The sequence below is a fragment of the Ranitomeya imitator genome, chromosome 4, assembly GCF_032444005.1.
Source record: "Ranitomeya imitator isolate aRanImi1 chromosome 4, aRanImi1.pri, whole genome shotgun sequence".
NCBI classification, from domain to species: Eukaryota; Metazoa; Chordata; class Amphibia; order Anura; family Dendrobatidae; genus Ranitomeya; species Ranitomeya imitator.
In genome coordinates this window covers 597,888,677-597,960,765 of record NC_091285.1, presented here as the reverse complement: position 1 = coordinate 597,960,765, position 72,089 = coordinate 597,888,677, and positions in this window count along the sequence as shown.

Genomic DNA, 72,089 nt, shown 5'->3' with positions numbered 1-72,089 from the left:
AGTGGCAAATTCCTGCGAGATCCATGCCTGGTTCATTTTCAGGAAAGTAAGCCGGTCAACGTTATCGGAGGATAGTCGCATGCGACGGTCTGTTAGTACACCACCTGCGGCACTAAAGACACGTTCCGATAAGACACTAGCCGCAGGGCAAGCCAGCACCTCCAATGCATACTGACTTAGCTCTGGCCATGTATCCAGCTTAGAGACCCAAAACTTGAACGGGGAAGAGCCGTCGGGGAGTACAGTAAGAGGGCAAGCCATGTAGTCTGTCACCATCTGACGGAACCGTTGCCTCCTGCTGACTGGAGCCGCCGGTGATGGTGTAGACATTTGGGGCGGGCACACAAAAGTGTGCCAGAGTTGTGCCATACTCGGCTTGCCTTGGGCAGAGGCACTGCTTCTGCTCCCTCTTTGGGCAGAGCCTCCCCCACTGCCTCGACGCACTGATCTGCTTTGTAAAGCACTAGCAGCACTCCTCTCAGTTGGACAGGAGAAGATGATGGAATTCACCAGTGTGTCGTGGTACTCCCGCAATTTACGCTCCCGGGTCAACGCAGGGATGAGGTTTTGGACGTTGTCCCGGTAGCGAGGATCGAGGAGGGTGAACACCCAATAATCAGGCATGTTGAGAATGTGGTCGATGCGGCGGTCATTTCTCAGGCACTGCAGCATAAAATCCACCATGTGCTGCAGAGTGCCAACCGGCCCAGAAACGCTGTCCCCTGCTTGAGACATGATCTCTGCCCGCTCGTCATCACCCCACCCTCGCTGTACACACTGACCACTGGACAATTGTGTCGCTCCCTCCTCTGGACGGAGCTCTTCCTCGTCCATTGACTCCTCCTCATCCTCCTCACAAATTGGCCCCTGCGTACCCCTTTGTGAGGAACCACGTGGCGCTGACTCTCCAGAAGCTGATGGAAAAGGTGACTCCTCATCCTCCACCGCTTCCACCACATCATCCCTTAACCCTTGCAAAGTTTGCTGAAGCAGGCAGATAAGGGGGACAGTCATGCTGACTAGTGCATCATCTGCACTTGCCATCCGCGTGGAATAATCAAAAGGACGCAAAACCTGGCAGACTTCCTTCAGAGTGGCCCACTCTGTGGTTGTGAAGTCTGATCGGCGCTGACTGCGACTTCTTTGCGCCTGATGCAGCTGGTACTCCATAACTGCTTGCTGCTGCTCACATAACCGCTCCAACATATGTAACGTGGAATTCCACCGGGTAGGGTGTTCCGGAAGGCGGAATCTGCGCTGCAGAGCAGCAATGCGGGATCTGGCCAAGCTGGAACGCCGCAAGTGAGCACACTCTAGGCGGACCTTGTGCAGCAGGGCATCAAGATCCGGATAGTCCCTCAGAAAACTCTGCACAACCAAATTGAGCACATGTGCCAGACATGGGATGTGAGTGAGGTTGCCAAGGGCCAAAGCTGCCACCAGATTTCGGCCATTGTCACACACTACCATGCCTGGCTGGAGATTCGCTGGCAGTAACCACACATCGCTCTCCTGCTTGATGGCATTCCAGAGCTCCTGCGCTGTGTGGCTTCGATGCCCCAATGAAACTAGTTTCAAGACGGCCTGCTGACGTTTGGCCACGGCTGTGCTCATGTCGGTCATAGGTAAACGTTCACGGGTCCATGTGGGGGTGGACTGTGACGGATCCTGCAGAGAGGAATCAGAGGAACTGGTGTAAGAGGAGGAGTCGATGCGTACAGACTGGATTCCTGCAATCCTTGGAGTGGGCAGGACACGTCCTGCGCCACTCGCAACGATCTGTACCTGGCTCAACAACATTAACCAAATGGGCAGTGAGGGAAACATATCGCCCCTGTCCATGCTTACTGGTCCACGCATCGGTGGTGAGGTGGACCTTGCTACTGACGGCGTTCAGTAGCGCATGTTTTATGTTTGCCTCAACATGCCTGTGCAGGGCAGGGACAGCCTGCCTGCTGAAGTAAAAGCGGCTGGGCACCTTGTACTGTGGGACTGCCAATGCCATCAAGTCACGGAAGCTGTCAGTCTCCACCAGCCTGAACGAGAGCATTTCCAGGGACAACAGTTTGGCAATGCCTGCATTCAGAGCCTGTGCTCGGGGGTGGTTGGCCGAGAATGCCCGCCTTTTCTCCCATGCCTGTACTACCGATGGCTGTAGAGTAGATTGGGAGTGTGAGGATGACTGGGAAGGTGGTGCTGTGGGTGGAATTACACAAGGTCTCTGGGAGGAAGCCAAACCAGCTGTGCGTGAGCTGGAGGAAGAAGCAACACGAGCTGAAGAGGTGGTAGCTGCCGCTGTTGGTTGGCCTACATCTTCAGTGTGTTTCTGTAACTCCACCGCGTGCCTGGTCCGCACATGTTTCCACATATTTGTGGTATTGAGGTTGCTGACATTTTTCCCTCTTTTTACTTTATGATGACGCAGCTTGCATTTGACAAAACAAATGTCATCTGCAACTGTGTCAAAAAAGGACCAGGCACTGCAAGTCTTGGGAGCGCCCTTTTTGGCTTTGGAAAGAGACAGGCTCCTAACGGGTGCCAAAGTGGAGGCTACAGGCTCCGCAGTCTTCCCCCTCCCTCTCCCTCTTTGGCCCGTAAGAGGAAGCTCTTCCTCTGAGCTGCTCCCACCACCTTCCTGTTCCTCACGCCACGATGGGTCAAGGACCTCATCATCTCCACTACCCTCTGCCACCAACTGCTCCTCCTGGGTAGTCTCAGCAGCACAGTACGCACGAGAAAGCGGCACCTGAGTTTCATCATCAGATGCGTACTGCGCTGTGGTCACCGGAGGCACTGGCCCACCTGCCTCTTCAGAGTCAGAGAGAAAAAGGTGTTGGGCATCACTGCACACTGCCTCTTCTTCCATTTCTCCAATGCTGCTTGGCTGGCCCCCTGTTTCCAAGCCAAGAGATTCAGAGAACAGAAGTAGAGACGGCTCCTGTCCTGGGCTCTCTGACTGCCTGGCCAATTTGGCAGGTGGTGAAGAGACAGATGGCTGCTCTCCAGTGCTCTGTGCCTGAGAGGATGTGGCACTAACTGAAGTCGATGCCGAGGCGTTAGCTGCCATCCACCCGACAACGGCTTCAATTTGGTCTTCACGCAGCAGCGGTGCACGGCGCTCTCCGACAAAGCTGCGCATGAAGGACTGTTCCCTGCTGAAACTGAGTGACGACGAGTCACCGGCGCCCGCAGCAGGCACAGAATCACCACGTCCTCTCCCTGCTCCTCTCCCTGCTCCGCGCCCACGCCCACGTGCCTTACTCCCTGCCCTCTTCATCTTGGTTGACAGATAAAGATAAGCAGAAAAGTACTAAGGCCTTAGTGTGCTTATTCCTGTAATGCTCCTCCTAACAGGTGTAAGAAACACTAATGTTGTAAATTGTGGACTAAACTTTATTATTTTTCAAATGTGGCCTACACAAGTGTTAAGTTGTGTTTGGTGAACTTAACTTTTTTTTTGGTGCAGATCGGGCTACAGAGCTAGTTTAAATCACACGGAGACCGTGCAGACAGCCGTAAACGGCGCTGCAAGGCCAAAAAACCCTCCTCTAGGTTATCCTATATAGTGTTTTTCCACTATTTAGCTGGATACAAGTGGAAAGACACTAATAGGAATTTTTTTTTTCAAATTTTAAACTGGCTGCACTATTTGAAAAAAAGGAAATTGTTTTTCAAGGTATGAGGCAGTAACGCACCCTGAGCTGAATCCAACCGGCTATGGCTGCACACAGACTACAGGGCGAGCTGTGCTCACACAGAGACCGTGCAGACAGCCGTAAACGGCGCTGCAAGGCCCAAAAAAAACCCTCTAGGTTATCCTATGTAGTGTTTTTCCACAATTGAGCTGGAGACTGGTGGAAAGACACTAATAGGAATTTTTTTTTTTTCAAATTTTAAACAGGCTGCACTATTTCAAAAAAAGGAAAATTTTTCTCAAGGTATGAGCCAGTAACGAACCCTGAGCTGAATCCAACCGGCTATGGCTGCACACAGACTACAGGGCGAGCTGGGCTCACACGGAGACCGTGCAGACAGCCGTAAACGGCGCTGCAAGGCCAAAAAACCCTCCTCTAGGTTATCCTATATAGTGTTTTTCCACTATTTAGCTGGATACGAGTGGAAAGACACTTATAGGATTTTTTTTTTTTCAAATTTTAAACAGGCTGCACTATTTGAAAAAAAAGGAAAATTTTTCTCAAGGTATGAGCCAGTAACGAACCCTGAGCTGAATCCAACCGGCTATGGCTGCACACAGACTACAGGGCGAGCTGGGCTCACACGGAGACCGTGCAGACAGCCGTAAACGGCGCTGCAAGGCCAAAAAACCCTCCTCTAGGTTATCCTATATAGTGTTTTTCCACTATTTAGCTGGATACGAGTGGAAAGACACTAATAGGAATTTTTTTTTTCAAATTTTAAACAGGCTGCACTATTTGAAAAAAACTATGTAGTGTTTTTCCACAATAGAGCTGGAGACTGGTGGAAAAACACTAATAGGAAATTTGAGAAAAAATGTGCAGCAGGCTGCACTAAGAGCAAAAAAGAACAACTGTGTGAGGCAGTGTGAACCCCCCCTGAGCTGAATACAACCGGGTATATGGCTGCACACAGACTACAGAGTGAGCTGCACACACACACACACACAGAGACCTTGCAGAACGCTGTTAAAACAGCGCTGCAAGGCAAGAGCAAGGTGAACAGTGAAGAACACACAGCGTTTTGCTAAATTAGCCTTTGGAAAGGAAAATAAAGCAATTAGCAAGCTCAACTGGCCCTCAGTTAGAACACAGCGTCCTGTCCCTAACTGAAATCACAGCAGAGTGAGCGCAAAATGGCGGCAGCGCTTTTTTATAGTGCAGAGTGACATCATTTCAGCAGCCAATCCCAGCCTTGCCAGTACTTACATGCCCACCATGCTAAACAGGATGTGCCCACACTTTCATTCATTCCTCATTGGCTGCTGCGTTCAATTTGAATTCTGGGAACTTCCGATTCCGGTATCCGATACGCGGGAAGTATCGGAATTCGGTATCGGAATTCCGATACCGCAAATATCGGCCGATACCCGATACTTGCGGTATCGGAATGCTCAACACTACCAACTAGGCAACCAATATTGACCACTTAATTGCTGAATATGCCATTTACAAGGTTTTAAAAAACATCCAGCACATTAATTAGCACAAAAGACATCACATGATACTAATAGTCACCCTTAGGTGTGCTAGTGAACCTGTCATGTAAAAAATGGTATTAACCTGCAGTTAAGGGGCTAATCTGCAGATTAATAGCATTCTGAGCAGCCTGAAACCAGCACTGAGAGCCCTGCTACTCAGAGAAAATTAACTTAATTCTTCCTGTTCAGTCATATGGGTGCGGCTAGCGTCGCTTCAATCACCGCTAAGTACACAGTGTACAACAGCTGAAATCACGCTCAAAGCACTGACTGACAGCCGGCTTGGTATAAGGTTATGTGCACACGTTGCGGATTGGTGTGTGCATTTTTCCGGAATGTTTTTTCAAAATCCACAGGTAAACCGCACTGCAGATTAACCGTGGATTTGCCGCTGAATTACCGCAGTTTTTGTGCTGATTTACCACATTTTTTGTGCTGATTCCACCTGCGGTTTTACGCCTGCTGATTCCTGTTGAGGAGCAGGTGTAAACCTCTGTGGAATCCGCACAAAGAATTGAGATGTAACAAGGGAATTCCATGTTAAAGCTCAGGCGAAACGCGCGTTGGGCAGGTATGGACTGCTACGGGGCTCCTCCACTGGTTAGTATACCACTATGTTTCCTCTCTTGCACTTTATTGCACAATAGCACTTTGTCTAGATATTACTGCTTCTTTAAGCACATTATTATTATATATTTATACTGTGGTGTAATTGCCCTTACATAGATGTGCTATATATACTTTATTACTTTGAGGATCTCTATGTGTTTATCTAATACAGGGATTATTATATCACTAACATACTTCCATGTCCACATATCCTTAAATTATGATACCTATGTGGTTTAATTTATTAATATAGGTGGTTGTGGACTTATGAGTTTTGGAATCATGATTATTGTAAATTATTATATGTACCCTGTTACTTCCTGTATCTTTTCACCTAAAATCTGTTTTCCCCTGTATTTTTGGTTATTATGTACTATGTAACTTTTATGATTTAATAAATTATGATCTACTATATATGTTGTAGTTGTGTATCACACCTATAGGTATATTAACATGTGCACATAGCCTAAGAGTTAAAATATCAGAATAATTCCTAAATATCAATCCTGTTTTCGTTACCATACAGTTTTTATAGCATTCCATTTCTGTAAAAGGCATCCGATTCAACTAAGTATAGAAATATAAAGAATTATCTTGTATAAGGTCAATAAATGAGGGAAAATTTACAGAATGTTAAAAACATGGAATGTGTAAGTTACTTTTATTTGAATTTTGTTCACTAAATATGCAACTCAAATGGAAAATTTAAGCTATAAAATTAGAACTATTTATGAATGGAGTTATGTTTAGGAACAATCCTCATGGAACTGGACAACAGAACATCAGTAAATGATGGCATGAAATAATTTCATTGTCTAATGTTCCTCAGTAATGAAAATGAAAGTATGGAGTTTATGAGTATGCTGAAGGACAAATCCAGACCTGCGTTTTAATCCCCCTCATCACAAGATAAGCACTTTCTGTGCCAAAACCTGACTGCTCTTCAATGAGACTCAAGTGCTTGGCACTTTCTGCAAACACAATGGAATTACTTATTCTACATCCTTCCCTGAACCATCCTGCACATGAAGAAAAACTCTGCCAAGTGGGCACAGTTCACTCCTAATGAATCTAATTCACTGTCTCCCTAGAGGAATCAAATCTTCTCTTATGTAATAAGGAAAATCCAAAAGTCAGCTATGCTCCTGGAAGGTCCCAATTTAGAGAATGAAGGACAAAGCATGATCTGAAGATATTTCCATAATCATTGGCTAATGAAGAACAAAATGGAAGGGGTCACGTTGTGAGGTTGAAGTCATCATGGTGCCACTTGGGAGATTTTGATTTGTAATGTAATACTAGAATAGGTCAGTGCTTAGGTTTTTACAGCTTTTGGTCCATTATAGTTTGTAGAACCTACAGATAAGATTATGCCATTTTAGCATGTAGAGGATAAAATGACCAAGTTTGTAGACCTCAGACACAACTTAAATGGACTAAATTTGAATATTGAGTTTAATACAACATGCTCCACTCCTTCATTTTTTTAATTAAAGAAAAATGTTGTCTGTATATGAATAGGGACAGTGATAAAATAACTCAGAGGACACTGTCTTTAATGTCAAAGTCTTCCTTGTGACTGTGGGGCTGTATAGCAGCTGCCATAAAAAGAGGCTGCTAAATGGCTAAACAGACTACATGCTGCCATATTTCTGAAAATTTCTCAACTACTGCTGACTGGACATCATTTAAAGAAGTTGAACAAGTAAAACAACCAAATTTAACATTATTGAAAACATTTCATAAAGCAAGGAAGTCATGTCCAGAACCCAAGCTAGTTACAGCCTGTCAGAATTTTGGTTTTCTTGGCCTTTTTACAGAGAATATGAATGATAACATTGAAACTTTTTCTCCACTCATGGTTAGTGGTTGGGTGAAGCCATTTACTGTCAAACTACTGTGTTTTCTCTTTGTAAATCATGATAATAAACCAAAACATCTAAATGACTCGGATAAAAAGTTTATATACCCCATTTCTTAATACCGTGTATTGCCCTCTCTAACATCAATGACAGCTTGAAGTCTTTGGTGGTAGTTGTGGATGAGGTTCTTTATTTTCTCAGATGGGAAAGCTGCCCACTCTTCTTGACAAAAAGCCTCCAGTTCCTGTAAATTCCTGGACTGTCTAGCATGAACTGAGCGCTTGAGATCTCCCCAGAGTGGCTCAATGATATTGTGGTCAGGAGGCTGAGATGGCCACTCCAGAACCTTCACTTTGTTCTGCTGTAGCCAATAGTAGTTTGGAATTATACCGCACTCACAAATGGAATATCGTGCCAAAAATGAACAATTTATTGTGTACATCAATAACATAGCATCACTGTACAAAATGTAAACACAAAGCGTTACGAACAAATGACGTTTTGGACCCTCTGGGTCCTTAATCATATATCGCTGCGGAAAGAAAAAGAAAAAACATGCCATATATATATAATAATACAGATTACAAACAATAATAACACCATGTACATAGTATCCGGTACACAATAGGTAGAGGAACCCAAAAATAGTAACCCCGAAGATAGAACAATAACACCAATACAAAGCCGTGTCTGGATCTATCACCTTAAAACACACTTGTGTGAGGAGAGAGCACTACAAGATTTACCTTTGGTAGAGTGATGTGTGGTATATGAGCACACCCAAAAGGGGCGGATATCAACGTATTTAGTCCGTTTACGGTAGGAGATAGTGTAGGAATTAGAGAAGGCTTTATGCATTGAACAAATGAGAATGGAATAATATGTTACCTAGGTAAGTGGTTAGCAGCGTTTGTGTAGGGAATATGTCACATAAACTGCACCTATAGGATTATGGGATGAGAGATGCAGTATGTCAGTGATCAATCATATTCTAAAGATGGAGTGCCCATATGTGCACCTAACAAAGGGAATTACCTCAAGTGCCCGCCTGGAAAAGCAGCGCTCCCGCGCCCTGCTGTTGCTGTGCGTACCTACGTCAGTGTCGGAGCCTTTTATATCCCCATCTGGACGAACGCTGCTGCCAGACGGTCCCGCACGCAGAAATGACGTGGAGCTGCCCATAGTGCTTAGCGTGCTTTTGTCCTTGTTGCTATGGACGCCAGTCATGTGTGCAGGCGAGGCGCGAACGCTGGACAAACGCTGCTGCCAGGACGGTCCCGCTCCCGGGAGTGATGTGGAACCGCCCATAGCGCTTAGTGCGCTTGCGTCCTAACTAACACTAACATCGGGCGAATGAAGGTAATGTAGGTCAATGACCTGTAGTTACCTTCATTCGCGGTGATGCGCCCCTTGCTGGAAGTCCTCATATGACCTCGAGCCTGGGAACTTTTTCCATGCTCCAGGGACATCCAGCAGGGGGCGCATCACCGCGAATGAAGGTAACTACAGGTCATTGACCTACATTACCTTCATTCGCTGGGGTTTACAGCCACAAGCACAGCTGCATTAGCAGAGCTCCTGGCTGTAAAATATTTTAACCCCTTCAGATAGATTTACAGCGTGGGATGTTACAGATCTACGGAAGGTATATATATTGTTGGTTTATTATTTTTAATTTGTTACAGAGCGAGGGTCTTCAGGTGGATTACCTTTATAATAAAATATTAAAACAAACGGTGTGTTTATTTCATTAAAATACTTTTTAATAATGTGTGTGTGTTTTTTTAACTCTTTCATACAATTGGATTAATAATGGATAGGTGTCAGAATTGACGCCTCTCCATTATTAATCTGGCTTAATGTCACCTTACAATAGCAAGGTGGCATTAACCCTTCATTACCCCATATCCTACCGCTACACGGAAATGCGAAGAGAGTGGCCAAGTGCCAGAATAGGCGCATCTTACAGATGTGCCTTTCTGGGGTGGCTGGGGGCAGATGTTTTTAGCCAGGGGGGCCAAAAACCGTGGACCCTCTCTAGGCTATTAATATCTGCCCTCAGTCACTGGTTTTACTACTCTGGCGGAGAAAATTGCGCGGGAGCCCACGCCAATTTTTTCCGCGATTTAACCCTTAAATTTAAGAGCTAGAGCGCCAAAATTTTGCATATACACACTACTAACATTAGTAGTGTGGAATATGCAAAAAAAAAGGGGGATATGACATGGTCTACTGTATGTAAACCATGTCTCATATCATGTCGGGTTTTGGCAGGAGAAATGAAAAGACGGTAATTGAATTACCGGCTTTTCTGCTATATCGCCCTGAAGTAAATATATATATAAAAAAAATCTCATTGACTTGCATTGGGTTTCGAGTTTCGGCCGATCCCCGACCCCAACTTTTCAATTGGATCGGCCGATTTAAATAAATACAGAAAATTAAATAAATTCTGTAAAAAGCAAATTAAGGCAGCAAAGATTGAGACAGAGAGACTCATTGCCAGAGAGAGTAAAAATAATCCTAAAATATTCTTTAACTACATAAATAGTAAGAAACTAAAAAATGATAGTGTTGACCCCCTTAAAAATAGTCTGGGTGAGATGGTGGATGAGGATGAGGAAAAAGCCAATATGCTAAATGACTTTTTTTCATCAGTATTTACACAAGAAAATCCCATGGCAGACAAAATGTCTAGTGATAAAAATTCCCAATTAAATGTCACCTGCTTAACCCAGCAGGAAGTGCGGCGGCGTCTAAAAATCACTAAAATTGACAAATCTCCGGGCCCGGATGGGATACACCCTCGAGTACTGCAGGAATTAAGTACAGTCATTGATAGACCATTATTTTTAATCTTTAAAGACTCCATAATAACAGGGTCTGTGCCACAGGACTGGCGTATAGCAAATGTGGTGCCAATATTCAAAAAGGGAACAAAAACTGAACTCGGAAATTATAGGCCAGTAAGCTTAACCTCTACTGTGGGTAAAATCCTGGAGGGCATTCTAAGGGACGTTATACTGGAGTATCTGAAGAGGAATAACCTCATGACCCAGTATCAGCACGGGTTTACTAGGGACCGTTCATGTCAAACTAATTTGATCAGTTTCTATGAAGAGGTAAGTTCTGGATTGGACCAAGGGAACCCAGTGGATGTAGTGTATATGGACTTTTCAAAAGCTTTTGATACGGTGCCACACAAAAGGTTGATACATAAAATGAGAATAATGGGGATAGGGGAAAATATGTGCAAGTGGGTTGAGAGCTGGCTCAGGGATAGGAAACAAAGGGTGGTTATTAATGGAACACACTCGGACTGGGTAGCGGTTAGCAGTGGGGTACCACAGGGGTCAGTATTGGGCCCTCTTCTTTTTAACATATTTATTAATGACCTTGTAGGTGGCATTCAGAGTAGAATTTCAATATTTGCAGATGACACTAAACTCTGCAGGGTAATCAATACAGAGGAGGACAATTTTATATTACAGGATGATTTATGTAAACTAGAAGCTTGGGCTGATAAATGGCAAATGAGCTTTAATGGGGATAAATGTAAGGTCATGCACTTGGGTAGAAGTAATAAGATGTATAATTATGTGCTTAATTCTAAAACTCTGGGCAAAACCGTCAATGAAAAAGACCTGGGTGTATGGGTGGATGACAAACTTAAATTCAGTGGCCAGTGTCAGGCAGCTGCTACAAAGGCAAATAAAATAATGGGATGCATTAAAAGAGGCATAGATGCTCATGAGGAGAATATAATTTTACCTCTATACAAGTCACTAGTTCGACCACACTTAGAATACTGTGCACAGTTCTGGTCTCCGGTGTATAAGAAAGACATAGCTGAACTGGAGCGGGTGCAGAGAAGAGCGACCAAGGTTATTAGAGGACTGGGGGGTCTGCAATACCAAGATAGGTTATTACACTTGGGGCTATTTAGTTTGGAAAAACGAAGACTAAGGGGTGATCTTATTTTATTGTATAAATATATGAGGGGACAGTACAAAGACCTTTCTGATGATCTTTTTAATCATAGACCTGAAACAGGGACAAGGGGGCATCCTCTGCGGTTGGAGGAAAAAAGGTTTAAGCATAATAACAGACGCGGATTCTTTACTGTAAGAGCAGTGAGACTATGGAACTCTCTGCCGTATGATGTTGTAATGAGTGATTCATTACTTAAATTTAAGAGGGGACTGGATACCTATCTGGAAAAGTATAATGTTACAGGGTATATACACTAGATTCCTTGATAGGGCGTTGATCCAGGGAACTAGTCTGATTGCCGTATGTGGAGTCGGGAAGGAATTTTTTTCCCCAATGTGGAGCTTACTCTTTGCCACATGGGTTTTTTTTGCCTTCCTCCGGATCAACATGTTAGGGCATGTTAGGTTAGGCTATGGGTTGATCTAGATGGACATATAGTCTTCCTTCAACCTTAATAACTATGTATGTAACTATGATTTCACTCGACCCCACTTTTGAGAAAGTCGGGTTTCGTGAAACCCGACTCGACCTGAAAAAATGAAAAGTCGCTCAACCCTACTCACATGACATTTGAACATCATGAGGAAGACGCCTGGAAGCATTTCTGACTCCTAGGTCACAGCTGTGACCAATGTTGTCAGAGTGTGACGCCACTTTTACAGGCGCACACTAAAACATACAAAAACAAAACCAAAATGAATTTTCCTGGGAAATATGTTAAGGAACATCCTTTCCAAGGTAATAATAACTTGTATGTAAGACAAAATAAAGACCCCCCCCCAAAAAAAAAAAAGTACCTCCACCACTTGGGCTATGTTCACATGTAGTGTTTTTCATGCGTTTTTCAACTTTGTATTTGTATTCATTGAAACCAATGCTATTCACTTGGAAATGTCATTGTAACATTTAACAACCTTAGCTGGCTATTTGGTGTGTGACACATCATCAGACAAATCTTGTTCAATTTATGAAGTAGGGACACTTAAAGTCACAAAGCCTATTTTTATAGGTAGCAATAATATTCTTATTAAACAGTGGGTCTCCTATACTGTTATTGCCTATGCAGTGAGTGGTTGGGCTGGCAAAAATTAGGACGCACCACAATACCCCTTTCACGAGACGTACAGGAGGGCCTCCTGAAAAAATGTTCCCATTAAAAGAAAGTGGTTCTCCCATTGTGTTTGCCTATGCATTGAATGCAAGGCATGCCTTGCCCCATAGTTAAATGCACCCCAATAAGCGTTTGAGCCCACGTACTGGATGGCCACAGGAAAACCTAGTTCACTTTTCTTCATTTGTTACTACCATACTGTTTGCCTCTCCATTGAATGTGAGGCCTGCCCTCCCTCAAAGTTACACGCACCCCAATAAGCCTTTGAACCCACATACTGAATGGCCACAGGAAAGCCTAGTTCACATTATTCATTTGGTACTGCCATAATGTTTATCTATGCATTGAATGCAAGGCCTGCCCTGCCCCAAAGTAACATGCACCCCAATAAGCCTTTTAAGCCCACGAACAGGATGGCCACAGGACAACCTAGATCACATTATTCATTTGGTACTGCCATACTGTTTGCTTAGGCATTGAATGCAAGGCCTGCTCTGCACCAAATCCACATACACCCCAATAAGCCTTGGAAGAGACGTAGAGGTGGGCCTCCTGAAAACATTGTTCCCATCATTAGGAAGTAGGTCTCCCTTAGTGTTTGCCTATGCAGTGAATGCAAGGCCTGCAAAAAATTAGGAGGCACTCCAATGCTCCTTGAATCATAATGACAGGTCAGTTGTAGCATTGTACTTTTTTTTGCAATTTCAATTCAATTGGAATTTTTTTCCTGTATTCCAGTACATGTTATGTTAAAATCAATCGTGCTGTTTAAAAGTACAACTTGTCTTGCAAAAAAATCAAGCCCTGAGGCTATATGCACACGCTGCGGATTTTTCTGCGGATCCGCAGCGTTTCAGCAGCTGCGGGTCCGCAGCGGTTTCCCATGCATTTTACAGTATAATGTAAACCTATTGGAAATGCAATCCGCAGTGCACATGCTGCGGAATAAACCGTGCGGAAACGCAGCGGTTTACATTCCGCAACATGTTAATTCTTTGTGCGGAATCCACAGCGGTTTTACACCTGCTCCATGATAGAAAACCGCAAGTGTAAAACCGCAGTGGAATCCACACAAAAAACGCGGTAAATTCACGGTAAATCCTCAGGAAAAACGTGCAGTTTTTGCCCTGCAGATTTATCAAATCTGATGCGGAACAATCCACAGAAGCTGTCTATTTGTGTATGAATGTCATAATAAGCTGAATAAAATGATACCTGGATACTTGCAATCTGATGTCATATTCCAGAATGGTCCATGTGTGACGATACAGCATCTATTCTTAATTAGGCTAGACATATTTTTCAGTAGGTCAGGCAACATTGACTATTGCCCATACTGTATGAGTCTGAACGTTGACTCTTGCTGTAGATCGAATTGAGGTTTTTGAATTGGTAAACGGCTGCTGTTTACCTCTTATATCAGCTCCAGTTTATTGTGCTGCTCTTGGAGGACAGGAACACAGGGTCATTGAACAATCAATGTTTGCTAATATGTACCTGAAAACAGTGAAGGACAAACTAAGCAGATTGATTAAATACTCAAACAATGAGACTAGACATCACACCACCTTCTCACTAACCTTTGGATGATGGCCTTCAGGACAGATGTGGGTATAAAAAGGAACCTTTATCCTTCTGCAGAGATACTCTAAAGAAAAGCAGAAAGGACACATGGCTTCAACCTGATGGATACAGGTTGAGGCACTATAGGAAGACAGCTTAAGGGACAATGGCCCCAGCTGAAGGAATACAGATCTGATCCATTGACCATCACTGAACCCATGGAGACATTCATAGAAGCCATGTTGGAACCATTCACTCACTTGGCCCCATGAAAATGTTTGGAGAAGCCAGGTTGGGTCCATCTGGTCACATGGCCCCATGGAGACGTTTGGATAAAAAAAGGCTGGGACCATCTGGTAACCTGGACACATACCTTAATGAGCTGTCAGCCTCCTAAGCTTGTCAATACCTCCTCTCCGTGGGTGCCCACCAAAGCGGAGTGCCACTGTTGGGGTAGTCGGCCCTGAAAGCCCCAAAGTCATTGCTACTGTAATCCTGGCAAGTCAGAGGAAGGGTGAGTGTGGGGACACAGCATCACAGCACAGTATCTTAATTAATCAGACATCTATTTTTAGCAAGCCAGGATGAAAGACTGTTTTCTATATTTTGACTTTTGAAATTATGTGCTTCTTTCTGGTTGATCAAGAAAACAGACTTTTGCTTATGTAAGCCTGTAATATTGACTTGTAAGTTGGCATTTGATGTAACATATTTTGCTCTTGACCATGATGACTAGTGGTGTTTACTGATAGACTAATTACACATTGTCTAGGTCATATAGTTTATTGACTTTTAAAACAGAGTAGGAAAATCTATGCAAATAGATCCCATAATCAAACAACGCAACATGGTCTTCACCATTCTTTCCCTGTGATGCTGGATTGAAGGACGCTTGTTAAACATAAAAAGAGGTAATATGCCTCTGTGAGTCAGAGAGATACAGACAGAGATTCAGCCATGACAACCAGACACAGCGGAATCGGAGTTGCAGGTGATTTTTGTTCTCAGACACCATCCAGGGCTCCACGGCCAGGGAAGTAAATAAATAGACCCAACAGACAATTGATGAGGCTTGCTCAGCAGGTTTCGGATGCCTCTATGTCCAACTCCACCAACTTGGCCTTCAGAAATGGCAAATACATTAGCTGTGTCAGCTTCGATGGATTGAATGGGATTTTATCCCGGAACTACAGAATGTGGGGATGCCACGTGTGGATACAATGGATAAAAGTAATTTCTCCTCAATTTTGTGTGGAGTTTAATTTTGCAAGGAAAACGCGTAATATGCTCTAAGGCAGTGTTCCCCAACTCCAGTCCTCAAGAGCCACCAACAGGTCATGTTTTCAGGATTTCCTTAGTATTGCACAGGTGATTAAATGCTTGCCTGTCCAGGTGATGCAATTATCACCTGTGCAATACTAAGGCAATCCTGAAAATATGACCTGTTGGTGGCTCTTGAGGACTGGAGTTGGGGAACACTGCTCTAAGGAAACTGGATGATACAAAGTTTTGTTGTCATCAACGTGAGACCTCTGACTAGGGTTGAGCGAAACGGGTCGGCAATTTTCAGAAGTCGCCGACTTTTGGCAAAGTCGGGTTTCATGAAACCCGACCCGACCCCTGTGTGGGGTCGGCCATGAAGTTGGCGATCTTCTGAATCTGGAATCGGAATTCCGATACCGATTCCCGATATGTTTAAGATATCGGGAATTGGTATCAGAATTCAGATTTAAGTGTAAAATAAAGAATTAAAATAAAAAATATCGCCATACTTACCCTCTGACGCGCCCTGGTACTAACCGGGAACCTTCCTTCCTTAGAATCAGCCTTCCAGGACCTTGCGGTGACGTTGCGGTGATGTCGCGGCTTGTGATTGGTCGCGCGGCCACCCATGTGACCGCTCGCGCGACCAATCACAAGTCGCGACGTCACCGCGACGTCACCGAAGGTCCTGGAAGGGCTGATTCTTAGGAAGGAAGGCTGCCGGAAAGAAGCAGGGCGCGTCCGAGGGTGAGTATATACCTAATAGGAATATACTCACCCTCGGACGCGCCCTGCTTCTTTCCGGCAGCCTTCCTTCCTAAGAATCAGCCCTTCCTGGACCTTCGGTGATGTCGCGGCTTGTGATTGGTCGCGCGAGCGGTCACATGGGCGGCCGCGCGACCAATCACAAGCCGCGACGTCACCGCGACGTCACCGCAAGGTCCTGGAAGGCTGATTCTAAGGAAGGAAGGTTCCCGGTTAGTACCAGGGCGCGTCAGAGGGTAAGTATGGCAATATTTTTTATTTTAATTCTTTATTTTATACTTAAATATGGATCCCAAGGCCTGAAGGAGAGTTTCCGCTCCTTCAGACCCTGGGAACCATTGGAAACCCAATGCACTGCATTGGGTTTCGAGTTTCGGCCGACCCCGACCCCGACTTTTTTATAGGATCGGCCAATTTCACTCGACCCGACTTTTGAAAAAGTCGGGTTTCGTGAAACCCGACCCGATCCTATAAAAGTAAAGGTCGCTCAACCCTACCTCTGACATTCGTGACTGTGCTTGAATACATGTTGTGGACTGTTACCCAAAGTGAAGAAGAATGATCTGAATAATATCATCTCTAAATAAGATGGGGTAGCAATGTGGAGACTAGGGTTGAGCGAAACGGGTCGTTCATTTTCAAAAGTCGCCGACTTTTGGCAAAGTCGGGTTTCATGAAACCCGATCCGACCCCTGTGCGGGGTCGGCCATGCGGTACGCGACTTTCGCGCCAAAGTCGCGTTTCAGTGACGCGAAAAGCGCCATTTCTCAGCCAATGAAGGTAAACGCAGAGTGTGGGCAGCGTGATGACATAGGTCCTGGTCCCCACCATCTTAGAGAAGGGCATTGCAGTGATTGGCTTGCTGTCTGCGGCGTCACAGGGGCTATAAAGGGGAGTTCCCGCCGACCGCCATGTTACTGCTGCTGATCTGAGCTTAGGGAGAGGTTGCTGCCGCTTCGTCAGAAGCAGGGATAGCGTTAGGCAGGGTCCATTAACCACCAAACCGCTTGTGCTGTAGCGATTTCCACTGCCCAACACCACCTTCGGTGTGCAGGGACAGTGGAAGCTACATTTTTTTTTTTTCCCCTCAGCGCTGTAGCTCATTGGGCTGCCCTAGAAGGCTCCCTGATAGCTGCATTGCTTTGTGTACGCCGCTGTGCAAACCAACTGCTTTTTTCAAAGCACAAATCCTCTTGTTCCTTCCTTTCTGCACAGCTATCTTTTTGGTTTGTACACACTTTTTATTTAATTTGTGCATCAGTCCACTCCTTATTGCTGCCTGCCATACCTGGCTGAGATTACTGCAGGGAGATAGTAATTGAAGGACACTCCCTGTTTTTTTTTTTTTTTGTGGGAGATTAAGATTGACATTTCTGCTAGAGTGCCATCCCTGTCTGTGTCATCTCTCACTCAGTGGGCCATAGAAAGCCTATTTTTTTTTGCTTGATTTGGGTTATAAAATCTACCTGAAAAAATCACTACATCAATCAGTGGGAGAAAAATATTGGCCTCAGGGCTTGTGTGCCACTCTTGACTCCTGTGTGCATCATCACTCACTCAGTGGGCCATAGAAAGCCTATTTATTTTTTTGCTTGATTTTGGTTCTAAAATCTACCTGAAAAAATCACTACATCAATCAGTGGGAGAAAAATATTGGCCTCAGGGCTTGTGTGCCACTCCTGACTCCTGTGTGCATCATCACTCACTCAGTGGGCCATAGAAAGCCCTTTTTTTTTTTTTTTTGCTTTATTTGGGTTCTAAATTCTACCTGAAAAAATCAATAAATCAATCAGTGGGAGATTAATATTGGCCTTTGGGCTTGTGTGCCAGTCCTAAGCGTGCCATCTCTCTCTCTCAGATAGTGGGCCATAGAAAGCCTATTTATTTATTTATTTTTTTATTGGGTTTATAAATTTTCCCTGGAAAAAAAAAAAAAAGTGGGAGATTAATATTGGCCTCTGGGCTTGTGTGCCAGTCCTGAGCGTGCCATCTCTCTCACAAATAGTGGGCCATAGAAAGCCTATTTATTTTTTTTTTTTTGGTTTTATAAATTCTCCCTTACAAAAAAAAGGGAGATTAATATTGGCCTTTGGGCTTGTGTGCCAGTCCTAAGCGTGCCATCTCTCTCTGTCTCTCAGATAGTGGGCCTTAGAAAGCCTATTTATTATTTTTTTTATTGGGTTTATAAATTTTCCCTGGAACAAAAAAAAAAAAGTGGGAGATAAATATTGGCCTCTGGGCTTGTGTGCCACTCCTGACTCCTGTGTGCGTCATCTCTCACTCAGTGGGCCATAGAAAGCCTTTTTTTGTTTTATTTGTTTTCTAAATTCTCCCTGAAAAAATCATTTTATTTTATTTGGTTTCTAAATTCTTCCTGAAAAAATCATTTTATTCTATTTTTTTTTTCCTAAAGTCTCCCTGAAAAAACATAACAAAAAAACAAATCAGTGGGAGATTAATATTGCCCTTTCTGCTTGTGTGCCAGTCTTGACTCCTGGGTGTGCCATCTCTCTCTCTCTCTCCAATTGTGGGCCATAGAAAGCCTATTATTTTTTTAGCTTGATTTGGGTTCCAAAATCTACCTGAATAAATCACTACATTAATCAGTGGGAGATAAATATTGGCCTCTGGGCTTGTGTGCCACTCCTGACTCCTGTGTGCGTCATCTCTCACTCAGTGGGCCATAGAAAGCCTTTTTTTGTTTTATTTGTTTTCTAAATTCTCCCTGAAAAAATCATTTTATTTTTTTTTTTTTTTTAAATTCTTCCTGAAAAAAATCATTTTATTCTATTTTTTTTTCCTAAAGTCTCCCTGAAAAAAAAAAAAAAAAATCAGTGGGAGATTAATATTGCCCTTTCTGCTTGTGTGCCAGTCTTGACTCCTGGGTGTGCCATCTCTCTCTCTCTCTCCAATTGTGGGCCATAGAAAGCCTATTTATTATTTTTTTTATTGGGTTTATAAATTTTCCCTGGAACAAAAAAAAAAAAGTGGGAGATAAATATTGGCCTCTGGGCTTGTGTGCCACTCCTGACTCCTGTGTGCGTCATCTCTCACTCAGTGGGCCATAGAAAGCCTTTTTTTGTTTTATTTGTTTTCTAAATTCTCCCTGAAAAAATCATTTTATTTTATTTGGTTTCTAAATTCTTCCTGAAAAAATCATTTTATTCTATTTTTTTTTCCTAAAGTCTCCCTGAAAAAAAAAAAAAAAAAACAAATCAGTGGGAGATTAATATTGCCCTTTCTGCTTGTGTGCCAGTCTTGACTCCTGGGTGTGCCATCTCTCTCTCTCTCTCTCTCTCTCCAATTGTGGGCCATAGAAAGCCTATTATTTTTTTTAGGTAGATTTGGGTTCCAAAATCTACCTGAAAAAATCACTACATCAATCAGTGGGAGATAAATATTGGCCTCTGGGCTTGTGTGCCACTCCTGACTCCTGTGTGCGTCATCTCTCACTCAGTGGGCCATAGAAAGCCTTTTTTTGTTTTATTTGTTTTCTAAATTCTCCCTGAAAAAATCATTTTATTTTCTTTGGTTTCTAAATTCTTCCTGAAAAAATCATTTTATTCTATTTTTTTTTTTCCTAAAGTCTCCCTGAAAAAAAAAAAAAAAATCAAATCAGTGGGAGATTAATATTTACATTTGTGCTTCAGTGACAGTCCTGCGTGTGTGGCATCTCTCTCATTTGTTGCCACCAACAACAGAGTGTGTAACATTGTGCCTGATTTTCGTTGTGGTCTCAATCACCTGTAAAGGGGTAGCTAAATCATACTGAAGTTATAGCTCACCATGTAATTTGTGTGACAGCAACAAATACCGTTAGTTTGTTTACGTTATTAAAACAATGAGGAAGTATGGTGGAAGAGGTCGTGGCCGGGGGCATTCATTGTCAGCTGGTAATGAGGGTAGTGATAGTGGTGGAGCATCAGCTGGTCGTGGGAAAAAAAAAATTGCACCTAAGTCTGGAGCTGTGGAGCCAGGTTCGTCGTCTGGCTACACAAGGCCTCGAACGCTCCCTTTTCTGGGAGTAGGAAAACCGCTTTTAAAGCCGGAGCAGCAAGAGCAAGTTTTGGCTTATCTTGCTGACTCAGCCTCTAGCTCTTTTGCCTCCTCTCGTGAAACTGGTAAATGTCAAAGCAGCGCGTCGTTAGTGGATGTTCACGGTCAGGGACAAGTCGCTTCCTTGTCCTCTTCAGCAAAAACAACAACAGAGAAGAATGCAGCAGGCGACACAACGGGTTACTCCATGGAGCTCTTTACACATACCGTCCCTGGCTTAGAAAGTGAAGCAGTTAACAGTCCATGCCCATTACAAGTTGAATCTGACATGGAGTGCACTGATGCACAGCCACAGCCAGACTACTATGCTGGTCCTTTGACTCAGACCACAACATTGCCCTCGCAGGGTAATGATCAAGAATCAGACCCTGATGAGACTATGTTGCCCCATCACGAACGCTATACCACCGACCGACATGGTGACACAGACGAAGTTGCACACGAGCTACAAGAAGAGGTAATAGATGACCCAGTTCTTGACCCCGATTGGCAGCCATTGGGGGAACAGGGTGCAGGCGGCAGCAGTTCTGAAGCAAAGGAGGAGGGGCCGCAGCAGGCATCAACATCGCAACAGGTTCCATCTGCCGGGCCCGTATCTTGCCCAAAACGCGTGGCAAAGCTAAAACCTGTTGGAGGACAGCGTGGCCATCCGGTTAAAGCTCAGTCTGCAATGCCTGAAAAGGTATCCGATGCTAGAAAGAGTGCAGTCTGGCATTTTTTTAAACAACATCCAATTGATCAGCACAAAGTCATCTGTCAAACATTTTCAACTACCTTAAGCAGAGGACAGAATCTGAAAAGTCTCAATACAAGTTGCATGCATAGACATTTAACCACCATGCATTTGCAAGCCTGGACTAACTACCAAACGTCCCTTAAGGTTGTAGCACCCTCGGCCAATGAAGCTAGTCAGCAACGCAACATCCCTTCCGGCAGTGTAGGGCCACCATTTTCCGCACCACCTGCAGTATCTGTGCAGGTTTCTTTGCCAGGCCAAAGCCGTCAGGGTCAGGGAATCACCAGTTTCGTAGTAGGAAACACTGCATCTAGGGCACCGGTGGCAACAATACCATCTCCCACCGTCTCTCAGTCTGCCATGTCCACCGGCACCCCCGCTAGTTCCACGATCTCCAGCTCTCCAGTCCAGCTCACCCTACATGAGACTATGGTTAGAAAAAGGAAGTACTTAGCCTCGCATCCGCGTACACAGGGTTTGAACGCACACATAGCTAGACTAATCTCGTTACAGATGATGCCCTACCGGTTAGTTGAAAGCGAAGCTTTCAAAGCCCTGATGGACTACGCTGTACCACGCTACGAGCTACCCAGTCGACACTTTTTTTCCAGAAAAGCCATCCCAGCCCTCCACCAGCATGTTAAAGAGCGCATCGTCCATGCACTCAGGCAATCTGTGAGCACAAAGGTGCACCTGACAACAGATGCATGGACCAGTAGGCATGGCCAGGGACGTTACGTGTCCATCACGGCACACTGGGTAAATGTGGTGGATGCAGGGTCCACAGGGGACAGCAAGTTTGGGACAGTTCTGCCTAGGCCAGGTCTAGGAAACAATTGGCTGTAGCCGTTCGCACCCCCTCCTCCTCCTCTTCGTCCTCCTGCAGAAGCGAGAGCTCGTCCACAGACCGCAGTCGCACAACCACTCCATCAGCAGCTGCCACTGTTGCACACCAGGTCTCCCATTATGGGGCAGCTACTGGCAAACGTCAGCAGGCTGTATTGGCTATGAAGTGTTTGGGCGACAACAGACACACCGCGGAAGTTCTGTCCGAGTTCTTGCAGAAAGAAACGCAGTCGTGGCTGGGCACTGTAGATCTTGAGGCAGGCAAGGTAGTGAGTGATAACGGAAGGAATTTCATGGCTGCCATCTCCCTTTCCCAACTGAAACACATTCCTTGCCTGGCTCACACCTTAAACCTGGTGGTGCAGTGCTTCCTGAAAAGTTATCCGGGGTTATCCGACCTGCTCCTCAAAGTGTGTGGACTTTGCTCACATATCCGCCGTTCGCCCGTATACTCCAGCCGTATGCAGACCTATCAGCGTTCTTTGAACCTTCCCCAGCATCGCCTAATCATAGACGTTGCAACAAGGTGGAACTCAACACTGCACATGCTTCAGAGACTGTGTGAACAGAGGCGGGCTGTTATGTTTTTGTGGGAGGATACACATACACGGGCAGGCAGTAGGATGGCAGACATGGAGTTGTCAGGTGTGCAGTGGTCGAAGATTCAAGACATGTGTCAAGTCCTTCAGTGTTTTGAGGAATGCACACGGCTGGTTAGTGCAGACAACGCCATAATAAGCATGAGCATCCCCCTAATGCGTCTGTTGATGCAAAGTTTGACGCACATAAAGGATCAGGCGTCTGCAGCTGAGGAAGAGGAAAGCCTTGATGACAGTCAGCCATTGTCTGGCCAGGGCAGTGTACAGGACGAGGTAGCGGGCGAAGAGGAGGAGGAGGACGAGGAGGATGATGGGGATGATTATATTTTTAATGAGGAAGCTTTTCCGGGGCCACTGGAAATTGGTGGCGCGGCAAGGCCGGGTTCTGGTTTTTTGAGGGACACAAGTGACGTTGATTTGCCTGAAACTGCCCCTCAACCAAGCACAACCGCAGATTTGAGAACTGGAACTTTGGCCCACATGGCGGATTATGCCTTACGTATCCTCAAAAGGGACACACGCATAACTAAAATGATGAATGATGACGATTACTGGTTGGCCTGCCTCCTTGATCCTCGCTATAAAGGCAAATTGCAAAATATAATGCCACATGAGAACTTGGAACTAATACTAGCAACCAAGCAATCAACTCTTGTTGACCGTTTGCTTCTGGCATTCCCTGCACACAGCGCCCGTGATCGTTCTCACACGAGCTGCAGGGGCCAGCAGACCAGAGGAGTTAGAGGGGCAGAAATCAGAAGTGGCGTTGGCCAGAGGGGTTTTCTGACCAGGTTGTGGAGTGATTTTGCTATCACCGCAGACAGGACAGGTACTGCAGCATCAATTCAAAGTGACAGGAGACAACATTTGTCCAGTATGGTTACAAACTATTTTTCATCCCTTATCGATGTTCTCCCTCAACCGTCATTCCCATTTGATTACTGGGCATCAAAATTAGACACCTGGCCAGAATTGGCAGAATATGCATTGCAGGAGCTTGCTTGCCCGGCAGCTAGTGTCCTATCAGAAAGAGTATTCAGTGCTGCAGGTTCAATACTAACAGAAAAAAGGACTCGTCTGTCTACCCAAAATGTAGATGATCTAACCTTCATTAAAATGAACCACAACTGGATTTCGAAATCTTTTGCCCCACCTTGCCCGGCTGACACCTAGCTTTTCTATGAAAAGGTCTTGCCTGTGGACTATTCTGAATGCCTTTTCCAATCTCGTAATTTTCTGCACCTGATTGTCCAGCATACGACATGTTTACACCTCACTAAATGGCCAAACTCCCCACACGGGGCCGTGGTATCGACACTTGGCGACAGCACCCGTGAGAGTGCAGTTTGTCTGAAGAGGTGGGTGAGCCCGCTTTTGGTCGACGGCACTGCCACTGGGTCCCTCCTAGTACAATAAAGTGTCTCTGGCGGTGGTGGTGCGCACCCAACGTCAGACACACCGTTGTAATATGAGGGGCCCTGGGCCTGTACCGCCGGCCACAAGACAGTTTCCCCCCACCCCAGCTCAAACAGTGCTCTACCACTTGCAAAATTATCTCACAGCTCCACCAATGTTTAGTCTATGCGCTGACATCCTTCAATGCCTGCCACTGACAATACCATTGTATTGACATTTTTGTTATGTTAGGCCTTCGATGCCTGTCTGTGGTCACTCCTTCCACTAGGCCTCCACTGACCACACCACTGCTGCCCGTGTACCCCTGGAACCAATTTAAAATTGCCTACAGCCATGTGTTATTATTTTAGGCCTTCGATGCCTGTCTGCGGTCACTCCTTCCACTAGGCCTCCACTGACCACACCACTGCTGCCCGTGTACCCCTGGAACCAACATCAGAAAATATAAAAATAAGTATTTTGCTTATAAAAAAGAAAATACTGGAGAGATATCAAATGCAGACATTTTAACATTAAAAACAAACACATACAACAAAAATCTGGTACAGTACTAAAAATGGCCACCAGCTACAATAACTTTCTCCTGCAAGTAGTTAACTGAAAGGTTTTTTCAATTTTAAACACAGATATGGCATCCACCGAGTGTTGTCCTGTCACGTCTTCTTTATATTATTGCCAAGAAGATTCAAAACAATGAAAATAATAAAATCATTATTTACCAAAAAAATAGAGTAAGTCAAAACCACATTGCAAATAAACATTCATTACAAATAAAGAAGCAGGGCGCGTCCGAGGGTGAGTATATACCTAATAAGAATATAATCACCCTCGGACGCGCCCTGCTTCTTTCCGACAGCCTTCCTTCCTAAGAATCAGCCCTTCCGTGGTGTAGAGAGAGGGTTTGTTACACTCCAAGGTGTTCCCCAGGTTGCCTTTCCTGAGCTTCGATCTTCCGGCTCTCGTTTAGTAGTTGTTGGAAACTACGCTGCATTGGGCCTACAAATTGGGTATGGGGTGTAGAGAGATGGTGTGTTCCACTCCAAGGTGTTCCCCAGGTTGCCTTTCCTGAGCTTCGATCTTCCGGCTCTCGTTTAGTAGTTGTTGGAAACTACGCTGCATTAGGCCTACAAATTGGGTATGGGGTGTAGAGAGATGGTGTGTTCCACTGTAGAGAGATGGTGTGTTCCACTCCAAGGTGTTCCCCAGGTTTCCTCGCCAATGCTTCGATCATCATGCTCTCGTTTAGTAGTTGTTGGAAACTACGCTGCATTAGGCCTACAAATTGCGTATGGGGTGTAGAGAGATGGTGTGTTCCACTCCAAGGTGTTTTCCAGGTTGCCTTTCCTGAGCTTCGATCTTCCGGCTCTCGTTTAGTAGTTCTTGGAAACTACACTGCATTAGGCCTACAAATTGGGTATGGGGTGTAGAGAGATGGTGTGTTCCACTCCAAGGTGTTCCCCAGGTTTCCTCGCCAATGCTTCGATCTTCATGCTCTCGTTTAGTAGTTGTTGGAAACTACACTGCATTAGGCCGACAAATTTGGTATGGGGTGTAGAGAGATGGTGTGTTACACTCCAAGGTGTTCCCCAGGTTTCATCCACATTGCTTCGGTCTTCCGACTCTCGTTTAGTAGTTGTTGGAAACTACGCTGCATTAGGCCTACAAATTGGGTATGGGGTGTAGAGAGATGGTGTGTTACACTCCAAGGTGTTCCCCAGGTTTCATCCACATTGCTTCGGTCTTCCGACTCTCGTTTAGTAGTTGTTGCAAACTACGCTGCATTAGGCCTACAAATTGGGTATGGGGTGTAGAGAGATGGTGTGTTACACTACAAGGTGTTCTCCAGGTTGCCTTTCCTGAACTTCTATGTTCAGGCTCTCATTAAATTGTGGTTAAATTGAACAACTGCATTTGGCGTACTAGTTGGGTTGGGGCCTACTATCGGTGTCTGCCACTCCTTGCTGTTCTCCTGGTTTCCTGTCCTGAAATTCCATTTTCAGGCTCTCGTTAAGTAGTTGTTAATGTTAGACTGCATTTGGCCTACTAGTTGGGTTGGGGCCTACTATCGGTGTCTGCCACTCCTTGCTGTTCTCCACTGAACAAAGCTGTGCCGCCTGTTTACTACGGTTGCCAATTTTGAACTGCATTTCGACTACTTACTGATTTGGGCCTACTCTCTGTGTCAGCCTCTCATTCCAGTTGTCCTCCACTGCAATGCCCCCTGGTTAGTCCTGTGTTACCAATTTTGAACTGCATTTAGCCCACTTTATTCTTTGGGCCTATATCTGTGTTTCCTCCTCATCCTGCCCATTGCCCAGCCAGTGATAGATGAGTCTGCTGGTACATTGACCCATAACGCAACATTCCCCGTGCACGCTACACAACAACATTGTGACCCTGCTGAAAGTCAGGTTGCTCTTCCCGCATACCATACCACCTTACACGGGGACAAAGAGGAAGGTGCAGATGAAAGTGCAGGTTCCTTCATCAGGTGGGGGGAGGAATACTAGTTGGCGACGTCACTGGCACAGGGCCTCTCATAGTACGCAAAAGTGTTGCTGCCGGTGGGAGGCGCCCCCGCCGTGCAAACACACCGCTGTACTTTGAGGGGCCCTGTGCCAGTGCCAATGCCAACGAGTGGGCCCCCCCTGCTTGCTCAGGTTCACAGCACTTGCAAAGTTGAAATACTTACCTCTCCCTGCTCCACTGCCGTGACGTGGTCCAGATTTCCTGGGCCCACTAATTACTTGAACCAGCCCTACCCACCACAACTTTAGCCAAATGACCCCCAATTTCAAATGCCTTCCAATTATTATAAGGTAAATTACGCTTGACAAGCTTCATTAAGAAGAATGGATGGTTTTGACATTAAAATGGGCACTCTAGGTGTTTTCCTGGCCCCCACTCACTGCCGACTATGCTGCCCCATTGACTTGCATTGGGTTTCGTGTTTCGGTCGATCCCGACTTTACGTCATAATCGGCCGATTTCACTCGACCCGACTTTTGAGATAGTCGGGTTTCGCGAAACCCGGCTCGACTCTAAAAAGGTCAAGGTCGCTCAACTCTAGTGGAGACACAGCATAGTTTCTTATTTAACCAGACATCTATTTTAGCAAGCCAGGAAGAATAGACTTATCTATATGTTGACTTTTAAATTTATGTGTTTCTTGTTGGTCAAGAAAACAGAATTATTAATTGTGTAAGCCTTTAATACTGACTTGTTTGTAAGCTGGCATTTGATGTAACATATTGTGCTCTTATCCATGATGACTAGTGATGTTTACTGTTATGCTAATTACATTGTCTAGTCCAGATAATTTGTAGACTTTTAAAAGAGAGGAAGAAAATTTATGCAAATAGATTACATAATCAAACAATGTGACTTGATCATCATCATTATTTCCTTTGTCTGCAATGCTGGATTGAAGGACAGTTGTTAAACATAAAAAGAGGTGATATGCCTATGTGACTCAGAGACAGACAGAGATTCAGCCTAGACATCCAGATATCCAAAGAGTCTCTACAGGACGGCAGCCAAGACATCATGACCTTGGCTGCAGCTGGAAGAATACAGATCTGCTCCATTGACCATCGCTGAACCATGGATGCGTTTGTGAAACCCAGATTTGTACATCCAGTCACCTGGAACCAATGGATACATTTGGAGAAACCAAATTGGGCCATTGGGTCACCTGGCACCTATAGATACATTTGAAGAGACCAGGTTAGGACCATTCGGTCACCTGGCACCTATTGATACATTTGGAGAAACCAGGTTGGGATCATCAGGTCACCTGGCCCCATACCTGAATAGATTGTCATCTTCTTACATTTGTCATTACCTCCTCTCTGTGTGCATGCCACAGGTGGGGTAGTCGACCCTGGAATCTCTGAAGTAACAGCTGCTCTTATCCCAGCGAGTCAGCGGAAGGGTGAGACTCTGTAATGTGCAACATCTGGGGGTATTTTGCTGGCACAGTTGTATTTGCTATAGGTCTGTTTTCTGCTTTGTGGTTCAATAAAGTATTGCCATCCTGTCTTACCCTCACCTTGTGTTGTGTGAGAAAACAGTAGAACTGAATGTTGTCTTCTTAAAGACACATTTGCTGCAGATCTCACAGCTCTGCTGTGTAGGCAACACTGGCTGCCTGTGAGATGGAAACACCCCATTTTATTTAAAATAAGTTCTAGAGATACAGAGAGAGAGAGAGAGAGAGAATGGATTTCTCTTGAATAAGACATTAGATTACTGGTATCAAGGTATCATTTTATTCTGCTTTCTATGACCTGCATGCTCATTAGATAGCTTAACCCCTTTCTTACATCTGACGTACTATTTCGTCGAGGTGGAGTGGGCCTGTATGCCCACCGATGGGATAGTATGTCATATGCGATTGGCCGCGCTCACGGGGGGATCGTGGCCGGGTGTCAGCTGACTATCACAGCTGACATCCGGCACTATGTGCCAGGAGCAATTACGGACCACTCCTGGCACATTGATCCCCAGAGCACTGCGATCAAACATGATTTCAGCATTCCGGTGGCATAGGGAAGCATCGCGCAGGGAGGGGGCTCCCTGCATGCTTCCCTGAGAGCCTTGGAGCAACATGATGTGATCGCATTGCTCCGAGGGTCTCCTACCTTCTTCTTACTGCAGGCCCCGGGTCCAAAATGGCCACGGGGCTGCATCCGGGTCCTGCAGGGAAGTGGCTTACAAGCGCCTGCTCAGAGCAGGCGCTGGTAAGCCAGGACAACTGCCTATCAGATCGCTGATCTGACACAGTGCTCTGCAAAGTGTCAGATCAGCGATATGACACTATAGTATGATGTCCCCCCTGAGACAATGTAAAAAAGTTAAAAAAAAATATTTACATGTGTAAAGAAAAAAAAAATTCCTAAATAACGAAAAAAAAATATTGTTCCAATAAATACATTTCTTTATCTAAATAAAAAAAAAACAATAAAACTACACATATTTAGTATCGCCGTGTCTGTAATGAACTGACCTATAAAATTGTTCCACTAATTAACACCTTCAGTGAACACGTCACAAAAAAAAACTAGGCAAAAAACAACGCTTTATTATCATACCACCGAACAGAAAGTAGAATAACACGCGATCAAAAAAAAGGATATAAATATCCATGGTACAACAGAAAACGTCATCTTGTCCCACAAAACACGAGCCACCATACAGCGTCATCAGCGAAAAAATAAAAAAGTTATAGTCCTCAGAATAAAGTGATGCAAAAATAATTATTTTTTATGTAAAATAGTTTTTATCGTATAAAAGCGGCAAAACATAAAAAATGATATGAGGTATATCTGTAATTGTACTGACCTGAAGAATAAAACTGCTTTATCAATTTTACCTAACGCGGAACGGTATAATCGCCCCCCAAAAAAGAAATTCATGAATAGCTGGTTTTTGGTCATTCTGCCTCACAAAAATCGGAATAAAAAGTGATCAAAAAATGTCACGTGCCTGAAAATGGTTCCAATAAAAACAACTCTTCCCGCAAAAAATAAGACCTCACATGACTCTGTGAACCAAAATATGGAAAAATTGTAGCTCTCAAAATGTGGAGATGCAAAAACTATTTTTTGCAATAAAAAGCGTCTTTTAGTGTGTGACAGCTGCCAATCATAAAAATCCGCTAAAATACCCGCTATAAATAGTAAATCAAACCCCCCTTTATCACACAACCTTAGTTAGGGAAAAATAATAAAATAAAAATATATATTTATTTCCATTTTCCCATTAGGGTTAGGGTTAGGGTTTGGGCTAAAGTTAGGGTTAGGATTGGGGCTATGGTTACGGTTGGGGCTAGGGTTAGGGTTGGGGCTAGGGTTAGGATTGGGGCTGGGGGTAGGGTTAGGGTTGGGGCTGGGGCTATGGTTGGGGTTGGGGCTAGGGTTATAGTTGGCGCTAGGGTTAGGGTTGGTGCTAGGGTTAGGGCTAGGGTTATTGCTAAGGTTAGGGCTACAGTTAGGGTTGGGGCTAAAGTTTGGGTTGGGGTTAAAGTTAGGGATAAGGTTGGGGCTAAAGTTTGGGTTAGCATTTGGATTACATTTACAGTTGGGAATAGGGTTTGGATTAGGGTTCGGGGTGTGTCAGGGTGACCATTGGGATTAGGGTTAGGGGTGTGATTGGATTAGGGTTTCAGTTAGAATTGGGGGGTTTCCACTGATTAGGCACATCAGGGGCTCTCCAAACGCGACATGGCGTCCGATCTCAATTCCACCCAATTCTGCGTTGAAAAAGTAAAACAGTGCTTCTTCCCTCCCGAGCTCTCCCATGCGCCCAAACAGGGGTTTACCCCAACATATGGGGTATCAGCGTACTCAGGACACATTGGACAATGACTTTTGGTGTCCAATTTCTCCTCTTACCCTTGGGAAAATACCAATCTTGGGGCTAAAATAAAATTTTTGTGGAAAAAAAAGATTTTTTATTTTCACGGCTCTGCGTTCTTAACTGTAGTGAAACATTTGGGGGTTTAAAGTTCTCACAACACATCTAGATAAGTTCCATAAGTTCCATAGGGAGTCAATTTTCCAATAATGGGTCACTTATGGGGGATTTCTCCTGTTTAGGTACATCAGGGGCTCTGCAAATGCAACGTGATGCCTGCAGACCAATCCATCTAAGTTTTCATTCCAAACGGTGGTTGCCCCTCGCATATGGGGTATCAGCGTACTTAGGACAAATTGCACAACAAATGTTGGGGTCCAATTTTTCCTTTACCCTTGGGAAAATACAAAACCGGGGGCTAAAAAATAATTTTTGTGGAAAAAGAATTTTTATTTTCACGGCTCTGCGTTATAAACTTCTGTGAAGCACTTGGTGGGTCAAAGTGCTTACCACACATCTAGGTAAGTTCCTTACGGGGTCTACTTTCCAAAATGGTGTCAATTGTGGTGGGTTTCAAAGTTTAGGCACATCAGGGGATCTCCAAGCGTGACATGGCGTCCTATCTCAATTCCAGTCAATTTTGCATTGAAAAGTCAAATGGTGCTCCTTCCGTTCCGAGCTTTGCCGTGCACCCAAACAGTAGTTTACCCCCACATATGGGGTTTCAGCGTACTCAGGAGAAATTGCTCAACAACTTTTGGGGTCCAATTTCTTTTGTTACCCTTGGGAAAATCAAAAAATTGGGGGCGAAAATATCATTTTTGTGAAATAATGGGATTTTTTATTTTATGGCTCTACAATATAAACTTCTGCGAAGCACTTGGTGGGTCAAAGTGCTCACCACACATCTAAATAAGTTCCTTTGGGGGTCTACTTTCCAAAATGGGGTCAGTTGGGGGGGTTTCAATGTTTAGGCACATCTGTGGCTCTCCAAACGCGACATGGCGTCCTATCTTAATTCCAGTCAATTTTGCATTGAAAAGTCAAATGTCGCTCTTTCTCTTCCGAGCTCTACTGTTCACCCAAACAGTGGTTTACCCCCACATATTGGGTATCAACGTACTCAGGACAAATTGCACAACAACGTTTGGGGTCCAATTTCTCCTGTTACCCATGGTAAAATAAAACAAATTGGAGTTTAAATAAATTTTTTGTGAAAAAAAGTTAAATGTTCATTTTTTGTAAACATTCCAAAAATTCCTGTGAAATACCTGAAGGGTTAATAATCTTCTTGAATGTGATTTTGAGCACCTTGAGGGGTGCAGTTTATAGAATGGTGTCACACTTGGGTATTTTCTATCATATAGACCCCTCAAAGTGACTTTAAATGTGATGTAGTCCCTTAAAAAAATGGTGTTGTAAAAATGAGAAATTGCTGGTCAACTTTTAAGCCTTATAACTCCCTAACAAAAAAAATGTTGTTCCAATACTGTGCTGATGTAAAGTAGACATGTGGGAAATATTACTTCTTAAGTATTTTGTGTGACACATCTCTGTGATTTAAGGGCATAAAAATTCAAAGTTGAAAAATTGCGAAATTTTCCAAATTTTCACCAAATTTCCTTTTCACAAATAAGTGCAGGTAATATCAAAGAAATTTTATGACTGTCATGAAGTACAATATGTCACGAGAAAACATTGTCAGAGTCATCAGGATCCGTTGAAGCATTCCAGAGTTATAACCTCATAAAGGGACAGTGGTCAGAATTGTAAAAATTGGCCCCGTCATTAATGTGCAAACCACCCTTGGGGGTAAAGGGGTTAAAGATCCAAAATGTTTTGATAGTAAATAGTGATGAGTGAATACACTCCTTACTCGAGATTTCTCGAGCACGCTCGGGGGTCCTCCGAGTATTTTTTAGTGCTCGGAGATTTAGTTTCTCTTGCTGCAGCTGAATGATTTACATCTGTTAACCAGCACAAGTACATATGGGGATTCCCTAGCAACCAGGCAACCCCCACATGTACTTATGCTGGCTAGCAGATGTAAATCATTCAGCTGCGGCAAGAAAAACCAAATCTCTGAGGACTAAAAATTACTCGGAGGACCCCCGAGCATGCTCAAGAAATCTCAAGTGACGAGTTTATTCGCTCATCACTAATAGTAAATACTTATTGCAGTTATATTTATCATCATGTTTTAACGTGCAATGAAATAGGACATGAAAACAATTCATTGAAAAGAACATTAATGCAAAAAAAAAAACATAGAAAAAAGTAGTCGTGCTTATCAATCGCTGGAGGACACAATACTAATAGAGATGGGCAAACTCGAGCAGTAAAGTTCAGGATCCGTACCGAACACCTACTGTTGGGGCACGGACCTCGAACATGTTCTTCACCAGGAAGTCAGTGTTACTGTTCATGTTCGGGTCCTTAAACACTGACGTCTCTGATCGCTGGTAAGATTAATACCATTAATAACATATCATGCTGTCTCCGGTCACAGGTGTCAGTTGATGGGACTACTACTCCCATCAGCCTACACCTGCTGCCGCTAATAGCAAAGAGAGCAGGCAGCGGATGAAGGGAGTAGACATCAGCCAGTGCTATAAATAAATAATTACAAAAAATTCCCTGGGTTTTCCTGCATTTTTGATAACCAGCCAGGCAAAACTGTCACCTTTAGCAAGGCTGGTAGTCGAGAATAGAGGTGTCCCAATGCAATTTTTTCAATTATTGAAATAAATAATTTCTCATGTTATCTGCCATGAATTCACTGAGCTCAGCGCTGCACCATGAGACTTTTCCTCACAGTGCAAGCAGTGATCTCACTGAAATCACCACAGTTCAGGGGCCGACTGGGAACGCAGTCTCAGTGACTTGTCACTAGTCACTAGTCACCGAGGCTGATCACACAGCAGCTCATTCTCCAGTGATTTACATCCTGGATATTTGCGTCTTGGCACCTTCCAGGTTGAAAAGTATTTATTGCAGAAAGGGATTACGGCATGGCATTGAACGTCAGACAGGCAAGGGATAGTAACATAGTAACATAGTAACATAGTTAGTAAAGCCGAAAAAATACATTTGTCCATTCAGTTCAGCCTATATTCCATCATAATAAATTCCCAGATCTACGTCCTTCTACAGAACCTAATTGTATGATACAATATTGTTCTGCTCCAGGAAGACATCCAGGCCTCTCTTGAACCCCTCGACTGAGTTCGCCATCACCACCTCCTCAGGCAAGCAATTCCAGATTCTCACTGCCCTAACAGTAAAGAATCCTCTTCTATGTTGGTGGAAAAACCTTCTCTCCTCCAGACGCAAAGAATGCCCCCTTGTGCCCGTCACCTTCCTTGGTATAAACAGATCCTCAGCGAGATATTTGTATTGTTCCCTTATATACTTATACATGGTTATTAGATCGCCCCTCAGTCGTCTTTTTTCTAGACTAAATAATCCTAATTTCGCTAATCTATCTGGGTATTGTAGTTCTCCCATCCCCTTTATTAATTTTGTTGCCCTCCTTTGTACTCTCTCTAGTTCCATTATATCCTTCCTGAGCACCGGTGCCCAAAACTGGACACAGTACTCCATGTGCGGTCTAACTAGGGATTTGTACAGAGGCAGTATAATGCTCTCATCATGTGTATCCAGACCTCTTTTAATGCACCCCATGATCCTGTTTGCCTTGGCAGCTGCTGCCTGGCACTGGCTGCTCCAGGTAAGTTTATCATTAACTAGGATCCCCAAGTCCTTCTCCCTGTCAGATTTACCCAGTGGTTTCCCATTCAGTGTGTAATGGTGACATTGATTCCTTCTTCCCATGTGTATAACCTTACATTTATCATTGTTAAACCTCATCTGCCACCTTTCAGCCCAAGTTTCCAACTTATCCAGATCCATCTGTAGCAGAATACTATCTTCTCTTGTATTAACTGCTTTACATAGTTTTGTATCATCTGCAAATATCGATATTTTACTGTGTAAACCTTCTACCAGATCATTAATGAATATGTTGAAGAGAACAGGTCCCAATACTGACCCCTGCGGTACCCCACTGGATATGGTTTTTTTTTATTTTTTACATGGGGTGAGGGCTTCCCTGGAATGAGTGTTATGTGAGTATAACTCTGTTATTTTTATATAAAAAAGCAAAAGTATGATTGTTTATTTCAAATAAAGGACTTTATTCTGGATGTGTGTTTGTTTATAATATAACTATAGGTTTACTAATGGAAGGGAGTCTTATTGATGCATCTTGATTACTAACCCATGGGCTTGATGTCACAAATATACCCCACTTACCATCGTCACAGGGCAAGTGGGAAGAACATGGCAAAGCAGCAGAATTGGCACATCTAATAGATGCGCCTTTTCTGAGGCTGTTGCAGGCTGCTATTTTTAGGCTGTTGGGCCAATGTCCATGGCCCCCTACCAGCCTAAGAATACCAGCCCCCAGCTGTTTGCTTTAGCTTGTCTGGTTGTCAAAAATGAAGAGGATCCAAAACCATTTTTAAAACTATTTATTTAAATAATTAAAAAAAAACAGTGTGAGAACTTCTCTGTTCTTGATAACCAGCCTTGCTACAGCTGACATCTGAGGTTTGCACCCTGCAGCTGTCAGTTTTGCCTGGCTGGTTACCAAAAATAAAGGGGAGCACATGCCATTTTTATTTATTTATTTATTTATTTATTTATATCGCAGACATGTGAATGAGGTCCTGCTTCAGGTACTGTTCTGGTACCCGAACCAAACTTTATTTTAATCTTTTCGACCAAACCTGCCAAACCCAAACATCCAGGGGTTCACCCATTGCTAAATACTAATGTAGCGCAGGCCCCCGTGATAAAAGGCAGAGGTAGCTCACATATTTTAACCAAAATATCAACTAATACCTCATGTATTATCTGGAGATGCAACCAGGCCCTGTCGTGTTGGTCATGGAAATTGGGTGTTTGCCCTTGTGGATGTGCACTAATGTAATGCTGTGCAGCCTACCTGATCTTATAGCATGGGTATCACCAGAGGCTGTAAGTTGCACTACCCATATCTGAGTAATTGACACCATGTTCAAGCCTCATTCATGGACATTTACAATACTAAGCAACAGTGAATGATAGGTATGTGAGTGGTTGTTCATGGGGTCCTGCTGCATCCAGCGATGCATTAACAGAATGACCAGGTATGGGTAAGTATAGATTATTGTTTTCTGTAATGTTAAACAGGACATGATGTTTATTGTGGGTAGACCTCTTTAAAATAAATTTTGAAGGTAGTTTTTATGTTTATACAAAGTAGTCACAGAATATACTTTGTTCCCTTTCTAGCGCTGTTCAACTTACCGTCCTCTTAAAACATATGAACTATGTCAAAAGCTTTAGCTTAAATGTAATACTGCATAAACTTCGGAGCAGCTTTTCCCATTAAAAATAGTATATATAAACATTTACCGACTTTAAAGAAGTGATTCTGAACAGTAGCAATAAAAAGTCCTAATTAGTCTTAATCGTGTCATTGAGCAGAGATGAGTTAATAGGCCAGAAGAGACTCATCTTACCCAACCTACAGATGCAACACTGCTGGTGACATTACATGCATGTGAACTAGCTTGCTACATCTCACACATAGGGTTTTCACAATAATAGTGGGAGATGAGATATCAAAAATGCATTATTATAAAGCAATGGACAGTATATAGTGTTAAGAGTATGGATACCTGGAAAAGCATTACATATAGGCATCCTGGTACTCACAAAAGCAACCTTGATTTGCAGATATATTGAAAATCTAGAGGTAAAAAACATTTAAATCAAGACGGGCAGATTTGCTGCAAGAGTAGCTATAGCAAGAAAATGAAGTTATATTCTGCCTACTAGAGATGAGTGAACCAGAACCACAGGAGTATATAGGAAAATACAAATTTTATTATAGAGAAACACATTAAAAACGACACACTAAAAGACACCAATAGAATACACCGGGAAAACCCAGACAAAAATAACATCAATTCATATAATATATATATAGCATAGGTGTAACAGTTGTGCCTTGTTATTATAAATTGATGCCAATATAAGAAGATCCGTGACACCCACACCACCTCACAACGGGACAATAATGTCAGATCCACCCATATCAATAATCAGTATCACTGACGCTAAAATAGCTTTGCTCCAGATCAGACTATCATGAACCATAGTGAGGCTAAGATGTGAGAGATGTCTTAGGGGAAAAGAGTAGTAAATTGCCAGCTGGCGTAAAAGTCTCCCCCCAGACACAGAACATACCCGGATCTTACCATATAGTAGGGGTCCCTGGATTGGGCGCAACCCCCGACGCGCGTTTCGCCGCTCCTATACTTGGCTTTATCAAGGGGAGTGCCTTGTTTCTACAGCCAGGACCTTATATCATCACTTCCTGGGTCACATGATGATCATGTGACCGCATGCTGTGTAGCGCTGTGTATGGCGGCACATGCGCCAGCGGCCCACCCCCACGCCACCCCCCAAGCCCGGCTCACGTCGGCGGACAGGTGAGTGGGTGCATGGAAACCATGACAACCCAGTCACCCGCCGCGGACGCACACCGGCCGGACCCAGAAGGCGCGGAGGGGCGGAGCAAGCCGGCGCATGCGCACCACAGCAAGTTTGGAGAACAGCACGCAGCTTATAAGCACAGCATAATAGCAAGGGAAGATGAAACCCAGCAAGTACATAGATTGAAAATGGCAATTGTAAAAGGGACAATGTCTATTATCGTGGCACACAGAAAGAATAACAGCCATTATAGCATAATATATATAATAATAATAGTCCACGGCAATTCAATAGTGTGGCAGTATCCCAACGTTCTTTTGCCTCATTCGTGGATCCCCATCAGGAAAAGGAAGGATAATAGGTCCAATTATGATGTACACTGAATTAAAAAAGATACAAAGAAAATATATTATTAAAAAGAAGAAACAAAACAACATACACAGAGGGAAACTCCACAAAAAAGAGGGGAGGGCCATGTAAAAATATTGCTATTTAAAACATCTTATAGGAATGGGGCGAAGTTCAAGGCCTCGTTGAGGCCATGGGGTTTAACAGTGTCCAGGGTCTCAATCCACTTAAGCTCTAGCTGAGCAAGAAGCTGTTTCACATTTCCACCTCGTATACCCATGTGAATCAATTCGATCCCCCAGACCATAAAGCTTCTAGGGTCACAGTTGTGAACCTCCCTGAAATGCTTAGGGATCGTAGTTAGCTCCTATATGTCCGCCACTGTCTTGGCCGCGCCAACGCCCCGCACATGTTCCCTCACTCTTAGTTCTCTCGACTTCAGGCCCACATAAATAAGTGGGCAACTACAAGTGGCATAATATACCACATTCCTGCTACTGCAGGAGATGTATTCTTTAATTTTAAATTCCCTTGTAATGTCAGCAGAGTGAAAGGAAGTGCTGCGCAGGACATTGGCGCAGGCAAGACAGTGGCCACAGGTGTGACAACCCCTACTCGGTCGTGTGGAACAAAAAGGCCTGTTGTAGGTGCCGTATAGTGACTCCTCACCAAGAGGTCTTTCAAGTTTTGGCCCTCCGTGGGGTCATGTGAGGATAGTCGGAAAGGTACGGACCCAGGGAGGGTTCTGTGCTGAGGATACGCCAGTGCTTCCCAAAGATAGCTCTGATGTTGTCCCATTCATGGTTGTATTCTGATATAAACCTGATTATTTCATCACCAGCATCCCTCCTCCTCTTATTATAAAGCAGATGATTACGTGGGGTCCTCCTGGCCCTATTATACCCGTACCGAACACATCGCCTACTATACCCCCTTTGATGGAACCGTTCACTGAGGTCCTCGGCCTGTCTCTCAAAAGTATGGTCAGTGGAGCAGATCCGCCTCATCCGGAGGAACTGTCTGATCGGGACGGCCCTAATCGTGGCTTGGCTGTGCCCAGATGAAGCATGAACCAACGAGTTCACAGCCGTTTCTTTTCGAAACACAACTGTTTCAATAGATGAATCAGGACGAACCTTAAGACAGATGTCCAAAAAATCGATGGTATCATAATCATACTTATAGGTAAGCCTGATATTGAATGAATTCGAATTGAGCACAGCCATAAAATCTCTGAGTTGTTGTTCCATTCCACGCCAAAAAAACAAAACATCATCGATGTAGCGCAGCCAACACAGCACATGGTCGGCGGCCTCCGCCCCCGCGTGACCAAAAACGAACCTCTCCCAAAACCCCAGGAAGAGGTTGGCGTACGCGGGCGCGCAGGCCGCACCCATGGCTGCGCCACGCTTATGTTGGTAAAAAGAATCCTTAAATGTAAAAAAATTTATGCGTTAGAACGAATTCCAACAACTCAAGGATAAGCTCACACAAAGGGTCGTCCAAGTCGGAGGCCCCAGGAAGAAGTGGACCGCCCGCAAACCATCAGTGTGTTCGATACAGGTATAAAGGGCCTCTATGTCAGCCGTTACGAGGAGATTCCCACTATCCACAAAGACCCCGTCAACCCTAGTCAGGACGTCCGTTGTGTCCTTCACAAACGATGGTAGCGTTTCCACCAGTGTTTTAAGATAGTAATCTATAAATTTACATGCAGGGTCACATAGGCCCTGCATACCGGACACAATCGGACGCCCCGGGGGGATGACTGGGTCCTTGTGGATCTTAGGGAGGAGGTAAAATGTTGGCACCTTGGGATATACAACCATCAGGCCATCCAAGACTTTTTTATTTATTATCCCCTCTTCAAAGGCTCGACACAGAATTTTCTGTAGCTGCACAGAGAAGGAGGTCACCGGGTTATGGGTAATCCTTACGTACACAGTCTCACTGCGGAGCTGTCTAAATGCCTCCTTTTCATATTTTTCCACCGGCCAGACCACGATGTTTCCCCCCTTGTCAGCCGCCTTAAAGACCACATCTTTCCATGATTGAAGCTGGCCTATGGCCTCTCTCTCATTTCTCTCCATTACTAATTTTGTGAAGACCTCCACCGTGGGGCATAATGACAAGGGGGGAAACCTCGTGGATCTGGGGAGTATAGCCGATGGAAACTTACCTATAGGTGTACCAGACTGTTCCTCCAATAGCTCCTCCAAAATCCGGAGAGTCTCCTCCACAGTCAAGCCCAAGGTGTCCGACCCATGTCTCCTTCCAGAATGCAATTTCTTCAAAATTAATTTACGTGAAAATAAGTGAAGTTCCTTTAGGGCTGTAAAAAAATTAAAGCTGTTAATTGGTGAAAAAGAAAGACCTCTACTCAAAACACTCAACTGACTGCTGGTGAGGACATGGTCGGACAGATTGATTACCTGCAAGCCCCCCTGGGTCCGACCGTCCGACTGTTTCCCTGCTGACCCTTTCTTCACATTCGGTCTAGTGGTCATTTTCCCACTTCCCTGCGGGCCATCATTCAATTTCTCAGAGGGACCCTTCCTCCCTCCATATTTGTCATCCACAGATTTGGTAGTGTCATGCCGTTGCTGCCGCCGCCTCTCCCCACTGCAGCTCGCCGGGTGCGCGCGCGCGTCGCATTCAGCTCTGTGCGTGCGCACATCTGATTCCTCTGTTGGCGCTCTTTCCTGTCCTCTCCGTCATCCTGGAGGACTGTAACCCGTGTCACTACTAGGCCTGCCTGGATGCTGTGCATCTCCATTGTGTGAACAGCGCCACATACAAGTTTTTATGTGCGGCAATGTGCCAAGCAGCCACCCCCTCCATTAGTTTGGTAGCTGGTGAGTGGCTGCGTCATCGGTTATGCTGCACCTGTGTTTCTATTTTACCACATGGGTCCTCTGCATCCTGTTAGTGCATTTGTTTGGAGGCCTAGGCAGGTAAGAACCTCTGCCGTGTTTTTGCTGTTTTTTCAAATTTTTGGAGGATCTCTGAATCCTCTTTTTGTGCTTTTGCTGTTTAGAGATAGGACTGTAACCCGGAAGTAGCTCCCGTGCTGCTATGTAAACTGCTTCCTGCTGCTTCTCTGTGCCTGATGTTCATTTGTGTTTACAAGTGCTTCTGGCCACCTGTGGTCTCTGTGCGTTCCTAGCTCTCTGACTTTGGGTCTCCCCCGCCCTCTGCAGTGCCTGCCTGTTTCCTGTGTTCCTGCCTTGTTCCTTCAGTTCCTTTTCCTCTGCGGTACCTGCCCGGCTCCTATATCTTTTCCTTGCTCCCGTCAGCCTCGGTGTCTCCATATTGTCCTGCCAGCCTCCGTGCCTCCGTAGCGTTCCCATCTTCTCCCTTGTCTCAGTAGTTCCTTTCTGTTCCCTCTTTCCCTTTGTGCCTGCTGTGTACCCATCTGATCTCAGTCGACCCTCCAGCTTCCATGGCGATAGTCCCTCACGGGCCTGCCCCTAACTCTCCCTGTATAGGGGGCGGTCCACCTGGTCAGCTCGTCCGAGAGGGGTTCGTCATCACGGTCCAGTGGGTCCACTCTCCGTTTTTCACTGTTTGAATCTACATGCTCTAATAGGACTGCACTCGGGTGACATCCGAGTGCAGCCAGATTCTTACAGCGTCACAGTAACATCAGGCCATGGACCCCGCTGGAGTCTCCGCCACTCAAAAGGAGTTACTCTTTTTGCGTGAAAACCAGACTAGGATCATGTCATTTTTAAAGAATATGGAGTCTCGCCTAGCGGCTTTACAGCCTTCTGATCCTGGTATTGCTCCGCAGTTGGTTGCCCTTCAGCAGGAGCTAGGTCAACAACGGGACACTCGGTCCCATATTTTGAATTTTATGGCCTCCATTAATGACCGGCTTCTCTCCCTCCAGAATGTGGCCTCTGTTTCCACTCCTGTCTCTGCGCCACAACCCTCGCCCCGACTTGCTAGACCTCCTCGGTATGGTGGGGATTCTAAAGCGTGCCGCGGCTTTCTTAATCAATGCCAGTTGCATTTTGAATTGTCTCCGCTACTTTATCCTACCGACCGAGCTAAGGTTGCTTTTATAGTATCCCATTTGGAGGGTGAGGCTTTGGCGTGGGTTAATCCCCTCTGGGAGCGTGATGATCCTTTGGTCTCCCAACTCAATCCATTCCTGGATACCTTCCGTAAGGTTTTTGATGAACCTGGTCATCTGGTCTCTACCGCTGAGTCCCTCTTTAACCTTTACCATTGTACTCTCTCAGTAGCCCAGTACGCCATCTGTTTCCGGACTCTGTCCTCAGACCTTGGGTGGAATAATGAGGCTTTGGTTGGAGCGTTTTGGCGTGGTTTGTCTTCACGGATTAAGGATGAGTTGGTGGGACAGGACACTCCCACCTCTTTGGATGATCTTATCTCCTTGGCCATACGCATTGATCTGCGCTTTCAGGAGCGCACTCGTGAGCTTGCCAGAGAGAGGAGACCTCTTCGCCAGACCACTGTTGCTCGAGGGACTTCTTTTTCTCAAGCAGCCCCGGTGGCTTCTTCATCTTCTCCTGAACCCATGCAGGTCGATCGCCTTAAGCCTTCTGAGCAACGCCGCAAGGAGAGACTCGCACAAGGTCTTTGTTTTTACTGCGGCAGTGCCTCTCATCTCTTACGCGCTTGTCCTCAGAAGCCGGGAAACGCATCCGCCTAGGACAGGTAAGAGAGGCCTTCCTAGGTGGTTATGATTCCTCTCCGCCTCTGGTTTTGTCTGTTATTCTACATTTAGGTTCCCGTCACTTTTCTCTGGAGGCTTATGTTGATTCAGGAGCGGCTGGGAACTTTGTTCAGCTCGAGGTTGTTAACAGGCTTGGGATACCTGTTAGACCCTTGGAGACTCCTAGACAAATAGCTTCCGTCGATGGTCAGCCTTTGCGGGAGACCGTCAACTTGGTTACGGAGGAAGTCGAACTTCAGATTGGAGCTCTTCATCGTGAGAAACTGGCCTTTTATGTTTTACCTTCTTTGTCTCATTCTTTCCTTTTGGGTCTTCCTTGGTTGAGAGATCACGAACCCACGCTGGACTGGCGTACTGGAGATGTTCTACGGTGGGGACAGTCTTGTCTGAACAGGTGCCTGCTTCCCGTCAAGCCTGCGTCCTCCTCTCGGTCTGCTTCGGAATCCGTGGGATTTACTCCAGCCTATTGCGCTTTCTCGGACGTCTTTAACAAGAAGGAAGCGGAGATTTTGCCGCCGCACCGCTCTTATGACTGCCCGATAGACATTGTTCCTGGTTCTACTCCACCTAGGGGTCGTATTTACCCATTGTCTCCTACCGAGACTCAAGCCATGTCCGAATATATTCAAAAGAATCTGGCCAGAGGCTTCATTCGAAAGTCTTCCACACCTGCAGGAGCTGGGTTCTTCTTTGTTAAAAAGAAGGACGGTTCTCTTCGCCCATGTATAGATTACCGGGGTCTCAACACCATCACGATCAAAAACAAGTACCCACTTCCTCTCATACCAGAACTCTTTGATCGTCTACGTGGAGCACGAATCTTTACCAAATTGGATCTCAGAGGAGCTTATAATTTGATCCGTATCCGTTCTGGTGACGAGTGGAAGACTGCGTTTAATACCAGAGATGGTCATTATGAATATTTGGTTATGCCATTCGGTTTATGCAATGCACCCGCAGTCTTCCAGGAGTTCGTAAATGATGTTTTTCGGGATCTACTTTACACCTGTGTTGTAGTGTACTTGGACGATATCCTTGTGTTCTCTCCAGATCTGTCTACTCACAGAAGAGATGTACGGCAAGTACTTCAGCGTTTGAGAGAGAATCGGCTGTACGCAAAACTGGAAAAATGTGTCTTCGAATAGTCATCTCTACCCTTCTTGGGTTTCATCATTTCCGACGCTGGTTTGTGTATGGATCCGGGAAAAGTTTCTGCCGTGCTCAACTGGCCGCGTCCTCTTGGAGTGAAAGCAATTCAGCGATTTCTTGGATTTGCTAACTACTATCGACAGTTTTTACCTCACTTTTCCTCTCTTTCAACTCCAATCTCCTCCATGATTCGCAAGGGTGCCAATCCTCATCTGTGGTCGTCTGAGGCCGAAGAGGCTTTCCGGTCCATCAAGCAAGCCTTTGCCTCAGCTCCTATTCTTCATCGTCCAGTGGCCAATAAACCCTTCATCCTTGAAGTAGATGCTTCTGCAATTGGAGCTGGAGCTGTGCTCTCGCAGAAATCCTCTTCTGGTCATCTTGTGCCCTGTGGTTTTTTCTCAAAGATCTTCTCCTCCTCAGAAAAAAAATATTCCATCGGTGATAAAGAACTTTTGGCAATCAAGTTGGCATTAGAGGAGTGGCGGTACCTCTTAGAAGGGGCTTTACATCGTTTTATAATCTACAGCGATCACAAGAATCTGGCATATATTCGTTCTGCGCAAAGACTTAATCCACGGCAGGCCAGGTGGGCCATGTTTTTCGCCAGGTTTGACTTCGAACTTCGTTCCTTGCCAGGAAATAAAAACTCCAAAGCCGACGCTCTGTCTAGGTCATTCCAGGTGGTGGATTTGGAGGACGAGCCTGCACACATCATTGATCCTGCCAGAGTCATCACAGTTGCTCCAGTCTCTCTCACTTCTTTGCCTCCGGGTAAGACCTTTGTCGCTGAAGGGAACAGGAGACGTGTCTTACTTTGGGGTCACGCCTCCAAACTGGCTGGACATGTTGGTTTAAAAAAAAACTTTCGTTTGATCTCTCGTTTTTACTGGTGGCCAACGTTGTCTAAGGATGTCCAAAGTTTTGTCGCCTCTTGTCCTTCCTGTGCCAAGAATAAGATTCCCAGGCAACTACCTTCTGGGCTTCTACATCCTTTGCCAGTACCTTCCACTCCGTGGCAACATTTATCTATGGATTTCATCACTGATCTGCCTCACTCTTCTGGTTCCACGGTCATCTTCGTGGTCATGGACCGTTTCTCCAAGATGGCTCATTTCATCGCTCTCCCAGGTTTACCTTCTGCTCCCGAATTGGCAAAGATTTTTGTTCACCATATTGTTCGTCTTCATGGTCTTCCTTTACATATTGTTTCTGACCGAGGTGTTCAATTCACCGCCCGCTTCTGGAGATCCCTCTGCAAATCTATGAACATTTCGCTTGATTTTTCTTCGGCCTACCATCCACAGTCCAATGGCCAGGTGGAACGTACTAATAAGACCTTGGTAACTTATCTCCGTCATTTTTCCAATTCTCATCAGAATGATTGGTCTGACTTACTGCCATGGGCTGAGTTTTCTTACAATAACCATCCCAGCGAAGCCACTAACAAATCTCCATTTTTTAGCGTCTACGGTCAACATCCTGGTCTTCCTCTTCCGGTTCCTCCTGTCTCTACTGTACCAGCGGCTGATCTTCTGTCTAGAGAGTTCTCCAGGGTCTGGCAGGAGACCAAGTCTGCCCTTGAGTTGGCTCAAGTTAGGATGAAGAGACATGCGGACAAAAGACGTCTTGATTCTCCTATATTCCATCCTGGGGACAAGGTTTGGGTTTCTTCTAAATTTATCCCTTCACATAAGCTGGGTCCTCGCTATATCGGTCCATTCGAAGTTTTGTCTCGTATTAATGAAGTTTCTTACAAACTTAAGTTGCCTGCCTCTCTGCGTATTTCTAATTCTTTTCATGTGTCTCTCCTTAAACCTGTAGTTTTTAATCAGTTTCATTCTTCTAACCTTTGTTCTCCTTCGCCTGTTTCCGAGGATGATGTCTTTGAAGTTAGGGACATTTTAGCCATGAAAAAACTTAGAGGGAGAACTTTGTTTTTGGTTGACTGGAAGGGTTTTGGTCCTGAGGAGAGGTCCTGGGAGCCTCGAGAGAACATTCAGGCTCCTCGTATTTTGTCCCGGTTTCTTTCTAGTCTTAAAAAGGAGGGGCGTAAAGATGGGGGTACTGTCATGCCGTTGCTGCCGCCGCCTCTCCCCACTGCAGCTCGCCGGGTGCGCGCGCGCGTCGCATTCAGCTCTGCGCGTGCGCACATCTGATTCCTCTGTTGGCGCTCTTTCCTGTCCTCTCCGTCATCCTGGAGGACTGTAACCCGGAAGTAGCTCTCATGCTGCTATGTAAACTGCTTCCTGCTGCTTCTCTGTGCCTGTTGTTCATTTGTGTTTACAAGTGCTTCTGGCCACCTGTGGTCTCTGTGCGTTCCTAGCTCTCTGACTTTGGGTCTCCTCCGCCCTCTGCAGTGCCTGCCTGTTTCCTGTGTTCCTGCCTTGTTCCTTCAGTTCCTTTTCCTCTGCGGTACCTGCCCGGCTCCTATATCTTTTCCTTGCTCCCGTCAGCCTCGGTGTCTCCATATTGTCCTGCCAGCCTCCGTGCCTCCGTAGCGTTCCCATCTTCTCCCTTGTCTCAGTAGTTCCTTTCTGTTCCCTCTTTCCCTTTGTGCCTGCTGTGTACCCATCTGATCTCAGTCGACCCTCCAGCTTCCGTGGTGATAGTCCCTCACGGGCCTGCCCCTAACTCTCCCTGTATAGGGGGCGGTCCACCTGGTCAGCTCGTCCGAGAGGGGTTCGTCATCACGGTCCAGTGGGTCCACTCTCCGTTTTTCACTGTTTGAATCTACATGCTCTAATAGGACTGCACTCGGGTGACATCCGAGTGCAGCCAGATTCTTACAGCGTCACAGGTAGATTTATACGAGGTGGATCGAGATCTTGAACGTGACTCATTCCGATAATATGAACGTGAACGTTCATTCCCACTTCTCCATCTATACATTTTGTTTGCCTGTTTATCGTTTATGTCACGTTGAAATTTCTTTGATTTTATTTGTTGAACGTCCTCCACCCATTTCTGTACTTCCTTATCGATGTCGCCATTGAATTTCTTTAGTGCTTCACTAGACATCTCTCTTTTGATAGTCGACTGTAGAGCCTCTATCTCCGCCTCCATATCCTTCAAAGAATTCACATTCATTTCTTTAAGTATCTCCATGAATCCCACGGAACATTTACTAGCACAGTCCTCCCACCTCTCCCTGATATTAAAATCCTCCACAGGGAATGATGGGAAGACCTGAACTCTTAGGCCTCTCGGGATAAGTCCCTTCTGTAAATATCTCTCAAGGAACGCATGGTTCCACCACACCTTAGTACGTTTCCTCAACAGATCCTTAAACGTTGCCACCGTTTCCTGCAAGCCCTTCGAGTTCCCCTCCAAGCCCAATTCATTGGTGTCATTAAAAACACTATCAATTTGTGTGAGCCATGTACCGTCACGGGCTCTAAAGTCCATATTTATAATGCTGGAACCTGCTGTGAAAAACACAGAGAAAATTAGCACTACACAAAAACCCAGACTCATAATGTAAGGTGGCCAGGAACAATGTCCAGGCCCCTTTAAATACCTACTCCAAATGAACCAATACAAACATAGGAGAACCACAGGAGTATATAGGAAAATACAAATTTTATTATAGAGAAACACATTAAAAACTACACACTAAAAGACACCAATAGAAAACACCGGGAAAACCCAGACAAAAATAACATCAATTCATATAGTATATATATAGCATAGGTGTAACAGTTGTGCCTTGGTATTATAAATTGATGCCAATATAAGAAGATCCGTGACACCCACACCACCTCACAACGGGACAATAATGTCAGATCCACCCATATCAATAATTAGTGTCACTGACGCTAAAATAGCTTTGCTCCAGATCAGACTATCATGAACCATAGTGAGGCTAAGATGTGAGAGATGTCTTAGGGGAAAATAGTAGTAAATTGCCAGCCGGCGTAAAAGTCATTTGGAGTAGGTATTTAAAGGGGCCTGGACATTGTTCCTGGCCACCTTACATTATGAGTATGGGTTTTTGTGTAATGAGTGAACCAGAACAGAAATGTTTGGCGTTCATCCCGGACAGTCAATGTTCCGGCCTGAACATCGAACACGGACGTTCTACTAAAGTCCAGTGCATTGTTCGGGGTTGATCCGTATTAAGAATAAATTGTAGAGGCTGATATAATAAGTAATCAGCAGGCCTTCAACAAATCAACATACAACAAGTCAACATACAAGAGTAACGTGCAGGCTCATGTGAACAATGGCTCATGTCTCTTGATCTACTGATTAACCCCTTAGCGACCGCCGATACGCCTTTTAACGGCGGCCGCTAAGGGTACTTAAGCCACAGCGCCGTTAATTAACGGCGCTGTGGAAAAAGTACATAGCGCCCCCCAGAGGCCGATTTTCTCCGGGGTCTCGGCTGCCGGGGGTAGCCGAGACCCCAGAGAACATGATTCGGGTCGGTTTTCACCGACCCCGCTTTTGCGCTCGCCGGTAATTAACCGTTTACCGGCGATCGCAAAAAAAAAAAAAAAACGCGATTAGTATTGTGTTTCTCTCCCCTCTAATGTGATCGGACATTAGAGGGGAGAGAAATAGGGTCCCCCGAGCCCCCCACGGTACCTTATGTACCGGAGAAGGTGCCCCCCCGGTCCCCGACCCTCCTCCTTCCTGCCCGGGCTCCAAAATGGCGGGCGCATGTGCAGATGCGCCCGCCAAAGCCTAGCTTCCCCCGGTGTATTGGGGTCTGTTTTTACAGACCCCCTGGAGCGATCGCAGACCCCCTGGAGCGATCGCAATCCCAGGGGTCTTTACAGACCCCCGGGATTGCGATCGCTGCAAATAGTTTGTAAAAAAAAAAAATGCTTTGCATTTCTCTCCCCTCTGATGTGATCGCACATCAGAGGGGAGAGAAATAGAGCCCCCGAGCCCCCCACCATACCGCCTGCTCCTGTCCCCGGTCCTCAGTAGTGGTCCCCGGTCCTCAGTAGTGGTCCCCGGTCCCCAGCCCACTGCTCCTGGCCCCCCTTCTTCTTCTCTGCTGGAAGAAAATGGCGGGCGCATGCGCAGTGCGCCTGCCATGATCTGCCAGCAGAGACCCAGCAACCTATGAGAATTTTCTCATTGGCTGCTGGGTTTTGATTACTGTAATATGCCCAATTACAGTGATCAAAACCCCTAATATTTGATAAACATGGCAGCACTTGGGCTGTACCTTTCTCTTCTCTCCTTGTAGTTGTTCTAGGAGAGAAGAGAGAGAGACTACAGTTCAAGTGCTGCTCTGTCAGTGACAAAAAACATAATATCTGCCTCCGCCAGCATCCCATTTACCCACCCCCGTTCTCCGTAATCCCAGAGGATTATAAAAAAAAAAAAAAAAAAAAAAAAATTATAATTTTTTTTTTAAATTTTTTTTAGGGTTAGGGTTAGGGTTAGGGTTAGGGGTAGGGTTAGGGTTAGGGTTAGGGTTAGGGGAGGAATTAGATAAAATGGCTCGCAGAACTTTTAGCGCGGAGCAAGCTTACAGCCTGCTTTGCTCCGGCAGCTCCGGCAGCGAAACAGATTCTGCCCCTGAAGTTGAGCAGTTTTCAGACAGTGATGACGACTCTTCCTCCACGGGATCCCCCAGCCCGGTGGTAGCGGAGTCGGTCGTCACTGCTGAAGCTTCAGAGGCAGGACCAAGTACCGCAGTCCCCCCACCGCTGTGGTATGATGACACCTCATTTTCCCCTCAAATTCCCCCTTTTTCTGCAGTCCCTGGAATAAAAGTAGATGTCGCCAATTTTACCCCCATTGATTTTTTTGAAATTTTCATTAGCCCCGAAGTCCTGCAATTAATCGTCCACCAAACTAACCTATATGCCCGGCAATATATTTCCCAAAAACCCACTGCCTTTCATTCCCGTTCCTGGATCCCCACAAATGTCCCCGAAATTAAAAAATTCTTAGGCCTCACCCTGAATATGGGTATAGTAAAAAAACCCACTCTCCGCTCTTACTGGGCAACAAAAGCTGTCCACTGCACCCCTGTATTTGCAGCCATCATGTCCCGAGCCCGTTACGAAGCCCTGATGAGATTCCTCCACTTCAGTGACAATGCCAAGCTCTCCCAAGAACTGACCCCAACTACGATCGGCTAAATAAATTAAGACCCCTAATTTCCCTCCTAAAAACTTCCTTTCTAAATTCCTATACCCCAGAGCAAAATATGGCAGTCGACGAGTCCTTGATGAGCTACAAGGGCCGTCTTTCATTCCGCCAATTTATTCCCTCCAAGAGAGCCAAATACGGCGTAAAATTATATAAAGCTTGCGAGAGCTCATCAGGGTACACGTCCACCTTCCTAATTTACGAAGGTAGGGACCGCCAAATAAACCCCCCAAACTGCCCCCAGACAATTGGTATCCCAGGCAAAATTGTCTGGGAGCTAATGACGCCCTTTCTCAATCAAGGGTACCACGTGTACACAGATAATTATTACACGAGTATCCCCCTATACAAATCCCTCCATGCTGCAAGTACAGGGGCCTGTGGGACAGTGAGGAAAAACAGAGTGGGGTTTCCGTCACAGTTGGTGTCCAGACGTTTGGAGAGGGGGGCGTCATTTTCACTTGCAAGCGACCAACTACTTGCAGTGAAGTGGAAAGACAGGAAGGACGTCTATATGCTTTCCACACTGCATACGGACACCACTGTGACGGTCAGAGAGAGGGGTGCCACCAGGGACAAAGAAAAACCTGTCTGCGTCACAGAATATAATAGACATATGGGTGGCGTAGACCTGTCAGACCAGGTTCTGCAACCATACCTGGTCAAGAGGAAGACCAGGGCGTGGTATAAAAAGGTGGGAATCTATCTAATTCAGACTGCCACCTACAACAGTTTTGTCCTATACAAAAAATCTCAAGGACCACTAACTTTCCTGCACTTTCAGGAAAAAGTAGTAGAGAGCCTCATATTTGAGTCCATGGCACCGGGGGAAGCCTTCGACTCTGAGGATTCCCGGAGACTGTCAGAACGCCATTTTCCTCACCCTGTCCCTGTCACTCCCACCCAAAGGTATCCTCAAAAAAGGTGCCGAGTTTGCAGAAAGCATGGCAGGCGGAGTGATTCCCGATTTTATTGCCCCACATGCCCATCCCAACCAGGCCTTTGTATCTCCCCCTGTTTTGAGACCTACCACACCACCTACAATTATTAGTTTGTTTTTTTTTTCAATCATTTTTATTTTCTGCTTAGTGGCCCCAGTAGTACAATTTGGAACAATTGATAAATATTTTAATTAGTAGATCCCATTTTACCCCATTTCACAATTAATTCCAGAATTTGATCAATCCCATACCAAACTACTATTCCAACAAATTCTCATCCACGTACCCACGTCTGTACGCTCTAGAGTGTGGACCCCACAAATGTTCTTGCAAAGTCAGGTCATCTGAAAATTCTACGACTCGATCAATCCCATACCAAACTACTATTCCAACAAATTCTCATCCACGTACCCACGTCTGTACGCTCTAGAGTGTGGACCCCACAAATGTTCTTGCAAAGTCAGGTCATCTGAAAATTCTACGACTCGATCAATCCCATACCAAACTACTATTCCAACAAATTCTCGTCCACGTACCTATGTCAATAAGCGTTAGAATGTGGACCCCAGAAATGATCTTGAAAAGTGAGATTATCTGAAAATGAATTCTAGGACTTTATTACTCAAACATTTTTGACCATTTATCTAACTTTGACTGTTTTTATAACTGTCTTGCTACACAAAACTTTGGCTTCCATTTATATTACTTATATTTATGTTGATGATACGGGCATGATCATTTTATTGTAGGATTTCTAAAAAATGAGGAAGTTCCGTACTTATACACTATGGGCTTTACTTTATGGTTCTTGCCGAACCTCTGGTACCAGACAATACTTTCTATAGAGAACTGGTTGTTTTGTGCATATAGCGGTTCTGACCTTGGCGGGTGGGAGCTTGCTATGGTGTACCACGTCTATTGGCACATTCGTCTCTCATATAGGGATTGATGGAGCTAAAAGGACGTTGTACGACCAGTCTCTGAAAGTGTCTGCCATTCTAGACCTGATGGTGTTCTTTCATCTTTGGAACAAACTCCGCTTTGCCACATAGTTGGCTGCATTTTCCTACACATTTTGCCCTTCATTCCAGTACAGTTTATTCTTCCTGCTACAATATACGCAAATGCGGGACAACTGTTTTGTTAGCAAGACCAATTTTATAGTCAGCCATTGTGTTTTAGGAGCATGCCTCCCTCTGTGAGTAATAATTCCTGGAAGGATTTTCTTTTTTGCTCAATGTCTCTAGAAGCTTTGAATGGGTCCTGGATCTTCAATTTCAAATAAAGCCAAATTTGTCACATTGTGCCCCTTTCTGTCCAAGCCCTGCCATTTGTCCAAACAGAACTTTTTTACTACATATGGGATATTGCTGCACTCATAATAAAGTGGGTAACGAATTGTGGGGTCCACTTTTTGATGTTATTTCTGAAAAATCGAGACATTCAGGTCTAAAACAAGATTCTCGTGGAAAAAAATGAATTTTTTCAATATGACAACCTAATGTTATCAAACTCTGTGTCATACATGTGGGTTCAAATTGCTCAATATACCCCTGATTAAAATCTTTGAGGGGTGTAGTTTCCAAAACGGGGTCAGTTGTGGGGGGTTTCTGCTGTTAGGCACATCTACAAACCCAAAATGACGTCCGCTCTCACAATTAAGAGATTAAAAAGTCAAACAGCGCGCCTTCCCTTCCAAGCTCCGCAGTGCGCCCAAACAGAGGTTTACCCCCACATACAGGGTATCGACATACTCAGGACAAATTGCACAACAACTTTTGGGGTCTATTTTGTCTCGCTACCCTTGGGAAAATAAAAAATTGGGGGTGAAAAGATCATATTTGTGAAAAAAAAATGATTTTTAATTTTTTCGGCTCTACGTTATAAACTTGTGTGAAGCACTTGGGGGTTCAAAGTGTTAACCACACACCTAGATAAGTTCCTTAGGGGGTCTAGTTTCCAAAATGGTGTCACTTGTGGGGGGTTTCCACTGTTTAGGCACATCAGGGGCTCTCCAAACGCGACATGGTGTCCTATCTCAATTCCAGAGAATTCTATGTTGAAAAAGTCAAATGGCGCTCCTTCCCTTCTGAGCTCTACTGTGCACCCAAACAGAGGTTTACCCCCACATACGGGGTATCGACATACTCAGGACAAATTGCACAACAACTTTTGGGGTCTATTTTGTCTTGCTACCCTTGGGAAAATAAAAAATTGGGGGTGAAAAGATCATTTTTGTGAAAAAAAAATGATTTTTAATTTTTTCGGCTCTACGTTATAAACTTGTGTGAAGCACTTGGGGGTTCAAAGTGTTGACCACACACCTAGATAAGTTCCTTAGGGGGTCTAGTTTCCAAAATGGTGTCACTTGTGGGGGGTTTCCACTGTTTAGGCACATCAGGGGCTCTCCAAACGCGACATGGTGTCCGATCTCAATTCCAGAGAATTCTATGTTGAAAAAGTCAAATGGCGCTCCTTCCCTTCTGAGCTCTACTGTGCACCCAAACAGAGGTTTACCCCCACATACGGGGTATCGACATACTCAGGACAAATTGCACAACAACTTTTGGGGTCTATTTTGTCTTGCTACCCTTGGGAAAATAAAAAATTGGGGGTGAAAAGATCATTTTTGTGAAAAAAAAATGATTTTTAATTTTTTCGGCTCTACGTTATAAACTTGTGTGAAGCACTTGGGGGTTCAAAGTGTTGACCACACACCTAGATAAGTTCCTTAGGGGGTCTAGTTTCCAAAATGGTGTCACTTGTGGGGGGTTTCCACTGTTTAGGCACATCAGGGGCTCTCCAAACGCGACATGGTGTCCGATCTCAATTCCAGAGAATTCTATGTTGAAAAAGTCAAATGGCGCTCCTTCCCTTCTGAGCTCTACTGTGCACCCAAACAGAGGTTTACCCCCACATACGGGGTATCGACATACTCAGGACAAATTGCACAACAACTTTTGGGGTCTATTTTGTCTTGCTACCCTTGGGAAAATAAAAAATTGGGGGTGAAAAGATCATATTTGTGAAAAAAAAATGATTTTTAATTTTTTCGGCTCTACGTTATAAACTTGTGTGAAGCACTTGGGGGTTCAAAGTGTTGACCACACACCTAGATAAGTTCCGTAGGGGGTCTAGTTTCCATAATGGTGTCACTTGTGGGGGGTTTCCACTGTTTAGGCACATCAGGGGCTCTCCAAACGCGACATGGTGTCCGATCTCAATTCCAGAGAATTCTATGTTGTAAAAGTCAAATGGCGCTCCTTCCCTTCTGAGCTCTACTGTGCACCCAAACAGAGGTTTACCCCCACATACGGGGTATCGACATACTCAGGACAAATTGCACAACAACTTTTGGGGTCTATTTTGTCTTGCTACCCTTGGGAAAATAAAAAATTGGGGGTGAAAAGATCATTTTTGTGAAAAAAAAATGATTTTTAATTTTTTCGGCTCTACGTTATAAACTTGTGTGAAGCACTTGGGGGTTCAAAGTGTTGACCACACACCTAGATAAGTTCCGTAGGGGGTCTAGTTTCCATAATGGTGTCACTTGTGGGGGGTTTCCACTGTTTAGGCACATCAGGGGCTCTCCAAACGCGACATGGTGTCCGATCTCAATTCCAGAGAATTCTATGTTGTAAAAGTCAAATGGCGCTCCTTCCCTTCTGAGCTCTACTGTGCACCCAAACAGAGGTTTACCCCCACATACGGGGTATCGACATACTCAGGACAAATTGCACAACAACTTTTGGGGTCTATTTTGTCTTGCTACCCTTGGGAAAATAAAAAATTGGGGGTGAAAAGATCATTTTTGTGAAAAAAAAATGATTTTTAATTTTTTCGGCTCTACGTTATAAACTTGTGTGAAGCACTTGGGGGTTAAAAGTGTTGACCACACACCTAGATAAGTTCCTTAGGGGGTCTAGTTTCCAAAATGGTGTCACTTGTGGGGGGTTTCCACTGTTTAGGCACATCAGGGGCTCTCCAAACGCGACATGGTGTCCGATCTCAATTCCAGGGAATTCTATGTTGAAAAAGCCAAATGGCGCTCCTTCCCTCCTGAGCTCTACTGTGCACCCAAATAGTGGTCCCTCCCCACATATGGGGTATCGGCATTCTCCGGACAAATTGCACAACAAATTATGTGGTTCATTTTCTTTTTTTACACATGTGAAAATAAAAAAAATTGATTCTGAAGTAAAATATTTGTGAAAAAAAGTAAAATGTTCATTTTTTCCTTCCACATTGCTTCAGTTCCTGTGCAGCAACTGAAGGGTTAATAAACTTCTTGAATGTGGTTTTGCGCACCTTGAGGGGTGCAGTTTTTAGAATGGTGTCAATTTTGGGCATTTTCTGCTACATAGACCCCTCAAACTGACTTCAAATGTGAGGTGGTCCCTAAAAAAAATGGTTTTGTAAATTTTGCTGTAAAAATAAGAAATTGCTGGTCAAATTTTAACCCTTATAACTCCCTAATAATTTTTTTTTTTCCAAAATTGTGCTGATGTAAAGTAGACATATGGGAAATGTTATTTATTGACCATTTTGTGTGACATATCTCTCTGATGTAAGGGCATAAAAATTCAAAGTTTGAAAATTGCAAAATTTTCAAAATTTTCGCCATATTTCCGTTTTTTTAATAAATAAACGCAAGTAATATCGAAGAAATGTTACCACTAACATGAAGTGCAATATGTCACGAAAAAACAATCTCAGAATCAGCGGGATCCGTTGAAGCGTTCCAGAGTTATAACCTCATAAAGTGACAGTGGTCAGAATTGTAAAAATTGGCCTGGTCATTAAGTACCAAATTGGCTCTGTCACTAAGGGGTTAATACACCTGACATAGTTAATAATAAATGCTGTGTTGTTACATTCCTCCCCTTCTTAATTATCCAGATGTGATAGGCTTCCAATTATCCTTCTCAATCCTTCCAATCATCCTTATGAGTCTGGGTTTTTGTGTAATGAGTGAACTAGAACAGAAATGTTTGGCGTTCATCTCGGACAGTCAATGTTCCGGCCTGAACATCGAACACGGACGTTCTACTGAAGTCCAGTGCATTGTTCGGGGTTGATCCGTATTAAGAATAAATTGTAGAGGCTGATATAATAAGTAATCAGCAGGCCTTCAACAAATCAACATACAACAAGTCAACATACAAGAGTAACGTGCAGGCTCATGTGAACAATGGCTCATGTCTCTTGATCTACTGATTAATACACCTGACATAGTTAATAATAAATGCTGTGTTGTCACATTCCTCCCCTTCTTAATTATCCAGATGTGATAGGCTTCCAATCATCCTTCTCAACTGGCTACAGTCCAGGTAGGTATGGAGTAGGTATTTAAAGGGGCCTGGACATTGTTCCTGGCCACCTTACATTATGAGTCTGGGTTTTTGTGTAATGAGTGAACCAGAACAGAAATGTTTGGCGTTCATCTCGGACAGTCAATGTTCCGGCCTGAACATCGAACACGGACGTTCTACTGAAGTCCAGTGCATTGTTCGGGGTTGATCCGTATTAAGAATAAATTGTAGAGGCTGATATAATAAGTAATCAGCAGGCCTTCAACAAATCAACATACAACAAGTCAACATACAAGAGTAACGTGCAGGCTCATGTGAACAATGGCTCATGTCTCTTGATCTACTGATTAATACACCTGACATAGTTAATAATAAATGCTGTGTTGTCACATTCCTCCCCTTCTTAATTATCCAGATGTGATAGGCTTCCAATCATCCTTCTCAACTGGCTACAGTCCATCGCCATTTCCTTCAGCACGGACACGAAGGTAAGAGGTTTCACCTTCATGAGAATCAAACTTTGTATCATTCAGTTTCTTCAAGGCATGCCTTCCTTGCGAATAAACTCCACAATCCCCATTCAATCCTCATGTACATCAGCATAGCAGACATTTCCAGCTCATCTCATCTGATCTTTCAGATCCTGCCAACTACCCAATGGTGAAAGACCTGAGATGATTACTCTGCATTCATTCATTTTATTATCCCCCTGATTCCCCATTTAACCCAGGAAACTCTACATGTAACCAACGAGAACTGAATTCATATCCATTAAGTCCAAACATGGCATCCTCCGCATCCTGTCTATACTTGAAGCTCAAGAAGGAGAGCAGTGTGGCACCTGTCATGATCCAGACTGGGTTTTGAGTCCTGTCTACCCCTTTCCCGGTCTGGTCATGTCAGGGGTTAACTTTGCTCTGCCTCATTCTGGGTTCAGATTTGTTATATTTTCTGCCTTCGGCATGAGTATCTGACTCTAGTGTTAGCCTGATTTATCCTACTGCAATAGCTGACCTTGCTAGTGTATGTTCCCTCCTCTCTCCCCATCCTGACTTAGTATTTCCCTTAGTATTTGGATTTCCTGGTGTTTGACTCGGCTTTGATTCTGACCTGACTTCGTCTCTCGCTTCTGGTACTTCGGCTTCTGACTGGTATTGACCCTCTGGCGCCCCGCTTACTCTGTGTTTGGTATTTTTCTTTGTACAGCGTTACTCTCTAGGTTTTGACCTTGCTTGTTTAACTATTCTTCTGCCACTTGGTGGTAGCCTCGCTGCAGCACTGCAGGTATGTTCTGTCAGTCTTGCTGTCCTCTCTCCTCTCTATTGCTATCTAGTGGAGCTTGTATCATCCTGCATAGCTGCAGTGTGACAGCACCGCCTGCCCCGCAATTCTTCAGCTCGATGGCACAGATCCTCTTGTACCGATGGAAAAACTCCTCTTGCTTCTTCTGTCGTATATCAGTCATTAAATTGCCCACTTAAATGCCACCATTCCCTGAGTGCTAACACCATCCCAGGAGATGGCCACTTGGCGTTATGGTAAATGGTGTTCTCGGGGGACAAAATCTTAGCTGACCAGGGTGATGGAAGACCCAGTGTTCTGAGGTCTCTGGGCTTGGATATTACTCACCTTGAATGGCTGGATGTGGTGATGGATGTTATCTGGTGTAGAGTTGTCAATCTGCTATATAGTGTGGACAAAGTACATCACTTCATTTTCTGCTGGTGTATCCTGGGGATAGCGTCCCCCAGACCCTGAGCATCTTGGCAAACATTGACCAGATGGACTGACAGACAGGCTCCAGACATGGGGTAACAGCCCTGTAGACAATCTTTGGCCATGTGTCCAAGGTGCTAACAAATGTAACAGCACCACGGGTTGGGTAAGTTACGGGTACTGTTTGTAAACATTTGTCCTGGTTGGTCTTCTGCTGGGTAGCACAATAGTCCTGCTCGAATGGCTGGTGGCCACTCAAATCTTTGGTTGAGGGGTCTCCTGGGATCAGTGGTCATAATGAGTCTCCAATGGGGTCGATTGGCTGTAAACTCTTTGGGCCAATCAAGCTGCGCACCCTGGGGTGTCAGAATTCTGGTCAGCTAGACTCTCTTGTATTTCTGAGGCCATTTTCTCTATCAGATTCTAAAGCACAATCATATCCCAGAGGGCATCAGTGGTGTGGGCAGCCTGACCATCGAGCCTAAGGTTGTAGTGTCATAGGAGTTGACTGCTAAATTCTACATAGGAGGTACCCTGATGAGTCAAAGTCTGGAACTTGGTGCAATACTCTTAAGGGTGAGGGTAAGAGGGCCAACATGGTGTCCTTAATAATCTAATACTTCAGGCAGTCCTGAGACCCAAGCAACCAGACAGCATCCTGTGACCAGCCAGTCAAACTAGTCCACAGGTATTTACCCATCAGCAGTGGGCACCTGGTGCATCAGCATCAGAGTTTCAATGCTTTGCAGATGTTCATCAGCCTTTGTGTTGGACTCATTAAACACTGGCACATCTCTACATCAGAGATGATTTCCTTGGTAATGGACATCATGGAGGTATGGTCCAGTGCTGGCGGAAAGGGTACTGGAACTCCCAAAAGTGATTTCGTAGCACAAGCCCACTCCCTACTTGAGGCTCCAGGCCGGGCTGCCACTAGGAATTTTGGGGCCCTATACTTACAAAATTTTGGGGCCCCCTTGAGACTCCACCCAGGCTCCTCCCCAGCTTCGCCTCCACCCTTCAAACCTTCCACAGTCCCACCGCTTACTCTTGGAAAAACTCATCATCTCCACTATCGTCCTTATCAAATGATATCGTCCTTATCAAACAGATATTAACAGTTCCCATCAAATACTAGATCACATACATAGCCAGCAGCTTTCGTTCTGGCCAAAAGAATTTTAAAGCTGCCACCATGACACGGTAGAGTCTTTTGGCCGGACCCTACTCTACTCTAACCTATTAAATATAAATATATTTTTATGTATTTTTCTTTAATGAAATGAGTCACAAACGTTTTTTTAAATGACCATTAATACAACATACAAAGGACAAATACTCTCACAGAATGACCAGACCACCTATTACCAACACATAGTGACTGAATACTATAATACTGATAATTAATTAAAAAAAAAAAAAAAACACGTTGCTAAGTGACATTATACACAAGAACTCTGTATTTACTGTCAGTGTACAGGTAATACAGTGATCACCAGTATCATTATACACTGGACCTCTGTATACAGTGTCAGTGGACAGATAATATAGTGATCACTGATGACATTATACACAGGGGCTCTGTACAGCGTATACAGTGTATAGTGTCAGTGTACAGGTAGCACACTGACTTACAAGTGACTTTTCTAGCTGAAGTCCTTCATCTTTTCCTTTCTTTTTCATGCACCACAGACCGCAATCACTTCTTCCAGCCAGGACTCATCTCTGCATAAAATAACACAGTTACCAAGAGCAGGGCTTCCAGGGCACATTCCTCTCTGTTTCCCTTTCTCCTACACTACACATATGAATATAGATATGCACCCACCATTAATACATAATTGGTTATTATGCAACCCACCATTCCAAATATAAATACACCACTGAGCCACTTCTAGCTATACAATGTAACAAAAAAGAAAAGCATTACTGCAAAAATACGCACTCCATCAAAGAATACAAACAAAATAAATAAGATAAATAGACTGATTTTATTAACAGATCAAAAAAACACACTACAAAACGATAAAAACACAATTAAAAACAAGTAGACAACATCACAACAACACAGGTGATAAAGACCATACCTAGATGTAATAAGGCGACTAAACACAGACCAATTGGCTCATGGGGTATATGCGCTAGTCATGCCTAGAAAAAATAAAAAAATCGTGCCATATAGGTCCCTAAAGAACCATTCAAAAAATAGTGAAAATAAGGCACAAAGATTTAATCTATAACAATAAAAATAGGCAAGATATGAGCCAAAGAAAGGGCTGAGAAGCCACCAATATACAATAATATCACTAGATATTTAAAGCATAAATAGGAGGAAACCCCCCATAATAATACAACCTGGTGGTACGATGTCCCCACGCGTATCGCCTGGCAGACCAGGCTTCGTCAGGGAAGGTGCCAGTTGAGCTGTCTATCAACCTTAAATACTATTAACAGATTAACCTGATCCAGTTCCAACGTGTGTATGTCGGCCAGACATCTCAGGAGCTTAGGCGCCGCATACAAAAACACTTTTCTACCATTAATTTGGCACGAAGTGACTCCCTGAAGGGTAAAGTGCTCACCCCGGTGGCATCCCATTTTCTATCCCAACATGGAGGTCAGGTCACCAACACTAGGGTCATTGGTTTAGAAAGGATTCATATGTCTAATAGAGGTGGGGAGTATAGACAACTTCTTTTACGGATGGAATCTAAATGGATTTTTAACCTTGGTTCTATCACCCCTGCAGGCCTCAATGAAGAACTGCTATTCACTGGATTCCTCGGTTGACTTCCTGCTTTCGGGATTAGCACATTTTGGCTGGAGCCGTGTTCCCCGCTTAGGATAAGTGGTCATTGGGTCACTCTTTACAGCTGGGTTGACGTCCGCTGTCGGTGGCATCTTTATTGTTATCATGTGCTTACACATTTCTTTTGTTCCATTTGGATATGTGCCTTTACTCCTAGTTGTTTGCCTTTTATAGAGGGATTTTTTCCCTTATATTTTGCTTTCCACCTACACCTAGGTCTGGCTCAAGGGGTGCGCTCATTAGACTTTATAAAGTTCATTGGCTCATGGGTTGTATTTTTATTTATTTCTTACATATATACTTTTTCAGTCCTTATATTGTCTTATTGTCTCTATTATTTTCGAATGTGTTATCATATAATATGGTCGGTTTTTTGTATTATTTATCCACCTTTATTATGCTCTAATAAACTTATATTCTGGATTCAGTTCTATGCGCAAATATTTGATGTTTGTATGCGTTACTTTCATGCACAAATATTTTATATTTGCAATGCGTTGTCTCATTTTTGGATTTGTTTGGATGTATGTGAGATGTGCTTATGGTTGCCCCTGGGGGATGTCTGGGTCTGTATGGCTCTACATGTGCGTTATTTGTGTTCCTTTATTTTATTATTATTATTTTTTTTTTATTATTTTTTTTTTAATCCTTTTTTTTTTTATAAATTTTTTTTTTAATTTTTATTAAATTTTTTTTTTTTAATTTTTTTTTTTTTTAATCTATTTGCAGCCCACATATATATTGTTTCGCAGCCCATATGCCTTTTTTCCCCTCCTCTTTGTGAGGGTGGGTTTTATTATGAGCCCCCTTTTTGTATACTGGCACTTATATATACATCGTTGCCACGGACGCATTAGTCCTTACGTCCCTATTCTAGTATATGGCATGTTGCCATATCTGCTATTCCTTTGTGGTCTTTGCGCATGTGCGGTCTATTCTGGGTCGCTACTCATCGGCGCAGGCGCCATGCGCCTTGGTTATTTTTCCTCTGTTATCCCTTTGGGGCTCTTTGCGCACGCGCGGCTCTCTCTGGCTCGCTAGTCATCGGCGCAGGCGCTTTTGCGCCTTGGTTACCATCTCTTGGACGCTTGCTGATGTTATGCGCTGTGGCGCTCTATGTGAGTCATTTCTGCGGCTTGTTTCCTATGTGCTTATGTTTACCTGCTAATTGCACGCCTGCTGATGTTGGGTGTTGGCGCTCTATCCTTACCTCTCCTGCAACTTGTTTCCCAGTTGTTTATGATCCTCCTACCTCATGCCGCCGGCCCACACAGGAACTGGATTAGGTTAATCTGTTAATAGTATTTAAGGCTGATAGACAGCTCAACTGGCACCTTCCCTGACGAAGCCTAATCAGCCAGGCGATACGCGTGGGGACATCGTACCACCAGGTTGTATTATTATGGGGAGTTTCCTCCTATTTATGCTTTAAATATCTAGTGATATTATTCTATATTGGTGGCTTTTCAGCCCTTTCTTTGGCTCATATCTTGCCTATTTTTATTGTTATAGATTAAATCTTTGTGCCTTATTTTCACTATTTTTTGAATGGTTCTTTAGGGACCTATATGGCACGATTTTTTGATTTTTTCTAGGCATTACTAGCGCATATACCCCATGAGCCAATTGGTCTGTGTTTAGTCGCCTTATTACATCTAGGTATGGTCTTTATCACCTGTGTTGTTGTGATGTTGTCTCCTTGTTTTTATCGTTTTGTAGTGTGTTTTTTTGATCTGTTAATAAAATCAGTCTATTTATCTTATTTATTTTGTTTGTATTCTTTGATGGAGTGCGTATTTTTGCAGTAACATAGTAACATAGTTAGTAAGACCGAAAAAAGACATTTGTCCATCCAGTTCAGCCTATATTCCATCATAATAAATCCCCAGATCTACGTCCTTCTACAGAACCTAATAATTGTATGATACAATATTGTTCTGCTCCAGGAAGACATCCAGGCCTCTCTTGAACCCCTCGACTGACTTCGCCATCACCACCTCCTCAGGCAAGCAATTCCAGATTCTCACTGCCCTAACAGTAAAGAATCCTCTTCTATGTTGGTGGAAAAACCTTCTCTCCTCCAGACGCAAACAATGCCCCCTTCTGCCCGTCACCTTCCTTGGTATAAACAGATCCTCAGCGAGATATTTGTATTGTCCCCTTATATACTTATACATGGTTATTAGATCGCCCCTCAGTTGTCTTTTTTCTAGACTAAATAATCCTAATTTCGCTAATCTATCTGGGTATTGTAGTTCTCCCATCCCCTTTATTAATTTTGTTGCCCTCCTTTGTACTCTCTCTAGTTCCATTATATCCTTCCTGAGCACCGGTGCCCAAAACTGGACACAGTACTCCATGTGCGGTCTAACTAGGGATTTGTACAGAGGCAGTATAATGCTCTCATCATGTGTATCCAGACCTCTTTTAATGCACCCCATGATCCTGTTTGCCTTGGCAGCTGCTGCCTGGCACTGGCTGCTCCAGGTAAGTTTATCATTAACTAGGATCCCCAAGTCCTTCTCCCTGTCAGATTTACCCAGTGGTTTCCCATTCAGTGTGTAATGGTGATATTGATTCCTTCTTCCCATGTGTATAACCTTACATTTATCATTGTTAAACATCATCTGCCACCTTTCAGCCCAAGTTTCCAACTTATCCAGATCCATCTGTAGCAGAATACTATCTTCTCTTGTATTAACTGCTTTACATAGTTTTGTATCATCTGCAAATATCGATATTTTACTGTGTAAACCTTCTACTAGATCATTAATGAATATGTTGAAGAGAACAGGTCCCAATACTGACCCCTGCGGTACCCCACTGGTCACAGCGACCCAGTTAGAGACTATACCATTTATAACCACCCTCTGCTTTCTATCACTTAGCCAGTTACTAACCCATTTACACACATTTTCCCCCAGACCAAGCATTCTCATTTTGTGTACCAACCTCTTGTGCGGCACGGTATCAAACGCTTTGGAAAAATCGAGATATACCACGTCCAATGACTCACCGTGGTCCAGCCTATAGCTTACCTCTTCATAAAAACTGATTAGATTGGTTTGACAGGAGCGATTTCTCATAAACCCATGCTGATATGGAGTTAAACAGTTATTCTCATTGAGATAATCCAGAATAACATCCCTCAGAAACCCTTCAAATATTTTACCAACAATAGAGGTTAGACTTACTGGCCTATAATTTCCAGGTTCACTTTTAGAGCCCTTTTTGAATATTGGCACCACATTTACTATGCACCAGTCCTGCGGAACAGACCCTGTCGCTATAGAGTCCCTAAAAATAAGAAATAATGGTTTATCTATTACATTACTTAGTTCTCTTAGTACTCGTGGGTGTATGCCATCCAGACCCGGAGATTTATCTATTTTAATCTTATTTAGCCGGTTTCGCACCTCTTCTTGGGTAAGATTGGTGACTCTTAATATAGGGTTTTCATTGTTTCTTGGGATTTCACCTAGCATTTCATTTTCCACCGTGAATACCGTGGAGAAGAAGGTGTTTAATATGTTAGCTTTTTCCTCGTCATCTACAACCATTCTTTCCTCACTATTTTTTAAGGGGCCTACATTTTCAGTTTTTATTCTTTTACTATTGATATAGTTGAAGAACAGTTTGGGATTAGTTTTACTCTCCTTAGCAATGTGCTTCTCTGTTTCCTTTTTGGCAGCTTTAATTAGTTTTTTAGATAAAGTATTTTTCTCCCTATAGTTTTTTAGAGCTTCAATGGTGCCATCCTGCTTTAGTAGTGCAAATGTTTTCTTTTTACTGTTAATTGCCTGTCTTACTTCTTTGTTTAGCCACATTGGGTTTTTCCTATTTCTAGTCCTTTTATTCCCACAAGGTATAAACCGCTTACACTGCCTATTTAGGATGTTCTTAAACATTTCCCATTTATTATCTGTATTCTTATTTCTGAGGATATTGTCCCAGTCTACCAGATTAAGGGCATCTCTAAGCTGGTCAAACTTTGCCTTCCTAAAGTTCAGTGTTTTTGTGACTCCCTGACAAGTCCCCCTAGTGAAAGACAGGTGAAACTGTACAATATTGTGGTCGCTATTTCCTAGATGCCCAACCACCTGCAGATTTGTTATTCTGTCAGGTCTATTAGATAGTATTAGGTCTAAAAGTGCTCCTCCTCTGGTTGGATTCTGCACCAATTGTGAAAGATAATTTTTCTTGGTTATTAGCAGAAACCTATTGCCTTTATGGGTTTCACAGGTTTCTGTTTCCCAGTTAACATCCGGGTAGTTAAAGTCCCCAATAACCAGGACCTCATTATGGGTTGCAGCTTCATCTATCTGCTTTAGAAGTAGACTTTCCATGGTTTCTGTTATATTTGGGGGTTTGTAGCAGACCCCAATGAGAATTTTGTTACCATTTTTCCCTCCATGAATTTCGACCCATATGGACTCGACATCCTCATTTCCTTCGCTAATATCCTCCCTTAAAGTGGACTTTAGACAAGACTTTACATAGAGACAAACCCCTCCTCCTCTCCGATTTTTACTATCCTTTCTAAACAGACTGTAACCCTGTAAGTTAACTGCCCAGTCATAGCTTTCATCTAACCATGTCTCGGTTATTCCCACTATGTCAAAGTTACCTGTAGATATTTCTGCTTCTAGTTCTTCCATCTTGTTTGTCAGGCTTCTGGCGTTTGCGAGCATGCAGTTTAGAGGATTTTGTTTTGTTCCAATCTCCTCGCTGTGGATTGTTTTAGAAATGTTCTTACCTCCCTTCTGAGTATGTTTTCCTGGGTCTTCTTTGTTCAAGTCTAATGTTTTTCTTCCCGTCCCCTCTTCTTCTAGTTTAACGCCCTCCTGATGAGTGTAGCGAGTCTTCTGGCGAAAGTGTGTTTCCCAGGTTTGTTGAGGTGTAGTCCGTCTCTGGTGAGGAGTCCATTGTACAAGTAATTCACACCGTGGTCCAGGAATCCGAATCCTTGTTGTCTGCACCATCGTCTTAGCCAGTTGCTTGCATCAAGGATCCTGTTCCATCTCCTGGTGCCATGCCCGTCTACTGGAAGGATAGAAGAAAAAACTACCTGTGCATCCAATTCCTTTACTTTCTTCCCCAACTCTTCAAAGTCCTTGCAGATTGTCGGTAGGTCCTTCCTTGCCGTGTCATTGGTGCCAACATGTATCAGAAGAAATGGGTGGACGTCCTTGGAGCTGAAGAGCTTTGGTATCCTATCGGTCACATCCTTGATCATCGCACCTGGAAGGCAGCATACTTCTCTTGCAGTTATGTCCGGTCTGCAGATGGCTGCTTCTGTGCCTCTCAGTAGTGAGTCTCCCACCACCACCACTCTTCGTTGCTTCTTGGCTGTACTTTTTGCTGTCACTTGTTGCTGTGTGCCCTTTTCTTTTTTGCTTGCTGGTATTGCTTCATCCTTAGGTGTGCCATCTTCATCCTCTACAAAGATTTGATATCGGTTCTTCAGTTGTGTGGTTGGTGATTTCTCCATGGTCTTCTTGCTTCTTTTGGTCACATGCTTCCACTCATCTGCTTTTGGAGGTTCTCTGAAACTTTTTTCACCTTCTGTGACCAGTAGAGATGCTTCTGTTCTGTCTAGAAAGTCTTCATTCTCTTTGATGAGTTTCAAAGTTGCTATTCTTTCTTCCAGACCCCGCACCTTTTCTTCTAAAAGGGCCACTAGTCTACACTTCTGACAGGTGAAATTTGATTCTTCTTCTGGTCGATCTGTGAACATGTAGCACATGCTGCAGCTCACCATGTAGGTTGTCACATCTGCCATGTTGCTCCTAGATCCTGCTGACTTGCTGTGTGTTTTCCTTCTTGTAAAATCTACTCAGCCAAGCTCTCTTGCAATAATGTCCTACAGGCGCGCGGTTTGGTGATGCTTTCCAAGCAGCTGGTCCCGGCTGTACCCAACGATCTTCTAGCTTAGGGAGACTCCTTGCTTTTCCCAGAAGGCTCCTGGAATATGCAAATTAGCCTCCTCTAGCTTGAATTCCTGGTTTGGTGATGCTTTCCAAGCAGCTGGTCCCGGCTGTACCCAACGATCTTCTAGCTTAGGGAGACTCCTTGCTTTTCCCAGAAGGCTCCTGGAATATGCAAATTAGCCTCCTCTAGCTTGAATCCCTGGTTTGGTGATGCTTTCCAAGCAGCTGGTCCCGGCTGTACCCAACGATCTTCTAGCTTAGGGAGACTCCTTGCTTTTCCCAGAAGGCTCCTGGAATATGCAAATTAGCCTCCTCTAGCTTGAATCCCTGGTTTGGTGATGCTTTCCAAGCAGCTGGTCCCGGCTGTACCCAACGATCTTCTAGCTTAGGGAGACTCCTTGCTTTTCCCAGAAGGCTCCTGGAATACGCAAATTAGCCTCCTCTAGCTTGAATCCCTGGTTTGGTGATGCTTTCCAAGCAGCTGGTCCCGGCTGTACCCAACGATCTTCTAGCTTAGGGAGACTCCTTGCTTTTCCCAGAAGGCTCCTGGAATACGCAAATTAGCCTCCTCTAGCTTGAATCCCTGGTTTGGTGATGCTTTCCAAGCAGCTGGTCCCGGCTGTACCCAACGATCTTCTAGCTTAGGGAGACTCCTTGCTTTTCCCAGAAGGCTCCTGGAATACGCAAATTAGCCTCCTCTAGCTTGAATCCCTGGTTTGGTGATGCTTTCCAAGCAGCTGGTCCCGGCTGTACCCAACGATCTTCTAGCTTAGGGAGACTCCTTGCTTTTCCCAGAAGGCTCCTGGAATACGCAAATTAGCCTCCTCTAGCTTGAATCCCTGGTTTGGTGATGCTTTCCAAGCAGCTGGTCCCGGCTGTACCCAACGATCTTCTAGCTTAGGGAGACTCCTTGCTTTTCCCAGAAGGCTCCTGGAATACGCAAATTAGCCTCCTCTAGCTTGAATCCCTGGTTTGGTGATGCTTTCCAAGCAGCTGGTCCCGGCTGTACCCAACGATCTTCTAGCTTAGGGAGACTCCTTGCTTTTCCCAGAAGGCTCCTGGAATACGCAAATTAGCCTCCTCTAGCTTGAATCCCTGGTTTGGTGATGCTTTCCAAGCAGCTGGTCCCGGCTGTACCCAACGATCTTCTAGCTTAGGGAGACTCCTTGCTTTTCCCAGAAGGCTCCTGGAATACGCAAATTAGCCTCCTCTAGCTTGAATCCCTGGTTTGGTGATGCTTTCCAAGCAGCTGGTCCCGGCTGTACCCAACGATCTTCTAGCTTAGGGAGACTCCTTGCTTTTCCCAGAAGGCTCCTGGAATACGCAAATTAGCCTCCTCTAGCTTGAATCCCTGGTTTGGTGATGCTTTCCAAGCAGCTGGTCCCGGCTGTACCCAACGATCTTCTAGCTTAGGGAGACTCCTTGCTTTTCCCAGAAGGCTCCTGGAATACGCAAATTAGCCTCCTCTAGCTTGAATCCCTGGTTTGGTGATGCTTTCCAAGCAGCTGGTCCCGGCTGTACCCAACGATCTTCTAGCTTAGGGAGACTCCTTGCTTTTCCCAGAAGGCTCCTGGAATACGCAAATTAGCCTCCTCTAGCTTGAATCCCTGGTTTGGTGATGCTTTCCAAGCAGCTGGTCCCGGCTGTACCCAACGATCTTCTAGCTTAGGGAGACTACTTGCTTTTCCCAGAAGGCTCCTGGAATACGCAAATTAGCCTCCTCTAGCTTGAATCCCTGGTTTGGTGATGCTTTCCAAGCAGCTGGTCCCGGCTGTACCCAACGATCTTCTAGCTTAGGGAGACTCCTTGCTTTTCCCAGAAGGCTCCTGGAATACGCAAATTAGCCTCCTCTAGCTTGAATCCCTGGTTTGGTGATGCTTTCCAAGCAGCTGGTCCCGGCTGTACCCAACGATCTTCTAGCTTAGGGAGACTCCTTGCTTTTCCCAGAAGGCTCCTGGAATATGCAAATTAGCCTCCTCTAGCTTGAATCCCTGGTTTGGTGATGCTTTCCAAGCAGCTGGTCCCGGCTGTACCCAACGATCTTCTAGCTTAGGGAGACTCCTTGCTTTTCCCAGAAGGCTCCTGGAATATGCAAATTAGCCTCCTCTAGCTTGAATCCCTGGTTTGGTGATGCTTTCCAAGCAGCTGGTCCCGGCTGTACCCAACGATCTTCTAGCTTAGGGAGACTCCTTGCTTTTCCCAGAAGGCTCCTGGAATATGCAAATTAACCTCCTCTAGCTTGAATCCCTGGTTTGGTGATGCTTTCCAAGCAGCTGGTCCCGGCTGTACCCAACGATCTTCTAGCTTAGGGAGACTCCTTGCTTTTCCCAGAAGGCTCCTGGAATATGCAAATTAGCCTCCTCTAGCTTGAATCCCTGGTTTGGTGATGCTTTCCAAGCAGCTGGTCCCGGCTGTACCCAACGATCTTCTAGCTTAGGGAGACTCCTTGCTTTTCCCAGAAGGCTCCTGGAATATGCAAATTAGCCTCCTCTAGCTTGAATCCCTGGTTTGGTGATGCTTTCCAAGCAGCTGGTCCCGGCTGTACCCAACGATCTTCTAGCTTAGGGAGACTCCTTGCTTTTCCCAGAAGGCTCCTGGAATATGCAAATTAGCCTCCTCTAGCTTGAATCCCTGGTTTGGTGATGCTTTCCAAGCAGCTGGTCCCGGCTGTACCCAACGATCTTCTAGCTTAGGGAGACTCCTTGCTTTTCCCAGAAGGCTCCTGGAATATGCAAATTAGCCTCCTCTAGCTTGAATCCCTGGTTTGGTGATGCTTTCCAAGCAGCTGGTCCCGGCTGTACCCAACGATCTTCTAGCTTAGGGAGACTCCTTGCTTTTCCCAGAAGGCTCCTGGAATATGCAAATTAGCCTCCTCTAGCTTGAATCCCTGGTTTGGTGATGCTTTCCAAGCAGCTGGTCCCGGCTGTACCCAACGATCTTCTAGCTTAGGGAGACTCCTTGCTTTTCCCAGAAGGCTCCTGGAATATGCAAATTAGCCTCCTCTAGCTTGAATCCCTGGTTTTGCAAAAGCAGTAATGCTTTTCTTTTTTGTTACATAGTTCATGTTTATTGCTGCTTCCGCACCCTCATAGTTTTGTATCTATTGGCGTTTGTTATTAGCAGTGCGCTCGACTCTTTTGCTTATTGCCTTCTAGCTATACATAGCCACTTTCCCACCTAATAAATATGTAAATTAAGTATCACCTGTACTCTTTCCCCCAATTCATTACCAGTTACTGCATACTCAACGCCCCCACTATGTACCTCCCACTCCCCCGATTCATTATATTTACATGCCCCTTCCGCCCCAATTAATTCTCATGTCTTCCCTCTCCCACCCTCCATTTACTATCAACAGCTTTACCCCCACATTCAATACATCATTTACTCTCACACACTCAAAATTCGATATTATTTGCCCTCTCCAGATCATCATTTGCTCTCCCCACCTCCCACCTTCAATTCAATTGTTGTCCCTCTTCCCTCTCTCTCAATTCATCATTTTCAGTTTTCCATCCCCTCCCACACTTCATAATGTGCAGTCACCTTCCCCCACTTCATCATGTGCAGTCCCCTTTACCATGTCATCCTTTGCAGTTCCTTTTAACCCTCCCACTTCATATGCAGTCCCCCTTTAATCCCCACATCATCATGTGCAGTCCCCCTTTAACCTCCCTCCCCACATTATGTGCAGTCCCCATTTAACCACCCTCCCCACATCATCATGTGCAGTCCCCCTTTATCTCTCCACATCATCATGTGCAGTCCCCTTTACCCCCCATGTCATCCTTTGCAGTTCCGTTTAACCCCCCACTTCATGTGCAGTACCCCTTTAACCCCCCACTTCTTGTGCAGTTTCCCTTACTCCTTCCCCCGTCGTCCTATGCAATTCCTCCTCCTTCCCTCACCCATTTAATGAATTCATTTTGTACAGAAAACAAAAAAAATTTGTATACTTACCTTACTATTGCTCCTCAGCAATCGCAGCTCTGCCTCCAGCATCCGGTACATGTCGGGCAGCGCATACACGATGATGTCATCACGTACGAGCCGTCACCTGACAGGAAGTACATAGAAGATGACGGGAGCAGGAGCTGTGCAGTGCACAGCCGTCAAGGTAAGATGGCTGCGCACAGCTCTGGGAAAGCTCCCGAGCCCCAGCGCCGATGTGTGCGCCGCAGCGCGCACCACATTGCTGCAGGATGTTGCCCAATGAACAGTAGGACATAAGTGGGGCCCCGAACCTGCAGGCCCCTCTGTGTGCTGCTGTTCACCGGGCCCAATACAGAAGTAAGGACAGTAATGCCCTAATGGTGGCCCTGGCTCCATGTCACAAAGCAATCAACAATTCCTGCTTGGGCTTGCATGGGCTGCTTGGTACTGGGTACTTGATTCAGATTACCACTGGATACTTCATTTAGCAAGCAGTTTAATTACTATGGGTCCATCTCAGTGGTGTTTTCACCATCCTGCATGATGTTCTGGATATTCCAACGTATATACACCATGTTCCAAATTGTTATGCAAATGATATTTTTCTTGGATTTTCCTAAATGGTCGGTGCAAATGACAGTCAGTCTAATAAAAGTCATCACGCGTGTTAGGGGTCGAGTTCCCGCTTCTGCACAGGGGGAATCTCGAGCCACCTCCGCTGCGGTTTCCCATTCTTGTCCAGCCGCAGTGGAGTCTGCTCAGCAAAGACGTCGGTCCCAGCGTCTTGCTCATTCTCACTCTGTTCTGAGAGTTACTGCTGCTTCTCCAGTGTCTGCCATTAAAGTCAGTGCTGGTCAGCAGCGAGCGGACTTCTCTGGGACTAAGTCCTTGTCTGCACGTACTGAGCATGCCCAGGGTAAGATCTCCCGTTGGAGATCGAGGGTCATGTGCTCAGGCTCTGCAGCACATTCCATTGGTCCTCTTGGCGGGTCTTGGAAGGGCAAAGGTGCTGTGGCCACTTCCTGTGCTGCTGCTATATAAACTGCGCATGACCGCATGGCCATGCGCTAGTATTGTCTTTCAATCGCTAATGTGTGTATGTTGTGAGTGCAAGTCGTTCTTGGATACCCCTACCCTATTGAATGACTGTTCGCGGAAGGTGTATGGCTGCTACCTAGCGCCCGACTTATCCTACAGCACTAGTCACACATTATAGCGTCCAGTTGCTGTGACCGCCAGTACGGCGCCGTGCACTTCCTCTGTGCTTTCCTTACCCAAGCCTGGGTGGTTAGTGGCGTTCGTCAGTGCGGCACTGCATGCACTCTTGTGCCTTAATATTGCTCTTCAGTTTCCTTACACACCCAGTTGCGGTGTTGTGCCAGCAAGGGTCTAATCGGACTTCAATCCTAGTTGGGGTTGAGTTCGCTGACTACTTGCTCGCGCTTTAGGTGCGGTACCGCGGTCCTGTGCCTTAACAGGATTGCTTCTTTCACGCTGGGTGAGGTTAACCCACGCGTGTATACTTTAGTGTACCGCCATATAGTCTGCTAATTGCTAGCAGCAGGTTTTCACCTGCACGGTGGACCCCGGACTGCGAACGCATCTATACCATCTGTCTTGGTGCGTTCCGCCAGTCCTAACAGAATACTAGCGCCAGGGTCTGGCTAGTAAAATGGCGAACGACCAGCATTTACAGCGGTACATCCAGCAGCTGGAGGGAAGGTTGGCGGCTCTTGAGCGTTCAACCTCAGCTGTGGATGTTACTGCTGTCGCTGTTCAGGCTGCAAGTGTGGCTGCAGCTACCTTGTCCACTGCCGCCCCTGTACCGACGCTATCTCGCCTCCCGCTACCAGAGAGATTTTCTGGTGACAGTAAGTCCTGTAGGGGTTTCGTGAGTCAGTGCTCAATACATCTCGAGCTTCTGGCCTCTCGTTTCCCTACAGAGCGGGCTAAGGTGGGCTTTATAATTTCCTTATTGTCGGACAGGGCGTTGCAGTGGGCTACGCCGCTGTGGGAGCGTGGCGATCATGTGGTGCAGAGTGCTCCGTTATTCCTGAGCACTCTGAAACAGGTCTTTCTAGGACCTCGTGTCACCCATGACACGGCGCTCCAACTGTTGGCACTGACTCAGGGCTCGTCCTTGGTCAGCCTTTTTGCCGTCCATTTCCGCACTCTAGCATCTGAGCTGGAGTTGTCGGATAAAGCCCTTATCCCTATATTTTGGAGGGGGCTGG